This window comes from Macaca thibetana, chromosome 13, assembly GCF_024542745.1.
Source record: "Macaca thibetana thibetana isolate TM-01 chromosome 13, ASM2454274v1, whole genome shotgun sequence".
Lineage (NCBI taxonomy): Eukaryota > Metazoa > Chordata > Mammalia > Primates > Cercopithecidae > Macaca > Macaca thibetana.
Genome location: NC_065590.1, coordinates 31,163,385 through 31,235,473, shown reverse-complemented (window position 1 = coordinate 31,235,473; position 72,089 = coordinate 31,163,385). Strand labels below are relative to the sequence as shown.

The 72,089-nt window shown below is 39.1% G+C and overlaps 1 long non-coding RNA gene across 2 annotated transcripts; it reads left to right on the top strand.

Annotated features, from left to right (window-relative positions):
* Positions 1 to 11,494: 11,494 nt before the first annotated feature.
* LOC126933530 (uncharacterized) lies at positions 11,495 to 70,741 on the top strand. 2 transcript variants are annotated; one of them, XR_007718654.1, is made up of 5 exons: positions 11,495 to 11,903; positions 49,325 to 49,370; positions 51,353 to 51,551; positions 60,029 to 60,167; positions 70,590 to 70,741. It is a non-coding gene; the product is annotated as an uncharacterized LOC126933530 (long non-coding RNA). The 2 variants fall into 2 exon arrangements; XR_007718655.1 differs by lacking the exon at positions 70,590 to 70,741 and adding an exon at positions 52,877 to 52,974 and having other exon boundaries at positions 60,029 to 61,425.
* Positions 70,742 to 72,089: the final 1,348 nt, after the last annotated feature.

Here is a 72,089-nt window from a genome sequence, read left to right as displayed (position 1 = left end):
GTCTGATCTGATTTGGCAAGATCTGATTTGGGCAGGGGAGATGAGGCTTCATATCTGGCCTTCATCTTTCTCCCATGCTGGATGCTTCCTACCCTCGAATATCAGACTCCAAGTTCTTCAGCTTTTGGACTCTTGAACTTATGCCAGTGGTTTGCCAGGTGCTCTCAGGCCTTTGGTCACAGACTGAAGGCTGCACTGTTGGCTTCCCAAGTTTTGAGGTTTTGGGACTTGGACTGAACCACTACCGGCTTCCTTGCTCCTCAACGTGCAGATGGCCTGTTATGTGACTTTACCTTGTGATCATGTGAGTCAATTCTTGATAAACTCCCTTTCATATATACATATATTCTATTAGTTCTGTCCCTCTAGAGAACATTGACCCCTGGCAAAGTGACATCATCATCGTCATCATCAAAAACTCTCTCATTCTAGCCCACTGAGAAACTCTCACATTACCAGTGTGAATTATAGCTGAAGAAACTTCATGGAGACTGCACTACATCCACCTAGAACTAAGGCCAACACATCCCACTGAACTGACACCCCAAGACCCATTTATACTAATTATTTATACTAATTTATTATATTAAATTGGTCTTGGGGTGTCAGTTCAGTGGAGAGTGTTGAAACCTACACCATGAAATTGGAAGAGGTGACTGTATTAGCCTGTTTTCACATTGCTAATAAAGATATACCTGAGACTTGGCAATTTACAAAAGAAAGAGGTTTAATGGACTTACAATTCCATGTGGCTGGGGAGGCCTCACAATCATGGCAGAAGGTGAAAGTCATGTCTCAACATGGTGGCAGATAAGAGAGCTTGTGCAGGGAAACTCCTTTTTATAAAACCATCAGCTCTTGTGAGACCTACTATCAAGAGAACAGCATGGGAAAGACCTGACTCCATGATTCAATTACCTCTCACCAGGTCCCTCCCACAACCATGGGAATTCAAGATGATATTTGGGTGGGGACACAGCCAAACCATATCATTCCACTCTGACTCCTTCTAAATCTCATGGCCTCACATTTCAAAACCAATCATGCCTTCCCATCAGTCCTGCAAAGTATTAACTCATTTCAGCATTAACTCAAAAGTCCATAGTCCAAAGTCTCATCTGAGACAAGGCAAGTCCCTTCTGCCTATGAGCCTGTAAAATCAAAAACAAGTTAGTTACTTCCTAGATATAATAGGAGTACAGGCATTGGGTAAATAAAACCATTGCAAATGGAAAAAATTGGCCAAAGCAAAGGTGTCACAGGCCACATGCAAGTCTGAAATCCAGCAGGGCAGTCAAATCTCACGGTCATGACAGAAGGTGAAAAGCATGTTTCAACATGGTGGCAGATAAGAGAAGAGAGCTTTTGCAGGGAAACTTCTTTTTATAAAACCATCAGTTCTTGTGAGACTTATTCACTATTAAGCTCCAAAATGATCTCCTTCGATTCCATGTCTCACACTCAGGTTACACTGATGCAAGAGGTGAGTTCATGGTCTTGGGCAGGAGTAGCTATATGTATATCAGACAAAGTAAACTTCCAGTTAAAAGATGTAAAAAGAGACAAAAGGGACACTATATAGTAATAAAGGGGGTCGGGCGTAGTGGCTCATGCCTGTAGTCCCAGCACTTTGGGAGGCCGGGGTGGGTGGATCACAAGGTCAAGAGATTGAGACCATTCTGGCCAGCATGGTGAAACCTCATCTCTACTAAAAATACAAAAATTAGCTGGGCGTGGTGGCCTGTGGTCCCAGCTGCTCAGGAGGCTGAGGCAGGAGAATTGCTTGAACCTGAGAGGTTGGGGTTACAGTAAGCCTAGATTGTGCCACTGTACTAAAGCCTGGAGACAGTGAGACTCCATCCCAATAAATAAATAAATAAATGGATAAATTCAGCATGAGAATATAAAAATTATGTATACACACACACACACACACACACACACACCCGCAGACATCATAGCACCTAGATATATACAGCAGATATTATTAGATCTAAAGGGTACTATAGACCCCAATATGATAACAGTTGGGGACATCAACATCCTACTCTCAGCATTGGACAAATCAGCAAAGAAACATCAAATTTAAACTATACCATAGATCAAATGGACCTAACAGACACTTACAGAACATTTCACCCAACAACTGCAAAATACACAGGTTTTTTTTCTTCATCAGCACATGGAACATTTTCCAGGATGATCATATGTTATGAGACAAAACAAGTTTCAACACATTTTAAAAAATCAAATTATATCAAGTATTTTACCTAATCAAAATGGAATAAAACTAGAAAGCAATAAAAAGAGGAACATTTGAAACTATACACATATATGAAAATTAAACAACATGCTTCTGACTGATTAATGGGTGAAAAAAAATTAAGAATAAAATGTAAAATTTCTTGAAATTAATGCAAATAGAAACACAACATTTCAAAGCCTATGAGACACAGCAAAAATAGTATTGAGGCAAGTTTATAATGATAAATGCTTATATCAAAAAACAGGGAAGATTTCAAATAAGCAACCTAATCATACACCTCCAAAAATGAGGAAAGTAAGAACAAACCAAACCCAAATTAGTAAAAAGAAATAAATAATAAAGATGGGAGCAGAAATAAATGAAATTGACACTAAAAAATACAAAAGGTGAATAAAACAAAAAGTTGGTTTTTTGAAAAGGTAAACAAAATTGTCAAACCTTCATGTAGACTAAGAAAAAAAGAGAGAATACCAAAATAAATAAAATCAGAAATGAAAAAGTAGACATCACAATGGATACCACAACATACAAATGATCATTAGAGACTACTATAAATAACAATAAGTCAACAAATTTGAAAACCTAGAGGAAATAGATAAATTACTGAATACATACAACCTACTAAGATTGAACCAAGGAGAAACAGAAAGCCTGAACAGATCAATAATAAGTAATGAGATTGAATCAGTTAAAAATGTCTCCCGACACAGAAAAGGATGGCTTCACAGCTGAGTTCTACCAAACCTTTAAAGAAGAATTAATATCAATTCTTCTCAAACTGTTCCAAAAAATTAAAACAGAGAAAACTCTTTCTAACTAATTCTACAAGGCCAGCATAACTCTCACCTCAAAACCAGACAAGGAGACAAGAAAAAAGAAAACTACAGGCGAATATCCCTTAAGAACGCAGATGTAAAAATTCTCAACAAAATCCTAGCAAACTGAATCCAACAAAACATTAAACAGATAATACACCATGATGAAGTAGGATTTATCTCGGGAATGCAAGAATGTTTCAACATACACAAATCAATAAATGTCATACATCACATCAATAGAAGAGCAAATATATGTGATCATCTCCATAGATGCAGACAAAGCATTTGATAAAATGTAACATTGTGCTATGATAAAAATCCTCAACAAATTACGTGCAGAAGAGAAGTATCTCAATATGATAAAGGTCATGTATGACAAACCCACAGCTAACATGTTGCTAAATGGGGAAAAGCTGAATGCTTTTTCTCTACAAACAAGAACAAAACTATTCTCACCACTCTTTTCAACATAGTACCAGAAGTCATAGCTAGAGCAATTAGGCAAAAGAAAGAAATAAAGGACATCCAGAATGGAAAGGAGGAAGTCAAATTGATCCTGTTTGCAAATGACATGACACTATGTAAAGAAAAACCTAAGGATTCTACCCAAAACTCTTAGAACTGAAAAACTAATTGAGTCAAATAGCCAGATACAAAGGTAATAAACATAAATCAGTAGCATTTCTATACACCAAACACAAGCTAGCTGAAAAAGAAATCAAGAAGGCAATCCCATTTATAATAGCAACAAAAAATACCTAGTAATAAACTTAACCATGTGAAAGATCTCTACAAACGCTGATGAAAGAAATTGAAGACAATACAAACAAATGAAAAGACATCCCATGTTCATGGATCAGAAAAATAAATATTGCTAAATTTACAATACTACTTAAAGCAATCTACAGATCCAATGCAATTCCTATCAAATCATCAATTACATTCTTCATAGAAATGGAAAAAATCCTGAAATTTCTATTGAACCCCAAAATACCCCAAATAGCCAAAGCAATTCTGAGCAAAAATAGCAAAGCTGGAAGCATCACACTACAAGATCTCAAAATATACTACAAAACTATAGTAATCAAAACAACATGGTACTATCACAAAAAGAGACACATGGACCAATGGACCAGAATAGCAACCCAGAAATTAATCCACATATCTACAACTACCTGACTTTTGACAAAGGTGCAAAGGATGCTAATTGGGGAAAAAACAATCTCTTCAATAGTTGGTGCTGGGAAAAGTGAATATCCATATGCAGAAGAATGAAAGTAGACCCCCACATCACACCCTGCACAAAAATCAATTCAGAATGGATCAAAACTCTAAATGGAAGACATGAAACTATAAAACTGTTAGAAGCAAACGTAGTGAAAATGGTTCAGGACATGGGTCTGAGAGAAGATTTCATGAGTAACACCTCAAAAGCACAGGCAACAAAGCAAAAATAAATGAGATTATATCAAACTATAAACTTCTGCACAATAAAGGAAATAATCAACAGAGTGAAAAGACAACCTGCAGAATGAAAGAAACTATTTGCAAACTACTTATCCTACAGGGGATTAATATACAGCACATAGAAGGAACTCAAACATCTTCACTGAAAAAAAAAAAAAAAAAATCTGATTGAAAAATGGGCAAGTCTGAACAAACATACAAACATTTGTCAAAAGAAGTCACACAAATGGAAGACAAACATATGAAAAAATGCACAACAACACTCATTACTGGGGAAATGCAACTCAGATGCACCATCAGCTATCATCCTACCTCAGTTAGGAAGGCTACTATCAAAAAGACAAAAAATAGTAAATGCTGGTGAAAATGTGAAGAAAAGGAAACTCTTACACACTGTTGGTGGGAATGTAAACCTCTACAGCCACTATGAATAAAAGTATGGAGGTTCCTAAAAAAACTGCAACTAGAATTATCACACGACCCAGCAATCCCACAATGTGGCATTTATCCAAAGGAAAGGAAATGAGTATATGAAAGATACATCTGTACCCCCACATTTATTGCAACACTATTTACAATAGCCAAGATATGGAATCAACCTATGTGTCCAACAACAGATGACTGAATAAAGAAAATGCAATATATACATAATGGAATACCATTTAGCCACAAAAAGATAAAAATCTTGTCATCTGTAGTAACATGGATGGAAGTGGAGGACGTTATGTTAAGTGAAATAAGTCAGCAACAAAAAATTAAATACCACATATTCTCACTTATATGTAGAAGCTGAGAAAAGTTTGTTCATGCGAGTAAAAAGTAGAACAGAGGATACTAGAGGCTGGCAAGCATAGAGAGAAGGGAGGGATAAGTAGAGATTTGTTAAAGGATACAATATTATAGCTACATAGGATAAGTAAGTTTTAGTGTTCTCCACCACTGTAGGATAAGTACAATTAACAACAATATATTATATAGATTCAAATAGCTAGAAGGAGAATATTGAATGTTCCCCACACAAAGAAATGATAAATGTTTGAGAAGATGTATATACTAATTACCCTGATCTGATCACTATGTATTATACCTATGTAAACATTACTATGTACCCCATGATTTTGTACAATTATTATTTATCAATTAAAAACATTAAAATAAAAAATCCTTGTCTGTGGAACTTACAGTCTAATTGACAGTCAATAGATGAATAAATGAATGATTGAATAAAAAAATATAGTATTTCTGACAGTCATAACGTTTATGGCAAGAATATAAAGTGGAGGAAGAGATAACAAAATGTGGGGTGTTGAGCAGATTTGCAAATAAAAACTCACTTGGGGGGATGATGTTTGAGCAAAGCTCTGAGGGATCAAGCTCTACAAACATCTGGTAGAAAAGTCTGAGAAGATACTGAGAGGTGGCAACGTGCTACCAGCCCTCACTCTCAGCGCCTCCTCGGCCTCTGGGCGCCGTGCTTGAGGAGCCCTGCAGCCCGCCAGGGCACCATGGGAGTCCCTCTCTGGTCTGGCTGAGGCCTGAGCTGCCTTCCTCTACTTGCGGGGAGCTGTGGAGGGAGAGGCGCGGGCGGGAACCACGGCTGCGCCTGGCTCTTGTTCGCCAGTGCGAGTTCCAGCGGGCGCTGGCGCGGGTTCCGGCATGGGCTCGGTGGGCCCCGCACACGGAGCCGCAGAAAGGCGCCTCCGGCCCAGGGCGGTGAGGGGCTTAGGACCGGGGCCAGCAGCTACAGCTGTTGCGCCTGGTCCCCCAGCACTGCCGACCCACATGCACTGTGCTTGAATACTCGCGGGTCCTTACCTGCCTCCCTGCGGGGCGGGGCTAGGGACCTGAGGCCTGCCACTGAGCTCGGCAGGGCCAGAGCGTCCCTGACCAGGGCAGCTCCCTGCTTTGCAGCGCTGGGTCCCATCAACCGCCCCGGGGCTGAGGAGTAAGGGTGCATGGTGCAGGAAAGGCAGGCAGCTTCACCTGCGGCCCTGGTGCAGGATCCACTAGATGAAGCCAGCTGGGTTCCTGAGTCTAGTGGGGACTTGAAGAACCTTTATGTCTAGCTAAGGGTTTGTAAATACACCAATCAGTACTCTGTGTCTAGCTCAAAGTTTGTAAATACACCAATTGGTACTCTGTATCTAGCTAGCCTAGTAGTGACTTGGAGAACTTTTCTGTCTAGCACTCTGTGTCTAGCTAAAGTATTGTAAATACACCAATCAGCACTCTGTGTCTAGTTCAGGGTTTGTAAATACACCAATCAGCACTCTGTCAAAATGGACCAATCAGCTCTCTGTAAAATGGACCAATCAGCTCTCTGTAAAATAGACCAATCAGCTCTCTGTAAAATGGACCAATCGGCAGGATGTGGGTGGGGCTACATAAGGGAATAAAAGCAGGCTGCCTGAGTCAGCTGGAGGCAACCTGCTTGGGTTTTCTGCTGTGTTGGTGTTGGTGTTGCTTGTTTATTCTTTGGGTTTACGCTGATTTTTACAGAGCTGGAAGATTCAACATCAAGGTCTGCACGAGGCTAGCAGTTCACGTTTGTAAGCCTGTGAGACCGTGACTCCTCCAGGAAGAACGAGTGAACAGCTCCAGTATGCGCTGTCTTTAAGAGCTGTCACACTCATCTTGAATGCCTGCAGCTTCACTCTTGAAGTCAGCCAGACCGCAAACCCACTGGGAAGAGAGAACAGATTCCAGACACACCGTCTTTAAGAGCTGTAACACCGCGCGCCTCGCGGCTGCATACTTGAAGTCAGTAAGACCAAGAATCTGCCACATCCGGACATAAGTACAAAGCTTTGAGGTGAGATGAGTCTCACATCTCTGGTATTTTCAAGAAATATGAAGGAGGCTATCGTGCCATGAATGAGGTGAAGGTTGGAAAGGTATGGGAAAGAATTGTCTGAGATAGAGAAGAGCAGAAGTCAGTTTATATAAGCTCATGTTGTTTGGTGTTAATAGAACTTATTTCTGAATGGTAAAGAAGTCCACTGGAGAGTTTAGAGCAGCGAAGTGACATGATTCAATACAGTTCTAAAACATCAATAACTCTAGCAACTGTGTTGAAAATAGAATTTAGGCTGAGTGCCTTGGCTCATGCGTTTAATCCAACCACTGTAAGAGGCTGAGGGGGGCGGATCACCAGAGGTGGGGGGTTTGAGAGCAGCCTGGCTAACGTGGGGAAACTCTGTCTGTACTAAAACAAGAAATTATCCGGATGTGGCACCCGGGTGCCTGTAATTCAAGTTGCTTGGGAGGCTGAGGCAGGAGAATTGCTTGGACGAGGGAGGCAGTTTGTGGTGAGCTGAGATCCTGCCGTTGGACTCCAGCCTGGGTGATGGAGCCAGACTCTCAAAAAAAAGAAAATAGATTCTAGGCTTTAAAGATTTGCCTAACCTATAGAATGTGGCAAAAGTATGTTCTAAGACTTTCAACACTACGTAGTAAGAGCTTTGCAACTTTTGCGTGGCACACTCGAATATTTACTCTGGGAATCTGCCACTATGAAAGAATATCTGAGACTATATATGATATTATAGTCATATATGATGTGATGGAGTGGAAATCTTCATGGAGGTAGGGATGCCTAACTGGCTTCTAATACACTATCCAAATCCAGTTCCCAACCTTGTAAATGAATAAGCCTCCTTATGCCTACAGCCTCAGCTACTGCTGACTGTAACTATATGTGGGGCAGCAAACCACATCTGCCCAGCTAAGCCTGTGAACCCTTAGAACAGTGAGAGGTAACAATAAATTCTTGTTTTAAGTCACCATATTTTAGGGAGGTTTGTTGTGTAGCAAAAGGTAACAGAATTCATCAACATACAGATGTCATGTAAAACTATGAGACTGGATGAGCTCATGAGGGAGTGAGAAGAGAAGAAATATAAGAATTAAAACCTAGGATGTTCCAAAATTTTGATATTGGAGAGATTGTGAAGAACAAGACAACAATAACAAAAGGCGAAACAAAATTATTACCCCTGAGTGCTTTCAAGATTTTACACCATTACCTTCTGAAATTTCTTTTACAAAAAAATCTGTTAATCTCAATTTTTTTTTCTTTGTTTTTTTTTGAGACAGTGTCTTGCTCTGTCGCCTAGGTTGGAGTACAGTGGCGCGATCTTGGCCCACTGCAACCTCTATCTCTCGAGTTCTAGAGATTCGGGTGTCTCAGCCACCTGAATAGCTAGGACTGCAGGCACCAGCCACCACGTGTGGCTGTATTTTATTTTATTTTATTTTATTTTTATTTATTTATTTTTTGGTAGAGACAGGGTTTCACCATGTTGGTCAGGCTGGTCTCGCACTCCTGACCTCAAGTGATCTACCCACCTTGGTCTTCCAAAGTGCTAGTATTACAGGCGTGTGAGCCACTGCATCTGGCGTCAGTGGTTCTTCTAAATAATGTTTTTTCTTTTTTTTCTTTCTGATAGCATTTAAGATTTTCTCTTCTTTCCTTGACACTGTACAATTTCACTTTGATATAGCTTAATATGTACTTATTTTTATTATCCAGCTCAGTAGTTGGAGTTCATGTGTATTCAAAGGACATACACTTCCTTCAATTCTGAAAAATTTCAGTCACTAACTTGTGGCTCTATTCTTCCCTGTAGTCAGGGAGAGTTCTATTATACATGTGCTGTCATTTATTAATTTTTATCCTTGTCTCTTACTGCACTATCATATACATATGTGTACATATGTGTATACATATATTACATATAAATACAATTCATTTTTGTTTTCACTACTGTGCTTTGACGAATCCTGACTACGTTCTGATTCATGAATTCTCTCCTCTGTCCTATCTAGGGTTTTTCTTATTCATTGACTTGTTTTGAATTTTGATCATATTTATATTTTTCAAGACTTCTTTATTTTCATTTCCATCTGTCCTTTACAAATTTTCTGCTTTTATTTTATAATTGTCCTTTTTAAGTATATATTTCCTTCATTTTTGTCATTTCAGGTCCTACTAACATGTTTATTTTAAAGCCTTGGTCTGACTGCCATAACAATTAAATTCAATTGAAGTAAATTCAAGTTCATATTATTGTTTCTTGATCATCTTTCTTAACATTATATAATTTTCATGTCATTTGAAATATTCTGTTATCTCTGTTTTGGCCTTTCATGGCTCCTATAATCTGTAGTCTTTTTTTTTTTTTTTTTTTTTTTTTGAGACGGAGTCTGTCCCTGTCGCCCAGGCTGGAGTGCAGTGGCCAGATCTTAGCTCACTGCAAGCTCTGTCTCCCGGGTCCACACCATTCTCCTGCCTCAGCCTCCCAAGTAGCTGGGACTACAGGCGCCCGCCACCTCGCCCGGCTAGTTTTTTGTATTTTTTAGTAGAGATGGGGTTTCACTGTGTGCTGGGATTACAGCCGTGAGCCACCGCGCCTGGCCCAATCTGCAGTCTTAAGTAGAGTTGGTAGTCATATTCTTAACCCTGTTTTCATGAATTGAATATCTTTACCAAACCCTGACTTAGTAGGTCTTACTCTTGATTTCCTTTCCAGCCTAGTGGATGATTATTCTCCATAATTCCACAGGAATCAAACTCTTAATTACTCCTCTTTGCCTCGACCCAGAGCTCAGCTCACATTTTTCATTTCTTTTCCATATCAGGTCTATGAAACTATTTTTTTTAGCACAGTTTAAAAAATTATTTTGTTGTTTGTTTTTTTTTTTTCCACCTTTTTTTTCTTACTGTTACTGCAATGTATTTAGAGTAGGAGTATTTGAAAGTGTGAATTTACTGGTCTCTTCTGAGCTCTTGTATTATATCATTTGTTGGAGATTAAGTGAAAAGTTTGCTACCCGAATCTACTCATTGCAATTATTTCCTACCTGGCTTCTTGCAGACGAAACAGAGCCCAAACTAAGTGAAGGAGTGCAAAGTCTTCTATAAAGTACATGATTATCAAATAAAGCTGACTGGAGAACTTGATGGGTCCTTTTCCCCTTCTCCCAATGTTGGACATTGGGGCCTGATAATTCTGACGACCTAATGCCCATCCCTACCTCAACCCACTTAAACAGGTTGAGAAACTTTAAATAGCAGTCACTCTTCACTGGGGTGTTGCTATTGGTGGGTACCACCCTGCCCTAGTGGTCTTACATCAAGAGCTAAGTAAGCCAAGAGGTCAAAGCATGGAATGTTCTTCACAGAAATCACAGGAGACCAGAGGTTTCAACTCTCTCCAATTCTGTAACCATATTAATCACCCTGGCTTCTTGTGGGAGGATCAGTTTCAGGAGTTATACAGGGCCTAGAAGTGTTAGCACCAGGCTGCTCTCTACCCTGTAAAAACACGAGAAGCTGAGAATACAAGTATTCCCTTAATTCTTCTAATCCAGTAATTCTATTTTCAGGAATCAGTCCTGACCAGAGATATGGCCAAGACTTATGAATAAATATGTTTGCCTTACTTTTACCTATAATAGTGAAAAATTGGGAAAAACAAACCCGGATGTCTAAAAATTATAATCAGTTTATATGGTGAAATATCACAACTTTTCAGATTTTTAAATTTTAAAGTGACATACATGATCACAATATAATAAGCCAGATTACATATTATATATGCTATAATTTTAGTTTTAAAAAACAGAACAGAACTGGAACAAAATATATCAATGTATTAATAGGTTACCTTTCAATATTTTAAAAGTCTTCTTATATAACTATATATTACTTTTATAACCAGACAAGATATGTTGTTAAATAAAATGCTATCTGTTTTCTTACGTGTATGATCACTGCAAATTTTTATACATAAAATGACATATATAAAACAGTGTTAATATCGAAACACCTTTTATTACAAAGAAGTTTCATTGTACTTAACTGTACATAACTTTCTGTTCTAGTTAATGTAGAGATAAGAAATAGAATATGAGTTGCTATATGTAATTTAAAAACTTTGCTTGCAGACATTAAAAAAATCTCTAAAAGAAAATAAGATCACACACAATCTTTATAGCAGGGTGAAAAATGTCTCATTAGGTAAAGTGCATGTTGACATAAAAATGAATGTAATTTATATTTGAATTTTTGGCTAATCAAATGACATATGTTTTATTGTCTTGCAGTTATATTAATGAGCAATATTTAATTAAAAGCTAATTGAATATTCCAAGCGGCAATTATCTTGCAATAGAGATGCCAAATCTGACATGAGGAGGCAGGTGAGCAGAAAGCAGAACTTGTATAATTATTCCTCTGAGAGATGGAGAAGAGACCACACCAAGCATTGCCACAGTGAGAGATTAGTGAAGATTCTGCCCTAAACAAAACCATTTCCTTCGTTGAGCTTATATTGTACTTTCTTCATCAGGTAAGTTGTGTTTAATTAAAGCAATGTAGCATTCTTTAGTTCACAAATGCAATTCTTTGGACATCCTTTGAACCCCACCCAGGAAGAGAAGAGTGAGCCACACTTACTTTCATTGATTGAGGTACTGATTGTGTGTGATGTAGCCTGTAACTTGGGCAGGCACACTTTAGACATGAGATGAAAGATAAAATACAAAACAAAACAAACAAAACAAGAACATTCCTTTAAAGTCAGAAGAGAATCTATCAGTTTATTTTTCCACAGACAGTTTTGGTTGTCACATCAGCTTAATTTAAATGAAATCTTTGTTTTTGGAAACATTTCAACATTTTATATATATAAAGTAATATATACTAATATATAACATACATATAAAGTACATGTATGTTTCCCTTATTTACTGAGGCATAATTTACATATGATAAAATTCACTCATTTTAAGTATACAACTTAATGTATTTTGGCAATAGCATACATCTAGGTGATTACCAGCAAAACCAATACTTAGAACATTTCTATCATTCCAGAAAGTTTCCTTGCGCCCTTTTGTAGTCAGTTTTCTTTGGCCCCCAGCGTCAGGCAACCATTAATCTGTTTTCTGGCGCTATATTTTTGTTATTTCTAGCACTTCATGTAAATGGAATCATATAATCTTTTGTGTTTGACTTTCCTCTTTTCTATTTTGGAGATTGACCCATGGTGTTGTATATTTTATACAAGTTAAAGTGCAATTGTTATTAACAAGACTACAGAATTTTCCCCTTATTTATCTGCCTGTGAAGAGAAATTCAGTCTTTGCCATCTCAGGAGAGTTAATTATTCATATGGACAGAATATTCCTGCTCCCACAAATGAACTTGTTGAGGTTCTAACCCTCAATATGATGGTATTTGGAAGGCAATTAGGATTAGATGAGATTATAAGGGTAGGACCCTGATGATGGGATCAGTGCTCTTGTAAGAAGAGAAAGAGAGGTGCAAGCTCTTTCTCTTCCATGTGAGGACACAGTGAGAAGGTGGCCATCTTCAAGCCTAGAAGAAAGCCCCTCACTGGGGAACTGATTAGGCCAGCACCTTGATTTTGGGCTTCCCAGCCTCCAGATCTGTGAGAAATAAATTTCTGGGGTTTAAGCTATCCAGTTCATGGTATTTTGTTATGGCAGCCCAAGTTGAAAAATATCTTGTAAGATTTGTATTTTTGGTATTTTTGTGGTGGAGAATTGGGAGAATGGAAAGTGGAAGATAAATTTATAGATACAGGAGGGAAAAAGGAACTCAACCAGAGAGACTAAGATGACCTACATCAGTGGTACTCAGAGTGATCCCTGGACCATCAGCATCACCTGGGCACATGCTAGAAATGCAAATCTTTGTGTGCCATCAGAGAACTGCAGAATCAGAAACTGGCATGAAGCCCCCAATCTATGTTTTAACAGGCTCGCCAGGTGATGCTGAGGCACATTAAACACTTTACATAAAAAAAGGACTGTATTGAGGGAAGAGGAAGAAGGCTGATACATTAGGTGGGCCAAAGGTAGAAGAAGCTTCAGAGAGAGCCCAAGGAGCAGCTGTGACTTATGAAGGAAGTAAAAATTTAAGTTAGCATTTCTATAGATTAGGTATTGAGATCTCTTTCTGGTTTTTAAGACACAAGTCAAGACTGAGTTATTTGGAAATTGTTGTTGTGTTTGTGCATGTGTTTGGTAGTACTTTTTTGAGCCTGTGCACATGTGACCTGGATTTATAAGAGAGAGAGAGATATATATATATGTACACACCCACACATAAACACACACATCGGTTCATTCTCCACTCCACAAGTATAATTGTCCAAATGGGGGTATTGATAAATGAAGTCTGCATTTAGACTAGAACTTGTCTTATACTTTTTTTAACAGTATTTATACAATTTTTAAAAAAAATTTTTAGCACCAGGGGACACCACGAGTGAAAGAAGAAAAACTTTGCAAGGCTCTGACATTAAGGAGGAGGGTGATGAAAATTTTGAGTGGCTTGCACATGTTGTATAGGAGCCATGGCTTCACAGTCCTGGGCAGATGCTTGAAGCAAAGGTGCAGAACAAAGGATGAACAAGACACATAGGGTGAACATTCAGCTGCTCACTAGGACTGTAGCTATAGTGTTTAGTAGATGAGGGGGATAGTTTGAGCAATGGCAAGCTGATGTTGTATTGATTTTATTTTAATCCTCAATGGAAGAAACTCAACAAGAATACAAAAAAAGAAAAAGAATGAAAGCCGCTAAGTGCTGTAAACTGCTTAAAGAGCACTAAGAAAGCCTGTCTCAAACAAACTGGTTCATGTTATTGCTCAACAAGTGAGAGAGCTGCTAAGAGTAAAGCCTTAATGGTATCTTGAAAAACTCTGGGTTTTCATCACCAGGCTTATAATCATAAGCCTTCTGATTATAATTAGGTTTAGAGCTTGAGTGGTTTGGGGATGGGACTTAAGAATTTGGGATCAGGTAAAGCGGGCCAGTTGAAGTCACTTTAATTGACATGGGAGCATAGAGCAGGGTTTTTAGCAATTGTTACACTTATTGTCTTAGGGTGTTTGCTTTTATCTTTCAAAGCAGTTTGTGGCAAAGGGAACTGGGTCTTGCTTATTCACACTCTTGGTAAACATCTAATTTTAGTTTTCTAAGTTCCGTTCTCATTTCTCAGTCTTTATTTCTCATAAGAAACCATAACAAGAGACTATTTTAAACTTTTGGTACCTTCCACTTTTTACACATTTACATCTATAAAATGGTAAGTCGATATTAAGTCCATTTTGTACTGTGCTTTGACAAGTATTAATCTGATGTTATCAATTACCCCCGTGGCAAGCTTAGCACCGGGGGACACTACGAGTGAAAGAAGACAAACTGTAAGGCTCTGACATTAAGGAGGAGGATGATGAAAATTTTGAGTGGCTTGCACATGTTGTATAGGAACCACGTATTCTGGTTCCTATACAAAAATACCAAAAATACAAATCTTCAGGTATCTCAGATCAGAATGTGATGATATTCTAAAATTTCTTGAACAACTCCTGGCCACTTATTCACAGGGTTTCTGATTTTAGAGGTTTTAATTATGTTATCTTGTCTGCCTCTGCGTTTTAAAATTACAAACAAATATAAAAGTACTCCCAATCTTTTTTAGTCTCATAAGCAGCTATCAATCCCTTTATTATTTATTCATTTTACCTGTCCCTGAACCTCTAAAAGGTATGCAAACAGCAGGAGATTAATTGATATATTTTCCTAGCTGATTTAGTGCAAACTATACCCGTTATTTCTGTAACTTGAGAAGTGACTGCTAAGAAAAATGTTGCCTCTACTTTACAGTACTCGTGGCCTGTCCAAAGAAGTTAGCAGCTAAAACAGCATTCGGTATTTAATCTGGGGATAAAGCCAAGAATTAGGTAGAAAATCTTGCAAAGCAGATTAGGTTTGCAATCTGAAAGCGCACACAGCCAGCTGGGCAAAGAAATATTGTGTGCTGAAATATGATTTCTGACATTTCTTTTAGTCTCAGGGATGAGCAATGAAAACATGATCCTCTTTGAGCTCCAGAGGAGCTTAGAGTAAATTCCAAAATATGAAAAGAGATGTGGTATTTTTATTACCACTATATCATTATCTTTCATTAACAGCTGTAATTAGTCTGAGCCAGACTGTCATCTGCTATTGAAATATCTGAAACTAATTAGACATAAGATATGTTATGGGAACAAAGTTGGGAGACTGAAAATTTACACAAACGAGGCCTTCTGAAATGATGAACACAAGTCATAATAATGTTTCTGAAATAAATCAAAAACAAGACAAAAGAGAGAATAAAATCAGGAGGATAGAAACCAGAATACCAGCACTTCAAAAAGTTTAATCACCATACTGTAAAATCCAACTGTGGAAGGGGCACTACAATTTTTATTACAATGACTAGGAGCTCTTGTAATAGCACTACTTAAGATTTAATCTAAAGAATAGAGAAAGGATCAGTTGAAGATAAGCTATAACAGCCCACATTTGACTTTTCAATGTTCTCACAACAGTTGCCAGGAAAGTTGTATAGAAATTCTCCTGAGGATACTATGTTGCATTTGGTCCATAAAATATAGTATAGAAAACACTTAAGAAATGCTTAAATTTGTTGTGCTGTTTTAGCTTTCAAATGTAGTCCTCTGTCCCATAATCGCCTCCTCCTTTATGCTTCTCCTCAATGACCCTCAACTCTTGGATCACAACTGCCTTTCCTTCCATCCTTCCATCTCTCACTTCCTCCTCCCCTCACCCTCTTCTTCCTTTAAACAAGCTAATGGCTAAACAAATTAAGAAACCTACAAACAAAATCAGATGCTCATTCAAGTAAGAACATTTCTAATTTATAAATAAACATATAATTTAGTAGTTACAAATAAATACTGGTGAGTACTCAAACATTTTAGTAATAGAAGCAACTTCCTAACAAAGCTTAGAGTATAGTGCTTTAAGGTTACTGCTTTTTTAAAAAAAAATTATTTAAGCAATTATTAGAAAAGTACTAGAAATGGGTGGTCCAGTTCTTGGTCCAGTTGGTCAGTTCTGCTGTCTCGTAGCTTTATAGTTTGGCCAAATTGCATTAACTTATCTGAGCCCTGTTTTCTGCCAGTATGCTAGTTGATTAGGTATTAAATACAGTAATGTATATAGAGCTCTGAGCATATTACCTGAAGCAAAATAAGACTTCACTGCTATTTCCATCTCCCCACTTTTCTTTGTCTTAATAATACAAAGTAGTACTGTAGTGGTATTAATTTTCTATTGCTGCATAACAAATTACTACACCTTAGTTGCTAAAAACAATACCCATTTATTACCTCACAGTTTCCATGGGTCAGAAGTCTGAGCATGGTTTAGCTAATTTCTCTCTTTAGGGTCTCACAAGGCTTCAAATCAATGTGTCAGTTGGGATCCATTCCTTTATGGAGCTTGAGGTTCTTTTCCAAACTCTTATGGCTATTGACAGAATTCAGTACTTGCAGTTGTAGGATTAAAGTTGTTCTTGCTAGTTCTCAACAGTGGGTAACTTCTATAATACTACATTCTCAGTTATGCAAATTAATTACTAAGAATCATACTCTCATGTATGTTACTTTTAGTTTTGGTTCCTTTATGGCACAGAAACATCATTAGGAGTAGGGGTGCTAGAAAGAGGAGGGTAAGACTAATGTATAAGTTGCTTTTCAGACATTAGCAGAGGCTAGAGGAAACTGAAATTGTTTGTCATGATGCCTTCTCCCTTAGGCAAGGGGAGAAATCAGAAGAACTCAAGTATGATAATTATTTATGTAATGTTGGAAAGAAAATCTTTCTGGGAATAGAACAAGATAAACCATAAAAAGGAGGGATGAATTAGACTATATAAATATTTCTGCATGGTAAAAGTGTAAGTAAAACAAAAGGAAAAGGATAAAATGAGAACGCTACCTGCAACACAAACAATAGAGTTGATATACTTAAAAAAGGTCTAATGCATTCATAAAGAAGAAACATTCTGATTTGAAGTTGTTGGTAGGCATTGAAGAAACATACCTTCAAGTAATAAAAGCCATCTATGACAAATTTATAGCTAACATCATGCTGAATGAGCAAAAACTAGAAGCATTATCTTTGAGAAATGGAATAAGACTAGTATGCCCACTTGCACCACTCTTACTCAACGTAGTGCTAGAAGTCCTAGCCAGAGCAATCAAGAGAAAGAAAAGACATTCAACAGGAAAAGAATAAACTCTTTCTCTTTGCTAATGATATGATTCTATACCCAGAATACCTTAAATGTTCCAACAAAAGCCTCCCGGAACTCATAAATGACTTCAGTAAAGCTTCAGGATACAAAATCAGTGTACAAAAATCAGTAGCATTTCTATACACCAATAACATTCCAGCTCAGAGTCAAATCAATGCAATTCCATTTACAATAGTCACACCCAGAAAAAAACCCTAGGAATCCACGGGAGTGAAAGATACACAGGAGGTGAAAGATCTCTATGACAAGAACTATAAAACACCACTGAAATAATATATAATACAAAAATAATATATAATACAAGCAAATGGAAAAATATTTCACCCTCATGGATTGGAAGAATCATTAAAATGTCCATACTGGTTAAAGCAATTTATAGATTCAACGTTATTCCTATTAAGCTACCAATGTAATTTTTCACAAAATTACAAAAAAAGATTGTAAAATTCATATGCAACCAAAAAAGAGTTTTGAATAGACACAGCAATTCTAAGCAAAAGGAACAAAGCCAGAGGCATCACATTACCTGACTTCAAACTATACTACAAGGCTACAGTAACCAAAACAGCATGGCATTGGAACAAAAACAGATACACAAACCAATGGAACAAAATAAAAAGAACCCAGAAATAAAGTTTCCCACCTACAATCATTTGATCTTTGACAAAGTCAACAAAAACAAGTAATGGGGAGAGTACTCCCTATTCAATAAACAATTCTGGAATAATTGGCTAGCCATATGTGGGAGAATGAAACTGGATCCCTGTTATTTTTACCATATACAAAAATTAACTCAAGATGGATTAAAGATTTAAGTGTAAGACCTCAAACTACAAGAATCCTAGAAGAAAACCTGGGAAACATCACTCTGGACATCAGGCTTGGAAAAGAATTTTTGACCAAGCCTTTAAAAGTAACTGTCACATAAACAGAAATTGACAAGTGGAAGGCTTCTGCACTCAAAAGAATCTATCAAGAGAATAAACAGACCACCCACAGAGTGAGAGAAAATATCTGCCAAGTATGTATCCAGCAAAGGGCTAATATCCAGGATCTATTAGGAACTTAAACAATTCAACAAGGCAAAAAACAACTCTACTAAAAATGAGCAAAAGACATGAACAGACAGTTCTCAAAATGAGACATAGAAGTGGCCAAGAAACATGAAAAAATGTTCCACATCATTAGTCAACAGAGAATTGCAAATCAAAAGCACAATGAGATATCATCTCACGCCCGTCATAACGGTTATCAAAAAGTTAAACAGATACTGGCAAGGCTGCAGAGAAAAGGGAATGCTTATACACTGTTGATGGGAATGCACATTATTTCAGCCACTGTATAAAGCAATTTGGAGATTTCTCAAATAACTTTATTATATTTTTCAAGTTTTTCTTTTGCTTTGAATGTGTAAAATGGTAGTACCATGATTAGAAAACATATATAGTAAATGCTGTTTAGAAAATAATTAAATGCAAAAACCAAAACCATAAAAGAACCAGAAGGAAACATAGGAGAATTATCTCATCTCTCATCAGTAAAAAACTTTCAATGCATAAAAGCAAAGAAGGAATAGACAATTTTCAAAGCTTGAGATATTTGCCATTATAAAAAATTACATGCAGCAATAAAACATATTAGCTATATTTAAATTAAAGAAGAAAACCTGAAAAATATTTGCAAATGTATCTGTCAATCAGTAGGGATTAACTTGTGTTAAAGTAACAACCACAAAATAGCAAGGACCTAACACACTAGTTTACTTCTTCATGTAATATAGCCAATGTGGAGCAATGAGAGAGCTCTACTAATTGCAGCCACTCTGAGATCTAGGTTGGCATACGTTCCTATCTGGTTAATAAAATGAAAACAATGCTTTAAAATCTAGCATTAAGATGTGTAGAGAAAAAGCTTAGTTCTGCTATTTGAATTGCTCATTGGGAATGTAGTGTAAGTTGCAAATTTTCTGGGGGGAAAAGCCACCAGCATATAATCTAAATATACAATAATGGCCATTTATTAAATAAGAATGGTATGTTCAAACGTGGTAATAGTATCCAATCACTAAAACTGTTTTAGAAAATTATTTAGAAATATGAGACTATAGTCTCAATGTATTGTACAGAGTTATAAGCAGTTATATAATGCAACATATATGAGAGTATGATTCTTAGTAATTAATTTGCATAGACATAATCTGCATAGAAAAATGATTAGAGTGAAACAAAGTACTTTTATTTTTGATTAAAAGATTTTATATTATTATTTACAGGTGAGCAAGAGAAAAGCATTAACAAATTTACTTAGTTATTTAAGGCAAGACCTCACTCTGTCTCCCAGACTGGAGCATTTTTAAATAGAGATAAAGACTTACTGTGTTGCCCAGACTAGTCTTGAACTCCAGGGTTCAAGTGATCCTCCCACCTCAGCCTCCCAAAATGTGGGGAATTATAGGCATGGGCCAACATGCCTGGCCACAAAGTATTTTTCATAGTAAATATTTCTAGATTGGTGATACTTAGTAATTACAGGTTATTTCTATTTTCATCTTTTTTAAAAACAAATTTTGTTTTACTTTTAAGTTCATGTGGGGAATTATAGGCATGGGCCAACATGCCTGGCCACAAAGTATTTTTCATAGTAAATATTTCTAGATTGGTGATACTTAGTAATTACAGGTTATTTCTATTTTCATCTTTTAAAAAAATTTTTTTGTTTTACTTTAAGTTCGGGATACATGTGCAGGATGTGCAGGTTTGTGGTACAGCTATACATGTGCCATGGTGGTTTGCTGCACCTATCAACCCGTTATCTAGGTTTTAAGCCCTGCATGCATTAAGTATTTGTTCTAATGCTCTCCATCCCCCTGCCTCCGATCCCCCAACAGGCCCTGGTGTGTGATGTTTCCCTCCCTATATCCATGTGTTCTCATTGTTCAGTTCTCACTTATGAGTGAGAACAAGGGGTGTTTGGTTTTCTGTTCCTGTGTTAGTTTGCTGAGAATTATGGCTTCTGGCTTCATCCATGTCCCTGCAGAGGACACAATTTCGTTCTTTTTTATGGCTGCAGAGTACTCCATGGTGTATATGTGCCACATTTTCTTTATCTAGTTTATCATTGATGGGCATTTGGGTTGGTTCCAAGTTTTTGCTATTGTAAATAGTGCTGCAGTAAACATACATGTGCATGTCTTTTTATAGTAGAATGATTTATAATCCTTTGGGTGTATACCCAGTGATGGGATTGCTGGATCAAATGGTATTTCTGGTTCTAGATCCTTGAGGAATTGCCATACTGTCTTCCACAATAGTTGGACTAATTTACACTCCCACCAAGTGTAAAAGTTCCTGTTTCTCCACAGCCTCGCCAGCATCTATTGTTTCCCGACTTTTATTTTTTATTTTTTTATTTTTTTTAATTAATTTATTATTATTATACTTTAAGTTGTAGGGTACATGTGCATAACATGCAGGTTTGTTACATATGTATACTTGTGCCATGTTGGTGTGCTGCACCCATCAACTCGTCATTTACATCAGGTATAACTCCCAATGCAATCCCTCCCCCCTCCCCCCTCTCCATGATAGGCCCCGGTGTGTGATGTTCCCCTTCCTGAGTCCAAGTGATCTCATTGTTCAGTTCCCACCTATGAGTGAGAACATGCGGTGTTTGGTTTTCTGTTCTTGTGATAGTTTGCTAAGAATAATGGTTTCCAGCTGCATCCATGTCCCTACAAAGGACACAAACTCATCCTTTTTTATGGCTGCATAGTATTCCATGGTGTATATGTGCCACATTTTCTTAATCCAATCTTCACTGATGGACATTTGGGTTGATTCCAAGTCTTTGCTATTGTGAATAGTGCTGCAATAAACATACGTGTGCATGTGTCTTTATAGCAGCATAATTTATAATCCTTTGGGTATATACCCAGTAATGGGATGGCTGGGTCATATGGTACATCTAGTTCTAGATCCTTGAGGAATCGCCATACTGTTTTCCATAATGGTTGAACTAGTTTACAATCCCACCAACAGTGTAAAAGCGTTCCTATTTCTCCACATCTCACCACTCCTATTCAACAGAGTGTTGGAAGTTCTGGCTAGGGCAATTAGGCAAGAGAAAGAAATCAAGGGTATTCAGTTAGGAAAAGAAGAAGTCAAATTGTCCCTGTTTGCAGATGACATGATTGTGTATTTAGAAAACCCCATTGTCTCAGCCCAAAATCTCCTTAAGCTGATAAGCAACTTCAGCAAAGTCTCAGGATACAAAATTAATGTGCAAAAATCACAAGCATTCTTATACACCAGTAACAGACAAACAGAGAGCCAAATCAGGAATGAACTTCCATTCACAATTGCTTCAAAGAGAATAAAATACCTAGGAATCCAACTTACAAGGGATGTAAAGGACCTCTTCAAGGAGAACTACAAACCACTGCTCAGTGAAATAAAAGAGGACACAAACAAATGGAAGAACATACCATGCTCATGGATAGGAAGAATCGATATCGTGAAAATGGCCATACTGCCCAAGGTAATTTATAGATTCAATGCCATCCCCATCAAGCTACCAATGAGTTTCTTCACAGAATGGGAAAAAACTGCTTTAAAGTTCATATGGAACCAAAAAAGAGCCCGCATCTCCAAGACAATCCTAAGTCAAAAGAACAAAGCTGGAGGCATCACGCTACCTGACTTCAAACTATACTACAAGGCTACAGTAACCAAAACAGCATGGTACTGGTACCAAAACAGAGATATAGACCAATGGAACAGAACAGAGTCCTCAGAAATAATACCACACATCTACAGCCATCTGATCTTTGACAAACCTGAGAGAAACAAGAAATGGGGAAAGGATTCCCTATTTAATAAATGGTGCTGGGAAAATTGGCTAGCCATAAGTAGAAAGCTGAAACTGGATCCTTTCCTTACTCCTTATACGAAAATTAATTCAAGATGGATTAGAGACTTAAATGTTAGACCTAATACCATAAAAATCCTAGAAGAAAACCTAGGTAGTACCATTCAGGACATAGGCATGGGCAAAGACTTCATGTCTAAAACACCAAAAGCAACAGCAGCAAAAGCCAAAATTGACAAATGGGATCTAATTAAACTAAAGAGCTTCTGCACAGCAAAAGAAACTACCATTAGAGTGAACAGGCAACCTACAGAATGGGAGAAAATTTTTGCAATCGACTCATCTGACAAAGGGCTAATATCCAGAACCTACAAAGAACTCAAACAAATTTACAAGAAAAAAACAACCCCATCAAAAAGTGGGCAAAGGATATGAACAGACATTTCTCAAAAGGAGACATTCATACAGCCAACAGACACATGAAAAAAATGCTCATCATCACTGTTTCATGACTTTTAATCGTCATTCTGACTGGCGTGAGATGGTATCTCACTGTGGTTTTGATTTGCATTTCTCTAATGACCAGTGATGAGCTTTTTTTCATGTTTCTTGGCCACATGAATGTCTTCTTTTGAGAAGTGTCTTTTATATCCTTCATCCACTTTTTTTCTGTATTTTCAAATATGTCCCTAATGAGTATGCTATTTAGAAAGGAAAGGGTCAGCAGCAGCTGTGCATTTGTTCTTTTACTTTTTGGAGGAAAGCCTGGGGAAAGAAAGAGGGATGATTTGGTCAAGTACCTTTGTAAATATGCTAATGATAGACTGTCTGGCATACAGATCAGTGGTATTTAATGGTGACAGATTATCTACTACATACTTTTTAGCAAGAGGTACCTGGTTTGTTTAGACTTGCTTATATATAGTAAGTAAACCTGGAATGTATGGGTTTCTGGGGTATGCCTCACTAGAAAATGTCAGATAAGCTATGTAGTTATAAAAAATAGAGAGGTTTCCTGACTAAATTAGCTCCCTTTTGTATAATTGCTACCTGCATCCACCACATAAAGACCTTGTATATTTAGTCTCAACCAGAGCATGTCCTAATGTGGCAAGTAATACCTGGGGTGCAGTATGGGCAACTTTTCCACACTGTCTGTGCCTTGTGATTCCCTGAATTCTTGAAGTTGTTGGTAAGACTTAAAACTGGTTAAGATCTCTGATTCCTTGTGAGTCTGATTTGACAATCTGATACTTTGTGTTAGCTCATACTGCTTTTGTTACCAGAAAAAAAAATGTTTAAAAAATACAAAACAGGTAATAAACTCATAAGAACATAAGGTGCATGCTAGATTTGGGAAAATATAATCTACTCATTTGGCTTCCAAATTTATAAATAGTTTCTGGGGGAAAGATTGAATGCAATACTCACAAAAAGGCTCTGAAAATTCTATGACCGAATCAATCTAATGATCATCAGTGATGCCATTGTAATCTATAAGAATATCAGTTCATCCTCAGACTTGCTGTTACACCTTAAATACATGACCTCAGTCAGTCACTTGGCTGCATGGAACATTGGCTTTAGTGAGAACAATGATTTTCTGCCTTCAGCTGGAAGAGCTCACCCCACATCCCTGATAAATAAGTCAACTGAGTCAGAGGTTGGGAGATAAAATGGTTCATTGGGCATTTGGGTTAAAGTTCCTGGAATTGAAACCTTGGTACAAAGCTTACCAGCTAAATGACTTTGAAAATTCAATGAACATTTCCAAGCCGCAGGTTATTTATTTGTAAATTAGAGACAATCGTATCCTTTCCTCACACACAAATTGTGAGAAATGAAAGTTTATAGAGGCTAGTACTGTGCCAGACCCAGTGGAGGCGGTGTTATTAATCATATTAATGAATTCAAGGTTCCTGACAAGTCAATTACTTTCTTGCTTTCACTGAGATAAGTTCTTCACAAAACCCTCTATGTTCCTCCATACCTTTTGACATATAGTCTCTTCTTCTGACCAGTTGAAATCCTGTAGGTTACAGTACAAATGAAAAAACAAAGCAAAACAAATTCCCTTGTGGAGTTTTGAAGAGTAAATAGAAGGAAAGAAAAATCAACATGTTTGTTGATTGGCTTTTTGAGTTCAAGAATGTGACCCCAGAGAAATTTGGACTGAAGTTAAGATGGCAGTTGTGGATTTTAAATATGTATTGATTTTCAACCTATCTAATAATCATTTTACCATCTTTTCCTGTTTTCAGAAAGCTCTGTAATACCTTGAACCTTAGCAAGCTCCCAATGAGTTATTCAAATAGCATAGCTGAGCAAGTACCCACTGCTGCCAAAGAAAACTGCTCTATTTTCTTCTAAGCTCAATATCTTTATTTAATACTTACTGTCAAAGCTGATGGAATTCCAAGGCCCTGATGCCTGTCTGCTGGCCTAAGAGTGACATTTTCCATTTCTACAAATCCTTTGGTAGCAATAGAAATAGGAACTCTTTATGATTTTCACCTAAATAGATTTTTCTCCTTTTGGAGATGTTCATCTTTAACTAGTTAACAGAATAAGGTAAATCTAGTTCTCCTGTGTGTCCAGGACATAAGACTGTGAAGGTGGATTGCTGATTTTGTCCAGTTCTATTGACACATGCAGAATAACCCTATTTTCCCACCAGAGCACTATGCTTGACTGCAGCAAGAGCCCTTACTGCATTCTGTGTGGATGTCACGGAACTTCAAGCATTCAACAGTAATGACTCTGAAGTTACATTTCTTTTCAATGGTTTCATCTCCTGAAATTCATCTTTCTAATTTCTGCTGTTCTGAATCCCAGCAGAGTTATGATGAGCTTAAGTGTTCATCAATTAATGTCAAAATCCAATGTAACACCTCCAGAACGGCCTTTGACAACCACTAGAATACAAAATGAATTCACTAATGATCAGCTCCTGAGCAAAAAGAGTCTTAGGAATTTGTGATGATGGGACATTTAGGCTCAATTCATAAAATATGCATGGGTTTTTAAAATAGGAATTCAAAAAAATGGAGCACAGAGTAAAATGAGGGCACAAAGAACAGTCACATGTTACCAAGACCCTGAAACTATTTTTTTTTTTTTTTTTTTTTTCAGAATTAGAACTTTTCTTTCGGTTGAATACAGTTTACCCTGGCACTTGCTAGGAAGAAAATTCAGAGGCCTCTTTGAAATATCAACTCTTTCTGAAGTCATATTTTGTTAGTATTTATTTTGTTGTAATAACAAAAAACGGGCATTTTTATTACTTGTAAGTGCTTCAAAGCAATTGTATATTGATGATTCTCAATAGAATAGATTTATTTTCTTCTGGGGCTAAAACCATAATGCACATGTATTCCTGTGCAAATTTTCATGTGCTCCATTCCTACTTTATTACATCCATGTCATACGGCGTAACAACTACCAATTTTGGCCCAGCCCAATTAAGGAAGGTTTCCAGCACTCCTCTCTCTAGTAGTTGGGGCTCAGTTCCAAGCAGAACCATGTGACTTTCTATCTTCTGCATGGGGGGAAGTACACTATCCTCATTGTGCCATAGGGAGCCCATTGGGATCTGACCTCTGCCTGTCTTTACAATATCCTCCCACCATGAACTTTGATTTTGGATGTTATACTCAGCATCTGCTTTCTGCCAACTCTGTGCTGTTTCCTTCACACTTCCAATTTATTGTACACAGTGTTTTCCTTAGAATTCCGTTTACCTTTTAACTTCCTGAAAGACTCCCTCTTAGTGTTAGGCAGAGTCAGGCTTTCTCTCCTTTGTGTCCCTATGGCACTTGATTCTGTCTTACAGCCTTTATCACATTTTGTGGAAGTTATGTCTGCATCCGACTCTTGTGTCACTTCATCCTTAGCACCTAGGAATGGAACTAGTGCATAGTGAGAGCTCAATATTTATTAAATGAGTAAATGAGTCAGTGAATGACTGGATGACTGGGAACTGGTATCATACAATCTGTATACTCCCTGCCCCTCATTTTATTCCTAGCCTCAGTAAGGCAATTTGGGTTCTCATGGAGCTGTTTCAAATTCACAGAGTCCTATGGCAGGAAGAGAATTTCAGATTATCTTATGTTCCAAATACTAGTCAATTTTATTTATTATGATAAATACTCCTAGTCATATGTGTTAAGTTGGGTAGTGGGTATGTAATTTGACTTTAGATTAACCTGAAGATCCTTCTGCTCTCATCTTCACTTCCTTGTAACAAATGCTTAAAAAATGCCTCTCCGTACAGGTAAACTTAACAACACATATATTCACTCATTTCCTAAAGTGCATTTCTTGGAATGTGTCTCATGAGATGCTTTTGAGTAAAGGACTCCATGGGCAACTAACTCTGTGGGCTCTGCCTGACTGTACTTAGCCATGTCAGTTTGGGTCTTCTAGGAAGCAAATGCTAAAATGAGATTAGACACCTAAGAGATTTATTGGGGAAACATCTGAAGCATACAGGGGAAGAATCAGGTGGAGACAGAGAAAAGGAAGGGGATTGGGTAGGAAGAAATTTAGATTACATTGCATGCTAAGAACATTTCATCCAGGATAAGGGGTCCCAGAGCTGAAGACACCTATTAGAGGAGTCCCTTAGGGATAGGCTTGTATTAGTGCCCACACTGTGCACTGCCCATGAAAATGTGGCCTCAACACAAGCACACTGGTGGACCCAGAGATGTGCAGCAACTGGGGCTGTCAGTTGACTTTGCTCTGTGCAGCAGGAGATCTGAGAGGCGCGTTTTCATGGCTGTCACACAGACTCTATTCTAAAGGTACTTTGTATGTATCACTTCATTTAATCTTTATGACATACTTATGAAAGTGGTAAAGTCTTTTACTATCTCCATTTTTTCAAGACAGAGAGAGGTTAAGGAACTTGTCCAAAACCTTAGATCTGATGTGATAAGTGATAGATCTGGGGTTTGAGCCTAAGAAGTGTGGTCCCCGAAACTGAGAGCTTAAACACTGCATTGTATTGTCTTCCAGTATTCCCTTTTGGAGCGCTGTGATGTACCTTCCCATTATCTCACTTCATCGCACAAATCACTACTGCGATTTTAGCTTCTTATTTCACAATGTATGTATCCATAATCAAGAGTCTAAGAAGTAAGTGAAGAAATCTGTTTACATTTGTTTAACCTGGTGCTTTCCATATTTAATTGCCTATGGAATCCATAGTTCATGCTGTCTGTGTTCTCTGGAACATACGTACGTGGGAAAATATACTAAGTTAAAATGACTGATGACAAATCCTTCCTAAAGAGCAAGGTTCCATATGAGGGGTCAGGGAGTCATTGTCAAGGATGAACACACCTACATGGGCAGAGATATATTGCCATGAAGGCAAAGGGAGCAAAAGATTAGGATTCAGCATGGCAGAGTTCAGGCTTCAGTTCCACTGTTTTCTGATGAGGTGACTAGTTTGCTAACTAAGACTTAGTTAGCCTGAGTGCTTTAGCTGTCAATCATGGATCACAGGGCTGACTTCCCAGGGTGATTTTTCAAATTAATTATGCATTCTTATAAAGGTATTTATCCCAGTGCTTGGCACATAATGGTTGCCATCAATTAGTGATTTTCTTCCTTGGCTTTCCCTCATAGAAAGACTTAACTGTACCAAATTTATCCTTTAGCTAAGGGCAGGATTTCTCAGTGATAGTGCCTGCCTGACCCATGTGCACTGGCTCATTGTTTCAAGATATCTACCGGGAAAATTAATTGGAATGAGAATGTTTTCTGGTAAGAAAGGGAAAAATGTTGTGGATTTGAGGAAAAATCCGTATTTGAACTTTGTAGTCAAAGGGCATCTCTTTTTTAAGATGTAACTTAGGGGACAGGAGAGCTTGGAAGATTTGTTTTATCCCCCTTTGCTTTCCTCATATCATAAAGATAAAAGTTGAACATCCAGAAATGAAAGGTCGGAAAGGTGGAGGAACTTTTGACTCTGGAGAAGAGAAGGGCAGAGAAAGGCCAATACATTCACCTTGTTCTCTGGGAAGAAAGCAGTTGGCAGGTCCCTGTGCTGACTGCTCCTGCTGTTCTTTTCCTCCTCTTATACTCTGTGACTTACCCATTGACTCCCCATTTCTGTGCTATGGATGAGGATGGGGGTAAATAAGGCATAAACATTAGGACTTTTTTACATATGAGGGGAGATAGCACTGGAGACATGATTGCATGCCATTCTTCTTTTTCTGTAATCCCAGGACTATAAAATAATCGATTTCCCTTTTCTTACCCCTTAAAGACCTTGCTGCCTTCTCCATCCTGGGCACATGATAAGCTCTCCAGGGAGACGACTCCTCCTTGGGTTCTCCCTTCTTCATTCAGTCTTTCTTGTTTTACATCTCCTTTTCCATGCCTGCCCCTCTGATCCCTTATCTTTGTTCCTTCTCCACATTCTACACAGGTTATTCATAGGACAGTGTCATCTTCTTTCCATTTCCAGGACTTGGTGCTTCCCCAGCTTTCCTCTTGCATGCGTGCATGCTGCTATTTGAGCGTCTTTAGTCTTTAAGGGCTGCCACTGGTAGAGATGCCCCTTGCCAGAAGGCAAGAGCCGTTTGCTTCTAAACATGCATCAATATGTACCTGGTTCTGATCTTTTGTCCTTTCTGGTACAAAGAGACAGATACAGTGAGGAGGAGAAAGTGGGCTGCTGCATGAATTGTATGACCGTTCCCTTCCCTCTAATCTAGAGAGACCAATTTTTATTTTTGAGTCCTGTAAACTCTTTTCTTGATTACAAACCTCCCCACCCCCCCGCCAGAAGTAGTAGGTTTATCTTATTTCTCTTTTTTTGTTTTCAAATTCCACTAATCCTTCAAGGTTCAACACACATGCTGCACCATCTGGAAACCTTCCCTGAGCTCCCTGTCAGAGGGAATTACTCACTCCTCTCTGTTCTCAGGAAATCTTGTTTTGGCTTCCCGTATGGCTCTCTGCATCAGTGTGATTTTCATGGCAGTTAGTTTTAGTGTCCTTCTTCTCTGCTAAACTGTCAGCTCCCTGAGGGTACCTTCTTCAAATCTGCAGCACCTGGCTCAGTCAGCTATTCTGAAAAGAGCAATGATTCACAAGCTTTAGCAGCTGAGAGATGAAATGTGCAACCAGACAATGGTCAGAGTATAGATGTCAATGAAACCTAACCCAACCCAACCCGACCCAGCGCAACCCAGCCTCTAACTAATGTTTGCAGCAACCAGCCCAGGAAGCCAAACCATAATCTCTGTAGCAATTGGTCCCGAACAGTTGGGACTTGGCCAAGAAATGCCAGCTTCATGAGTTTTTGACCCCACTTCTAACTCTGAATCAACTAGAGAAAGTGAAATATGCTCCCAAATCAATCCTATAGGCTGCTCCACTTATAATAGCCTTCACCTAGCTTCCCACATCAGTAAATCATTCCCACCCTTTGAGTCTCTGCCAAATGTGATGGTACTGACTCCCTTACTATAGCAACCTCTGAATGAAGAGCCTCTGCTTATTCTTATTTGTGCGATCATTTATTTTTACATGGGATGAGAATCATTGGAGATCTTGTTAAAATGTAGATTTCTGGGTCCAGTGCACAGCTTCCAATTCAGCAGGGTGGAGCCTGAGATTCTGCATTTTTAATAGTCCCCAAGTGACCTTCAGTTAGCACCGAGATAGAGTGGTCAACTGAAGGGATACTATAAGGAATTAAACATCTATGTTCTTCCTCCACCAAATTTCCTTTTCTTTTGCCTTGCCCTCATTTGTCTGGGGAGGCCATCCTAAGTTCAGTACCTCAGAGAAAAAATGAGGCAAGCAAGAAGGAAATACGCAGGAAGTTTCCTCCTGGTTTTTATTTCACAAAATCTAAGCTTTTAGGGCAATGGTCCTCAACCAGGGCCCAGTTTTTTTTTTCTACAGAGAATACTTGGCATTTTTAGTTGTCATAATTTGGGGGTATCTAGTGGGTATTTTTAGGGTGCTGGTAAATCTACAATCCACAGAACAAGCTCCCACCACAAAAATTAGCCAAGAATATTGATAGTGTTGAAGTTGAGAAACCCTACTATGGAGGAGTAGAGGTACACAGACTGAGTGAGAATTAGGAGTTTGAGGCAGGAATGGCTTCCTTCAACTGCTAAGAGTCCCTGAGTTGGGGGAGCTAAAGCAAAGAGGGAAAGAGATGAGAGCAGAGGTGTCTGAGATGTTTTCCTATATAGAAGAGCCTTGAACTATGTTCCCTGAGTAGACCTCTGGGGAAACAGAAGGAGTTGGAGGCTGGGGTTACAAGTTGAGTCTGACTCAAGAGGGACTGTTGGACAGCCCCAGAGAGAAGATCACACTGAATCCAAACGTGCATTTATTCTTAAGCTCAAAGCATGGAACTAAGAGTTGCTGCAGGGGCATTAGGACCAAGTGAGAGGGAGGGGAAACATCTCAGGGCTAAATAATGAGATGATGACAGAAGGCCAGATGGGAAGGCTCCTGGGAGGACAGAAGAGACAGAGAACCAGAAATGGCTCCCTCCTCTTGCCTTGTACTTTGAAAACACCTGAAACCTAGGTGCAGCCCTGGAAAAAGTAGTATGATGAACCCTAAGGGGCTGAGATGATTTTCCTGCATAACCAGGGCCTGTGGGAAAATAAATCTGTCTTTATTTCTCAGAGTTCATGGATAATCTTCTCTACTTCAGAAACCTTGTGTGTGCATTCAAGATAATATTAATAAATATGGATATTAAAAACCTTACAGGGCCCAAAATAGCAAATAAGCTGACTTAGAGAAAAAGAAAAAGAACGTTTCCTGCTCATCTGAGTTTTGGCCTGAACTTCTAAAAGTCAAAATCCTCTACCCCCACACAGTCTGGATGCTGGGAATCAAAGCCATGCCTTGCCGTGCACATTAAAAAAGTTGGTGCTATTCCTCTGTATTCATTAGCATGACTTTACTATTCAGGAAAATGCTTTGACTGTTGATTACAGGAATTTCCCAAAAGACCAAACAACTCTTTAGTGGAAAACATCAACAGACAGTTTATAACCTAACAATTTTTAAATCCCTCTCCTCAAAATCACCACTTTATTATTTCTGCTACTTCTGGACTATTGTAATTTTTACCCAATACTATCCCAGATCCAAAATTTCCCCTCAATCCCTCTTAAAATACTTGCCTTAGATCAATCCAAGATCTAATTCTTATAGATTCTGACTTTATCTTCCCCCTTTCTCAGATACTGCCAAAGCATTGCTAGGTGGTTTTCTCCCTTAACTGCAGTAGGCAATAAAGTCAGCTTTGTCTATCAGCATATGGTCTTGGTGGTATTTGGGGAGTCAACCTTCAATGCTCAGTGACAGCAATCAAGGAATAGCATGTTTTCTGTAGGCATTTTAACTTTCCATAGGCTGCCTTGTTTGCTGAGGCCTCTTAATTGCGTACATCAATCTACACAAGGTGCCTAGTATCTACTGTATGCTAGGAATACAGTAGGAATGCTTGCCTTTTGCTCACTGCTCTTTTGGTTTTTGCAAAAGGGGTCATCCTGTGTCTGGAGGAAAGGAGACAATGACCAGGGAACAAGCACTTTGGTTCACAGGGTTCTTGATTCTGGCAGGATGCTTCTGGGATTTCTGGTACATTTGGATGGGTTGACTATTTTGGGGCAAATGAAAGTAAAAGCAAAATTCTCTCTATAAAAGTAGTGGAGAAAGAAGCCAGTTTTATTGTTGAATAAGATTTAAACCAGAATGCAATACACATCATAGGCAATTCAGTAAGAGATTGCAAACGGAAAGGAATCTCATCTTCTCACACAGGTAAAGAGCTAGATACAACCTATTACGTACATGTTTTCAAGAGAAACAATCGTCCTCAAGTAAGAGAACTTGACAACACCATTTGTCATACATAGTTCATTCATCCTAAATCTCTCTGGTAAATGGGGTGACCATCCATGTTAGCTTACTGGTTTTATCTAGAGGAAAAACAAATATCTCATATTTTTATGGCAATAGGTAGTTTTGAGGAACTTAAAAAAAAACACCTAAAAATTGGCCGGGCGCGGTGGCTTATGCCTGTAATCTCAGCACTTTGGGAGGCCAAAGCAGGTGGATCACCTGAGGTCAGGAGTTCCAGACCAGCCTGGCCAACATGGTGAAACCCTGTCTCTACTAAAAAACCAAAAAACAAAAATCAGCTAGGTGTGGTGGCAGGCACCTATAGTCCCAGCTACGTGGGAGGCTGAGGTACGAGAATCACTTGAACCCGGCAGGTGGAGGTTGCAGTGAGCTGAGATTATGCCACTGCATTCCAACCTGTGCAACAGAGCGAGACTCCATGTTAAAACAAAAACAAAAAACACCTAAAAATAGAACTACCATACTACTCCTGGGAATAGATCCAAAGAAATTGAAATCAGTATGTTGAAAGGATGTCTGCATTCTCATGTTCATTGCAGCATTATTAACAATAGCCAAGATATGGAATTAACCCAAGTGTCCATCAATGGATAAATGGATAAAGAAAATGTGGTACATACACATAAGGGAATACTATTCAACCTTAAAAGAGAACGAAATTCTGTCGTTTGGGACAACATAAATGAACCTAGAGGATATTATGCTAAGTGAAATAAGTCAGACACACAAAAACAAATACTACACGATCTCTCTTATATGTGGCATCTAAAAATATTGAACTCATAGAAGTAGAGAATAGAATGATGTTCCTGGTGGCTGGGGGTGGGAGTAGGGAGCAAGGAAATGAAGAATTGCTGATCAAAGGGTACACAAGTTTCAGCTAGACAGGAGGAATATGTCTTGTGATCTATTGCACAGCAGGGTGAATATAATCAATAATAATATACTATATATTTCAAAATAAGAGAAAAATTCAAACCTATCACCACAAAAAATGTTATGTGAGTAAGGTGATGGATATATTACTTAGCTTGATTTCATCATTGCACATTCTGCGTGTAGATAAAAACATACCATTATACTCCATACATGTCATACAATTATGATTTATCAATCAAAAATAATACTAATAAAAAAAGAAAAAAGGTAGTTTTGCAACTCAGAGCAAGGCTTTCAGCGCCAGTGAAGTAAGGCTCCAACCCTCCCACAGAAAAAGAAGTGCTATCTCCTTTGATGTTTGTATTTCAAAAAGATGGCTCCCAGCTTCTTGAGAAAAAATATTCCAGGGTCATAAAGTTGACAAAAGGCCTATCTAGTTTTCAAAAGAATTTATATACATTTCAAAGAGAAAAGAGAGTACTTATTAAGTTTTCTAAAATAAATGCTGTAAGAACAAGGAGGAGAAGGGAATTTCTTTCTTTATTTTAATCAGGAACAAATTAAGCCTCTTATTTTAAATTTCTACTTGTCCTTACATTATGCAATGATCTGCCTGAAGTCACCAGTTCTGGCATAATGGATATATTTCATCTCTGTGTGTGGGGAAAAAAAAATGTGTGCTTCAGTGGAAAGCCATGTACTTAAGAGCTATCTAATTATATCTTTCATTGTCTGCACATTTTTACAACTCTATAAGTTGCAGATAATTGATAGTAATGCGTGATAATTCTTGTATATAGGTATACAACTTCTCTCCTATCCAGTGGAACTTCAATTGACACCCTTCGTATACTGTGAAAGAGGCCAGTTTTGCTTCCATTTGCAATTCATTTCAATATTCCTAATCTATAGCTATGCCTTTTCTTTGGCTTCTCCTTTGAACCAGGTTTCATTTTACTGGTTCTCTTTCTGAGTAATAAATTAATTCAAAGTATTACATGTGTTTGTTTGATATTTGTGTAAGAGTCAGGATTTTATCTATTTAAAAAATTACCCTTTGACACCTGGCACAGTTCTAGTCTCATCAGCATTTCCAAATTCCATTCTTTCTTCTAAGTTGAGCTGTATAACTTTGGAGAGACCCTACTGTTAATAGCAGATTAACATTTAGGTGCTAGTTAGAAAAACACAGTAGAAGTGGACACTAATCAGGAATGGAGCCTTATCTGATGCTTCTGGCAGCTCCACAGGTAACTACTGTAGAGGAGGAACAATGTCTTGTTCTTCCACCCTTCTTAGGTTCACTGGCTGGGGCCCCCGTAACAAAAGACAGATTAACAGGAGAAAAGAATACAAATGGATTTACTATGTTTTTCATGGCACAAGAGTCTTCATAAGGAAATGCAGACCTGAGGAAATAATTAAACCTGAGTGTTTTAATGGTAGGTTTGATGAAGAGTCATGACAAATATGATGGGGTAAAAAAAAAAAAAAAAAAAAAAAAAAAAAAAAAAAAGATTATGAGCTAAGGGTAATCAATTGGAGGAAACAGCAAAGCCTGTTTGCTTTGATTCTTCTTGACATCGTTTGTCTTGGAGATAAGGATCTTCCTTTCCACAGATATAAGGAAGGCACCGTGAACATGAGAGCCTATGACCTGCTTCAGGGAAGAAGGGCAGAGGAAAGTCAGAGAATCCCTCTGGAAACATGTTTCTCAGATTCTTTCAGCTTAAAAAAGCCAATATACCAAGGTCCCATATTTTGGGGTAGTGTGATCTGAGCCCCATCATTACTGTGTAACCTGGTTTGCTCAGACAGAAAAGTGGAATACATTTCTTTTATCTGTTTTTATTAGTTCCCGGTGTCCTTTATGTGATGTGGTCAGCCTTTTATCTAATGCACTTTATTCTCATATTCAGGGGGAAGGTGATATTTGTTCATCTTCTTGCTCTATAATGTTATGGGTTGTTTGCTTTTTACTGTTCTCAAAATGGCATCAGGATTTATGGTACGATTCTTCTGGCTCAGTGAACCTCGTATCTCCTGTTATTGGCAGCGCTCCAATGCCTGCAGCTTCTAAGGGAGCCAAATAATAATAATAATGGCAATAATGATTTGCCCAGGCATTGCAAGATGCTGTTCATGACATAGGGAGTATTTTTTTTTCCTCTGACACCTTCAGAGGACAGTCATTTGATCTGAAGCACAAGATGTCATGAACCCATAAGTATAAAATTGAGGATGCATTTCTGTTTTCCCATAGGGCTCCTTCATTATTGGAGCTCTGATAGTACACCCACATTTGACTCCTCGCTGGTCAGGCACTAACTGCATTGCCTTAGCCTAAGTTAGTTAATGTCTCTAAATATCAGTTTGTCCTTTTGTTGAATGAAGGTAGGAATAGTACCCATCCCCAAAAGCCTTGCCCATCTTCTTCTGTCGGCAGCTCCCACCGGCTCCCTGGAGGAAACCTCTTAGGTCTCAACTCACTTTTTCAGGAAGGGTTTCCCTTCTCTTTTCCAGGTATGATATCTTGCAGATTTTTCGTCACACTGTTCACAGTTTGTAATAATATTGAATAAGTTTGTTTATTCAATTTCTGCCTCCCCTTCTAGTGTATATAGTCCATGAGGGTATAGGTGGTGTGGGTTTTTACAACTCTATGCCTAATACTGGATGCAGTGCCAGGCAAGTAGTCAGTGCTCAATAACAAATTTGTTGAACAAATGAAATATTTAAAACATTACCCAAAACAGGGATGTGCTTAATAAATGTTAACATTTCTGCATTCAAAGGAAGAAATTTAGAATACTTAAAAAGCAGTAGATTGAAAATGGCCTCTTTTGGAGATTGAAATAAACCAGGAACATCTTTTAGCATGACTTTATGTACATGATATGTATTCCCTAATTCTCACTATCTACTTAAAAATTATATTTCACTCCAGAAGTCTCTGAAATGCTTAGTAATGTTCTGTCCTGGCTTTTCATATTATATTCTGTGTACTGAGCATCTCGTATGTTGACGGTATCTGGCCGATCATCAAATTAATTTTTATCAAAAACTGCAAAGGCAATTGAAATTTCTTGACAGATTTTTAAAGCTCTGTGCCAGGGTGCTACTAATTCTGTAAGTTCTACTTAGTAAAAACAAACAAAAATAATTATTTTAAACAGTTCTGCATTTTCTGCTGCTGCATCACATCCAGGTGATTATTGTGTGATGAATGATACAAGCCGTCAGTAAATACAGAAACAACGGATGCCATGGGAAAGTCCTTGTTCATTGAGAGGACCGAGAGTTAGTCTACTAAAATCAAGGTTTCTAATTTTATTTTCCTCTATAGGGTATAGTGTAAGTATTCTCAGGGAGGCAATTAAACTGGGCATTTTTTTCCTTCTAAAATCGTATTTGGTTTGCTCAAAATGTGAGCTTAAAATTACAGCCATAGTTTTCCTTTTGGCTTCATACTGGGGGTTTCTGAAGTGCAGTCACTGCTTCCAGCATTGATATGTACACACAGGTTACCATTAATGTTAGTCAGAGCTCTGAGTGTGTGACTGGCTTAGATCTTCAGGTGAAAACTCAGCATTGCAACTCAGATGCTTGGCACATGGGTCTTCCATTGGTGAAACACACAGAAAGCCTCTAAATCTGACAGTGTCTTCAGTGGGCTCCCTAAAAGGTGCTTTCTGTTATCTTTGCCCACACAACGTGAAACTTTCCCATTCATTATTGTGTCTGAAAGGCTCCGTGTTAAGAACAGAAATAAGTTAATTTATAGGTCATTTATTCCAACTCTCTCATTTTGTCAAATGGACAGTGTGGCTTGGAGGGGTTAAACACCCTGCTTGCTGAGTAGTGGCAGTATTGAAAAGACAGTCTAGATTGTCTGATTCCTGGGTAAGAGCTCTGGTACACAGAGCTGCCTTTGAAAATGAAGGCAAAGGGGTTGTTTTTCCATTTATTTTAAATATATCTTCTTTATGGTTAGAGTTTGGAAACTGCAGAGAGGAATGTCTGTGTTTTACAACTTTCACAGTTGTTAATTGTACTTGGCAAGTCAGTTTGTTCCCAAAAAAGCTTAACAAAGGTTCTTGCAAAATGACTGAGGTCCTTGTCGTCAAGAAGCTGAGTAAAAGACCAATTAAACATTGTTTTTAATCAGAGTCTGGTCATGTCCATACACTGATGACTTTGATCCTCTTCAAAAGCTCTAGTAAAAATGGTCAAAGAATTTCATTAAGTACTCCTATCATTAATACTTTTTAAGTGAAAAAATCTAGTAGAATCATCCAGAATTTCCACAAAGGGCTTATAAAGCTTTACTTTTCAGTGAGCTGGGGATTTTTTTTTTCCAAAACTATAATTATTTTGCTTTCATTAGTACTGTAATTTCGTGTTGGGCTTCTTTTGCTGTTATTATATCTAATGCTGTGAATGAAATAGCATCTATGCCAGATGAAGAGCTGTCTGCTTTAGGTAAAACCCTGCTATCTCTTTCACATTCATACCATTTCCACTAACCCCTTCTCAAGCAAGCAGGCCTTCTAGTAAACCGCCTGTATCTATATCTTAGCCCTTTAAGGCAGGAACGAATCTTTTGTGTTCTTGCAAAACACCATGCACACAGCATGTAGAATCCTGGCTTATTTAACACACACCAGAAATATATTGGAGCACTAAAGAACTCCTTATCTATGGGTTTCTGAAGTAGGCTGGAGGGTTGGTTTCTTCTCTCAAAAAATTCATAAGAGGCAGTTAAGCTTGTAGATAATCCTCCAGGTAACTTGGGAGGCCTACACACGGAATTCTGTGAAGTGAGCATCTTCCATTGATCCCTTGAATTTTGGAATTACGTTCACCTTCTTTTTTCAGATCCTTTGATACTCAGATTTGTCTCATGTGGTATTTCAGTGTGAGAAAGGAGCCCTAACGTTTTCACTTTTCAAAACCAAAATCTTAGATCAAATAAAGGCTGCATATCCATCTTCACCAAAGACATTTTAAATTCTCATCTGTAGCAGTATTTTAAAAGTTTAGATGAAGCATTCTTCTGCCTCAGCCTGATAAATAAAAAATTAACATGCTTACTCTGAAACTCACGTTATTATTTTTTGCCTGTGTTTATACTAATGGTCATAAAAAGAGTTGAACATCTATGTTTTCATTGCCGCTTGTCAATATTAACATTCTAAACTCACTACCATGTAGAATTTCTCCCTAAATGTGAGCACAAGGGCAATATCTCTTTCAATCTTAATATATCTCCTCTTACATCACTTTGGGGCCTCCCTTTCTAGCCCCCTGAAGCCCAGACTTCTAGACCTGTCTTACTGTTGCCAAAATTCAAAGTCTGGCAGCTATTCATGTGCTGTGTTCCTCCCATCAGATGAGCAAGGTGTGCACATTAGGCCAAGCGAATGACCTACTGTGTCTTAGGGTTGCCAGGTTCAGTTTTTGCCATTTCCACAGTGATTACACTTATTCAATTCACAGTGGCCTTTGTCTTAGGAAATAAAAGAGTTTCATTTCTGATCTCTCCACTTCATCTCTTACTCCTTACCAATCTTCTCATGACTTCCAGATAAATATTTTTGAAAAATAAATTGGACCACACTATATGCTATTAAAAACATCTTGATACTTTAATAAAAATATCCAAACTCCTCAGTGTGGCCTACAATGGTCCACAAATCAGTTGTCTTCCCACAGCTCCAATACCACTAAATGCCTCCTTTCCCTTGTCTGCTACACTCCAGTCTCTTCTTTCTGACTTTTGAACATGGCAGAACCCTTCCTATTTTGAGGCTGACTTTTCCATGTCCAGTTCCTTCTGGCTGGGCTCACCCTCTCACAGCTCTACACATGGTCTGACTTTTTGTTATCCTTCAGATCCCCTCTTCAGTGTCTTTTCCTCAGAGGAGGGCAGTGACAGAGATGGCCACATCTCCACCAACATTTGTATTCTTATTCTATAAGGTATAGTTGTTTTGGAGAAGTGGCTATCCAGTCAGAGTCTATGTTTCCCAGTTCCTCTGGCATATAGTGAAGTTATGTGACCAGTTTTCACCAACAGATGTGTGCACAAGTGATGTGATCATTTGTGTGCTAAAGGGCTTAAAAAGTGGCCTTGACACTGGAGGCATCATGCTACCCAAATTCAAACTATACTACAAGGCTACAGTAAACAAAACAGCATAGTACTAGTACCAAAACAGACATGTAGACCAATGGAGCAGAACAGAGGCCTCAGAATTAACACTATACATCTGTAACTATCTGATCTTCAACAAACCTGACAAAAACAAGCAATCAAGAAAGGAGTCCCTATTTAATAAATAGTGCTGGGAGAAGTGGCTAGCTATATGCAGACAATTGAATCTAGACCGCTTCCTTTCACCTTATACAAAAATTAACTCAGGATGGATTAAAGAATTAAATATAAAACCCAAAACTATAAAAACCCTAGAAAAAAGTCTAGGCAATACCCTTCAGGACAGAGGCACGGGCAAAGATTTCATGACACAAATGCCAAAAGCAATTGCAACAAAAGCAAAAATTGACAAATGGAATATAATTACAAAGGAACTATTATTAAACTGACAACCTACAGAATGGGAGAATATATTTGCAATCTATCCATCTGATACTGGTGTACTCTCCAGAGTCTACAAGGAACTTAAACAAATTTACAAGAAAAAAAACATAACCTCATTGAAAAGCAGGCAGAGGACACGGATAGATACTTCTCAAAAGAAGACATTCATGTGCCCAACACACATATGAAAAAAAGCTCAACATCACTGATCATTAGAGAAATGCAAATCAAAAACCACAGTTAGATGCCATCTCATGCCAATCAGACTGGCGATTATTAAAAAGTGAAAAAACACATGTTGGTGAGGTTGGGAGAAAAAGGAATGCTTTTACACTGTTGGTGGGAGTGTAAATTAGTTCAACCACTGTGGAAGGCAGTGTGGTGATTCCTCAAAGATCCAGAGGCAGAAGTACCATTTGATCCTGCAATCCCATTACTGGTTATATACCAAAAGGAACATAAATCATTCTGTTATAAAGATACATGGGAATGTAAGTTCATTGCAGTACTATTTACAATAGCAAAGACATGGAATCAATCCCAATGCCTATCAGTGATAGACTGGATAAAGAAAATGTGGCACATATAAACCATGGAATACTATGCAGCATGGAAAGGAATAAGATTATGTCCTTTGCAGGAACATGGATGGAGTTGTAAGCTGTTATCCTCAGCAAACTAATGCAAGAACAGAAAACCAAACACCAATATTCTAACTTAGTAAGTGGGAGCTGAATGATGAGAACACATGGACACATAGCGGGGAATAACACACACTGGGGCCTGTTGAGGGGAGGTGGGGAGAGAGAGTATCAGAAAGTATAGCTAACAGATACTGGGCTTAATACCTAGGTGACGGGTTGACCTGTGCAGCAAACCACCCTGGCACATGTTTACCTGTGTAACAATCCACATCCTGCACATGTACCCCAGAAATTAAAATAAAAATTGAAGACAAAAAAAGTGGCCTTGGCTTTTCTACTCTCTCTGCTTCTGTCCATCGACTGAAAACAATACTCTGATGTTCTAGGGTATGGCAGAGGAACAGGTGGAAGATACTTGGGTCTCTGAATCACTATGTGGAAGGCTGCCTACTGAACAACTTACTGGACTATATGTGAGGGAGAACCCAAAATCTGTTGTGGTAAGCCACTGACATTTAGGTGTTTATCTTTTGCAGGAAATACTAGGAATTACCTTATACTAGACCAGAGGCCTTCCCTAAACACTCAACTTGCTTAAACCCTAAGTAGGTAGGTATGGCCCATCAGTTTCTAAAGTAGGCTCCCTTATTTTCTATCATTACACCTTACACATTTTCTTTACAGTACATACCACGTTATATGTTTGTTTATATGATTTTTTTGTTCTGTCTCCCTCACTAGGCTATATATTCTATGTGAGCAGGAAAAGTATATCTTGTGTCTAATACCATACCTGGCACATTAATAGGTATTCAGTAAACAGTACAGTGAATTAAAAAATAAGAGAATAGAAAAAAAGGTTTTAAACTGGCAGTAAAACTAAAAATGGCACAAAGAGGATGTCACTCATCTGGCTCAGGAGTGGAAGCTTGTAGGTTTAAGTCGAAGTGGTAGAGGTGAAGATGTGCTACTCCTTAGTTTGTATACCACTACAAATTATATTAACAGCCAGATGCCTGAATCTCCTAAGAATGTAATTGGTCATACAGGATGCAGAAAGAACTAAAAATAATCATTATACCTTTTGCTTATATAGTTCTTTACTATATACAAAAAAACATGAGCACTAGTTTCTTGAAAATGAACTAGTATTTGTTAACTGAGATGTGGCAACAGTAGATAAATATACTCTCATAGTTTTAAGTATATCTTTTTAAAGATATATAAACACTGATATAATTTCTACATGGTAAACCCAGAAGTCTTACTTTGCTAGGGCTACCAGAATACCACAGACTGGGTGGATTAAACAACAGAAATTAATTTTCTCACAGTTCTGGAGGCTGCAAGTCCAAGATCAAAGTGCCAGCAGGTTTTGTTTCTTCTGAGGCCTCTCTCCTTGGCTTGCAGATGACTGCCTCAACTCTGTGTCCTCATAGGATCTTTTTCCTGTGAGAAAAAAGATAGGATTCCTTATAAGGATACCTTATAGTATATAAGGATCTTATACAGATACCAGTCCTATCATATTAGGTTCCATCTTTATGATCTTATTTAACCTTAATTACCTCTTTAAAGGCCCTATCTCCAAAATACAGTCACACTGGGGCTTAAAACTTCAACATTCAGGGAGGTAATTTAGGTTATAATACCAGAGGCACTTCCCAAATGAGACAAGTTAACTCCAAAGGTTTTAGTGTGAGAGCTATCTCCAGAAAATTTAGGCTGAGATTTATTTTGAACTTTTGAGCATCATCATAAAAAAAAAGTCAGCACATCTTGGTAAGGCTTCCAAACTTTTTTTTTAATTAGGGTCATGGGGACTATATAAAAAAGGACCCATATGTGCTACCCAGTTCCTGGGAGATTTCTCTAGGCTCCACTTCCAAGAACCCTCTGGGTAATTTATTTTCCTTCTTTGGTGTCCTTGTTACTTTGTTGCTGGATCCCAACTCTCTGCTCAGCCCTGTTTTCAGTGATCCCTCAGAGACACTCTCTACTTACCTGAACATAGTCCTAAGTTTCATAACCTGCGACCTCAAGTGATTGAGATGTTCTCATGTCAGCTCAGTCTTACGACCTCAGCTTTGGAAGAGAGATTGGATCTCACTTTGTTTTCCAGGGAGAGTAAAATGCAGCTATTTTGTACTTACTATAGGAGAAGCCAATTTGAATTAGATTAGTGAAAGACTATAATTAGAGATCATTCATAGAAAACACCATCTTATTAATTTGAGGCTTGCATAGTGAATGGCAAATTTAGTGCACAGTCTATGCCATTTCTAGGCAGAGTACTGTCAACTCAAAATTTCGGGTTTGTACTGTTTAGTAACAGCACTGAAAGGCTACTTGTACCAAAAGAGTAGTCACATAAATGTTTTCTGCTACTTAAAGGTGAAATTGAGTTTTAGTAAATTATGAAATACAATAATAACCTTGAGGGAATGAAGAAAATAATTTTACATTTTATCCCATAAACAGTATAGTTTGTCAATTTCATGCCCGTCTCACCTATCTGTTACTTATATGTTGCTGAATAAATGGAAGTCTTATCTGTGTCTTATGGAAAGGACATGCAGACATTGCTTCTAGCTACAGGAGACAAAATACTTGCTAATGTTTGAAATATTTATTGAAGTTTTGTAGGAGCAGATGGTTATAAATGTGTGATATTTGAACTTTAAAATTGCTTTGAAGAAACATACTTGTCTCAAGTGTCCAGAGAACAGAGATTTGTCTTAAGAAAATGGATAGAAATACGACAATTTGAAGTTCAAAAAGTTCTCGACAGATGAGGAATTAATCATAATGTAGTTGCTATTTAATGTATAAGTTAAACCACTGTGGCCATCTCTTTAGACAAGCTTCGTAAATTTCCAGAGATATTAAACTCCAAGATCTTAAATGCCCAAGGCAAAGAAAGTAAAATAACTAATATAGTTACATGGTCTCACAGGAAGCTAAGTAGATTATTACCATTCATAAGAAAATTTCCAAATTAATGACCTAGAGAGAATAATATTTGGGTTTAATGATTCTAACAAAAGACATGTCTCTCGTAATGAGTAAATAATGTCCATTTGATTATTACCTTGTGGTGGGGCTGGGCTATAGTGAAGATTTGCAAAGTAGTTAACACCTTTTATAAACTTGGAAAAGCACTTTGTGAAGTAGACTCATTTTACGTGGCTTCAATTTCTGAAACTTTATGAAACCAAATTTCAAAAGGTAGCTAGCTCTATTAGTCTGTTCTCATGCTGTTAATAAAGACATACCTGAGACTGGGTAATATGTAAAGGAAAGAGGTTTAATTGACTCAAAGTTCTGTGTGGCTGGGGAGGCCTCAGGAAACTTATAATCATGGTGGAAGGGGAAGCAAACACATCCTTCTTCACAAGGCAGCAGGAGAGAGAAGTGCTGAGCAAAAGGGGGGAAACACCTTATAAAACCATCAGATCTTGTGAGAATTCACTATCATGAGAATAGCAGCATGGGGGTAACTGCTCCCATGATTCAATTACCTCCCACTGGATCCCTCTCACAACATGTGGAGATTATGGGAACTACAAGTCAAGATGAGATTTGGGTGGCGACACAGTCAAATGATATCAGTAGCCATGTTAGAATAAATGTATCATTGTGATCTGTGAATCACAGAATTTTTGAGACAACTAAAAAGTGAAAAATTCGTTCAACTAACTGTATATTTTTTGAACACAAGAACCACTGGTTTTAATATTCTCTCCACACCCCATCAATGAAATAAAACAAACGCATTTTTTTTTTTTTTTTTTTTTTTTTTTTTTGGTGCTGTTGATAATACTATTTGGACTGGGTTGTGTTTACTCCTTAGATATTATATGTGACATAAGTGAGTTGAAACAAAACTACAAACTGTATTTAATTTAATTTGATGCAGTTTCTTTCCAAATAAAAGTTCATTTTTCTTCTTTACAATTGACACTGGTGATTTCTTGTCTTTGAATTCAATTACACTGTAAGAGCAGAACTTTTAGCAAATGAAGCCACAGAGATGACCCAGAAATTTCAATTAGTTCATCAGTGTAGATACTGGTGTAACTGGCCTATTGAACAGTCTGAACTTGGCAATGTACAATAATGAAAAAAATTTTTTCCATCCATTGCTTTTAATCATGCTCTGTTGCATCTCCTTTTCTTTCTTTTTAACTAGCTCTTGGGCAAGAGTAGATATTAAAACTCAATCTCTAATCAACTCTAATCTCATCTTCTCCCTAATTCCTGTCACATGCCTTATCTATGGCTGGGTGGATTTGTAATGGGGAAGCTCCTTCACTTCTCCCAGCTGCTGTAGGCTGGGGCATTGCAGAGGTAACAGAGAAAGGGACAGAGACCTTTATACTTACTAACTCACCATTGTAATCCTTTCTTATACACTGCAACTTCCTCAGCCAGTAATGGGCAGTTAGTCCCTTCTCTGTGTGAATATGTAGGTGTTTTCTCTCTAGGGACTTAAGCATGGTTCTTTCAAGGTCCTTGCAGGAAGGCCTCCAAACTGCATAGTTGCCGCTGTAGATCTCTGGCTTCTCCTCTTCTACCTCATTTTCCTGTCCCTGCCTCTCAGCTGTCACCCTGCAGTCTCTTGTTTCTTGATTCTACTTGTCTAATACTAAGGCAGTTCAGGTCCAGCTACCTTACACATATACCCACCTGATACAATGGAACTGACACAGCTTTCCTGTGACAAAAGGCAGGACTGTAAGCCTTCCTCTCGTCATTCCCATTTTGTCCTGCCACATCTCACCAACTCCCATCTCCTCTAGCTCAAATAGGCACAGGAGGGCTTATGAGCAAATCTGAATCAAAAGCTACTTTATTTTATTTTACTTTTTTGTGGGAGACCGGAGTTTTATTATTATTCAAATCAGTCTCTTGAGCATTCAGGAAGCAGAGTTTTTAAGGATAATTTGGTCGATGAAGGGAAGCCAGTGAGCCATGAGTGCTGATTGGTCAGAGATGAAATCATAGGGAATGGAGGCTGTTTTCTTGCGCTGAGTCAGTTCCTGGGTGGGGGCCACAAGATCAGATGAGCCAGTTTATTGATCTGGGTGGTGCCAGCTGATCCATCAAGTGCTGGGGCTGCACAATATCTCAAGCACTGATCTTAGGAGCAGTTTAGGTAGGGGGTCAGAAGCTTGCAGCCTCCAGCTGCAGGACTCCTCAACCACAATTTGTAATTTGGTGGCTAATGTTAGTCCTACAAAGGCAGTCTAGTCTCCAGGCAAGAAGGAGGTCTGCTTTGGGAAAGGGCTGTTACCGTCCAAACGCTATTTTATAATGACATGTCTGTCTGCCCTTCCTATTGGCTTCTGCATCTCTGTGAGTATCTCGGTGCCTTCCTTGGTAGATTGGGGCAGGTGGGAATCCTCCTCATTCCATTCTGTGGGATAAGAAAAAGCTGACACTCCCCTCTCTAGATTGACTGCTCTCAGTGCTGATGATTTTTTTGGGTCCTGTCCTAGTTGTTTGGTAATAGCCACAGGAAATGAGGGTGACAGGTAGAGGATAAACGGTCATGTGGCTGCCTCTTGGTCTGCCTGGGATGTGTCCAGTACCAGTGAGTAGTGGTATGTCTGGATATTTGCTTCTAGTTGTCTATCTACCCATGATTTGATAATGATAAATGGTTCTATTAGCTTGTGCCATATGAATACCACTTTTTTTCTAAACCAAAAATGGTCAAATATGGGCAGTTTCATATACGAGGTGGATTTAGTCATCCTTCACCAATCCTGTTGTTTTGTTTGAGTTCAGAGTTGAAAATCCCCTCTGACAGTTTTGGGGTGAAGAAGAATTGGGAGTTTCAGCCAAGGCTCCTTATTACTGTTCTGGTTTAATAATTGGGCAAAGTTATTGAGCCTCCCCTAGTTATTGAAGGGAACTTCAACAGGAATGAAAAAGCAAACTTCAGCAATGAGAGTTTTTCTTTTTTTTTAAATTTAAAGTGGAACTTGTCAATTTGGGAATGTTTTTGGTACACATTTTAAAATATTTTTTTTCTTATTAAAAACAATAAAAACTCTAATTGTTATCCAGAAAATAACAATGTAAGAACTTGAGAAACCTGATGGGAGTTTAAAAAATTTGTCAATAATAGTAGTCCCAGCTACTCAGGAGGCTGAGGCAGGAGAGTCACTTGAACCCGGGAGGCAGAGGTTGCAGTGAGTTGAGATTGCGCCACTGCACTCTCCAGCCTGGACGACAGAGCAAGACTCCATCAAAAAAGAAAAGAAAAGTATATCTCCCTCTATTGAGTGAATTCAGATAGAATGTTCTAGAATTACATTGTTTTCCCATTATTGTTACCAGGCAGCCACATCCATGGAAATGCCAATATGTGGGACATAGTTATTTCCACCAGGTTGTTAGAGAGTAAAACAGTCTGAGGAACAAAAGGCCCTTTTGTACCAATATGAAGGAAAGAACATAATTTTAATATTGGGTATTTATCAAAATTACATGCATGTAGGGTAGCATGAAAGTGATTACAAAGTCTGGACAGAATTTTATATGAACTCACGTAGGAAGGTGGAAGACAGAACAACTAACACCTCTCTTGAGAGACCAGAGGATGCACTTGTGATTGCCTTATGTATCCCTTGTGGGAGACCCCTGAGCCAGTTTTAAATGTTAGAAAGCCCACGTATTTGCGCTGTAAAATTATGAATAAAAGACTGAGCCTTTAAATAAGGCCTATTGTATGTTCAAGGAGACACCCTAAAGAGGGTGGGTAGGCAGCAGCCTCCCTCTTTAGAGAAAGTGTCATGGTTGTACCTTTATGAGGTACTTTTAAGAGTGTTAATTAATGGCTACAATTATAGTCACCAGTTTGTTGTTGTGTATCACAAAACTTCAACACATTCACGTCCTTTGACCCAGTAGTTAAAGTTCTAGAAATCAATTTGTAATAAATATTTACATTCGCCTTATTTGTGTACAAGGAAGTTCATGTCAGAATTAGATATGAGTAAGAATTTAGAAACAATCTGATGTCTGTCAATAAGTGTTGGTTAAATTAAACGTGGTGCATCTTCCCATGTCATCAAATATATTCATTGTAAATTTAATGACCTGGAAAGATGCTCAAAATATATTACCAGATGAAAAAAAATCACGACAAAACCTTTCATGTATATGATCCCAATCTTTATACCTAGACATGTATCAGAAAAATATCCAAAGGATTTTAATAGGGCTTATGTCTACAGGATGTATGAGGATAGCTTACATTCTACTTTATGCTTTTGTCTATATTTTTCATTTATATTTATATAAATTTATAATAAGAAAAATGAATGCTATGAAAACAAAATGAATTGTAAGCTAGCATTTAATAGTAGCTGCTGTTCGAGTATCTTTAATCATTTTTAATGAAAATTTCTTTTGGACTTGCCATTTGTGCTGTAGAAGAACATCTGTTTTAATATCTTCCTGGCTGTATTTCATTTGTACATATTTTCTCTAAGTACTTGGAGTCTACTTTTCTAAGTGTGTTTCTGTCATAATCCCTTTGATCTTGAAGAAGCAGCATCAGGCCAGGAGCTAGAAACTCAAATAATAACTCTAAACCTGTTAGGATTTGGTGAGAAGTCTGTAGAAACATTTCCTAATCTTTTCTCATCCTGGTTTTTCTGTCATTGCACAGATAATGGACAGAGGAACCAAAATTATATGACTATTCAGCCAGATTCAATACCTAAAAAGGAGTGGATACTGAAGGGCTTAAGTGGGTGGAGAAAGAGAAGGGAGGATCAGTCTTTCCAATATCCCTGCTCTCCAAGGAAAAGGATGCAAGGAAAGACTCTGTCTCTCTGTAGAAGGAAATCCTGAGTTGTTGTATTTCTCTGTAAGGGAAGAAGTGAGTAGAGTTATCAAAACAAATAGAAAACACTTATGGAAGATACGCAAAGGAGTTAAGCTGCTTTAAGTTTTAAAAACCTGTCTTTCAAATTAAAAAATTATGCAGAATGTTTTAATTTATTTCTTTTTTTTTTTTTTTTTTTTTTTTTTGAGACGGAGTCTCACGCTGTTGCCCAGGCTGGAGTGCAGTGGCGAGATCTCGGCTCACTACAAGCTCCGCCTCCTGGGTTCACACCATTCTCCTGCCTCAGCCTCCTGAGTAGCTGGGACTACAGGTGCCCGCCACCGCGCCCCTAATTTTTTGTATTTTTAGTAGAGACGGGGTTTCACTGTGGTCTTGATCTCCTGACCTTGTGATCCGCCCGCCTCGGCCTCCCAAAGTGCTGGGATTACAGGCTTGAGCCACCGCGCCCGGCGCTTTAATTTATTTCTAACGTGTAATTGAAAATCTCTAATTATAAAGATCTTGCAAATGCTTTTTGACTGAGAAGTTACAAGAGTTTTTCAAAAGAATGCTTAAATTAATATGCAGGATTATTTGAAAAAAGTATTTAAATAGTCTGAATATTGGTAATTCACATATAGCAGATACAGTGATTCTCAGGTAGAGAAATTATTCCATCATCTGGAGACCATCTATTTCCCCAAGTATCCTTAAGTTAAATTTCATTGTATTATTAACATCTGAAGATCTACCACTAGATGGCACTTAAAATACACGAGACTCGGAGGAATGCTTCAAATGAGGGGCAAGGAAAGACACAGGACAGGAATATAACTTGAGTTCTCAGAACAGTGTTCTCTGCTTGCAGGAAAGGAAGAAAAGCAGGCCCAAGATTATTCTGAGACAACTGGAGGGTAAGATTCTGAAAATGAACCTATAAGTGTTAGAATGTTTCTCTTTAAACATAATTTCCCTTCACCTAAATTACTATTGATTGGCAGGTTTTTAGCATTAAGACAACAGGCTGTTGGACTAATGAGAGTTTGGTAAATAGTGAAGGGCTGTGTTCTTTCTGAAGAGGTTTGGAGTATGCACCAGGAATCAAAATGTGGGGCTTTAATCCCAGCTCGGTGTCTGCTCTGTTGTTTGGCACCAGGCTAACTGCTCTTTTTCACCTGTGGTTAATTTGATTTGTGCACCTCTTATACATCAGGGGAGCAAAATCCGGTATAAGGACACTGTGATGCACAAAATTGAGCAGCAGAGTGTAAGAACTGATTTCAGGAACATGGCAGCAGCTGGCCAGTCTCACTGGATGTGGCAATCGGATATGCATGAAGTGGCAGGTACACTTGGAGGAGTGGTAGGGGATCACTTTTAGCCAAGGCATTATGCAACACCATCAGGGAAAAAGCACAGGCAAGTAAACAACAGCCAGACCTGCAGTACTAGGCACCAGGCAGTGTGTGCAGCCAGAACACACAGGGAGGAATGATGGCTGTATCAGTGTGAGGGATTTGGTTCAGGCTCTACAGCTAACCACCAGAGTGACCTTGGACTTGCTAAGATGTCTCTGGGCCTCTGTTTCCTCACTTAAAAATGGGAGAGTTTAGCTTATATGATTTCTGAAATCCCTTTTAGATCCTATCAGGACACAATTATCAATTTTTTGATGTGGGCGTAGCAGAGATTTTATCATCCTCCCTGTTTTCTAGAACAGGACATGGAGGCTGAGAAAGCTGCTAAATGTCCTGGTTTCAAGTCTAGACATCGTCTATTCTTGCTGCCCCGCAGTGTGACCTGGACTGTATCGGCTTCATTTGGACATCTGTAGGAAATGCAGCCTCTCAGGCCTCACCCTGCACCTTGTGATTCAGAATCTACATTTTTAATAAGACTGCCAGGTGATTCGTATGTACGTTAAAGTTGAGAAGCACCAGGCTGTACCATACTGTCTGAGCAAGCCCCAGGCTGCTGGTCAGAGGAGAGCTAATCTTATAGCTAAGATGTGTTTCCTTTTCTTTCTCATATGAGGACATCATGTAACTGAGGGGTGGGATTTATCCATTCCTTCAACAAATATTAGTCAAGTATCCACTATGACTCAGTCACTGTTACCCTCTGGCATAACAGAAAGGAACAAGAATGTGATCTCTGTCCTTGGAAAGGGGTAAAGAAATTATGTGTAGGGGTCCTTCTTCTTCCTCTTCCTCTCTTTCTGTCTTTTATGTCGGCTTAGAATTGTAGGGGGCAAGATGAGGTCTGCAGTCTTCAGTAGGCTTTGGTTGAGGATCTTTTTTTAACTTCAAAAAATCTAAGACAAGGTTTCTGACAGTAAACATGATTGAAATTTTGGATCAGATAATTCTTTGTTGTGGGGAATTGTTTTGTGTTTCTCGTAGGACATCTAGCAGTATCTCTGGCTTGTATCCACGAGATGCCAGCAGCAACCCCTGAATTGTGACAACCAATAATGTCTACAGACATTGGAAATGTCCCTGGAGACTTTATCACCCCCAGTTGAGAACTAGTGAGAGGACCCAGGGTATAGTCCAGAGGAGAGACCATCAAGAGCCATTTAAGGCTGATTGCACATAAAGGTTTCAGAAAAAGGGGTAAACGGGAACTTGAGCCTTCTTTATCATTGTCAATCCCTTTCTCAGCAGTAAGGAAGTAGATGTAGGTTTCAGGGCAGAACATCTATTTAGAATTAAGTAGTAACATTGTATTTAAAGTTTGTTTAGAGTTGTTTCTTACAGAAATGAGGTAGAAGAGGGGAAATCTCTCTTACAGTTTCTGTACTCAAAGCACTCTCTGAAATAAATTAGAATTGTTTCTCTGGACAGCCAAGATTTACTCACCCCTCCTGGTGTTTTTTGTTTGCTTTCCTTTTTAGGTGACAAGACTTAAGTAGAGAAGTACTGTGTTTCACATTTTGAGCCAACCAGATAATCTGTGGATACATTTTGTAGTCCATTGTAGATTCCCAAACAACCAGATGCCTTTTTTCTTCTTTGGAATCAGTAGGATTTAAATAATATGCCTGGAAGACGTCTGAACCACTAGCATCTTCAAGTTCCTGGCTAAATTTACAGGTGAGAGAGGACATACTTCTAAAGTGATTCTACTGCAAATAAACACCTCTGGAGTGAAAAGAGAGCATTTCTCTTGGACAAAAGCCAAAGCTGAACAGTCGTACAAACCCTCTGTGTTCCTGAGTCACGAGTGGAGGGAGATGTGACCTTTCCACAGTTTTGTGTAAATTTCAGAAGGCTAGTCTGTCTTGGCTCGATTGTAGCTTGACCTCTGTCCTGTAGGAGCAAGAACTGACTTCCTGAAATCCCTCTTCAAACTAAAAATCTGCTCTCTTGACTCATTTGTTTAACCCCTGTGACATATGTTAAAGCTGTGGACTTAAAATGCTGGAGAGGGGCTGGAGCAGCGGGGAAATCTCTGAGTCCCACACAGCCTTTCTCGCAACTGGCAATGTGAAGTGTATTATTGAAAAAGGCTGGCAGCTCAAGGCATTGTTTGGCTTCCTACCTTGGCAACAGCAAGCAGCAAACTGTAGGGAAGTTTTCCCCTAATCTGCTGGCAGCTTCTACACTGGTGAAATGCAATATGTAGTTTGCAGCACACTGATCCCTAAGAAGTGAATAATTTACTTAAAGTAATTTTGCTGCTACCATGTTTTCAGACATCTTTGCCAACTGTGGGGAACATAGTCTGTTTTGACAATCACCAATAACCAATTTTCTCTGGGGGCAATTAGGGTAAGGCCTTGGGATGCCCAGCTGAGGGTGCTAAATGCAAGTTCACCCTGTAGGCAAATTGCAGTATTTACTTCCTTGCTACTCAAAGTGGACTGAGAACAATGACAGCAGCTACATGGGGGCTTGTTAAAGGTGCAGAATCTTGGGCCCGCCCCAAACCTACTGAATCAGAATTTGCATCTTAACAAGGTCCCCAGGTAATTCATATACATGCTTAAATTTGAAAAGCAATGCTGTTTTAGATCAGCAGTTCTTAACCTTGCCTGAACTTTAGAATTACTTGGTGAATTTTGAGATATCCTGATGCCCAGGCTAAAATCTAGACTAGCGGTTTTCAACTGGGGATGATTTTGCTCCCTAGGGGACATTAGGCAACATCTGTGGACAATTTTGACTGTCACAACTGTAAGGGTGCTACTGACTTATAGTGGGTACAGACCAGGATATGGCCAAGCATCTTAAAATACAGTGGACAGCCCTTCACAACAAAAAATTATCTGGACCAAAATAGCAGTAGTGGCAGCATAGAAATGTCTTTTCCAGACCAATTAGATGAGAATCTCTGGGGGTGGGAACCAGTAACCATGTTTTTTTTTTTTTTTTTTTTTTTTTTTTAATATGAGATGTGGTCTTACTCTTTTGCCCAGGCTGGAGTGTTGTAGCATGATCTCAGCTCACTGCAACTTCCACCTGCTGGGTTCAAGCGATTCTTCTGCCTTAGGCTCACAAGTAGGTGGGACTACAGGTACGTGCCACCACGCCCAGCTAATTTTTGTATTTTTAGTGGAGACCGGGTTTTACCGTATTGGCCAGGCTGGTCTCAAACTCCTGAACTCGTAATCCATCCGCCTCGGCCTCCCAAAGTGTTGGGATTACAGGCGTGAGCCACTGCACTGGGCCGTAAACAAGTATTTTTTTTAAAAAAAAATACTTCCCAAGTGATTCCAATGTGCAGTCAAGGTTGAGAACCATTGATAGATTTGTTGCTAGAGAGCCATCAAGACAAGGAGTTTGGATTTTATAGGTCCCGAAAGAGAACTTGGTTCCAGAATATGGGGTAAGTTGAACTATGGTGGGTGCCCAGTGCTTCAGATGTGGAAGGAGGAGGACTATGGGACAGGGATGCAGATGAGACTAGTCAGGAATCACCAAATTGGCCCTTAAATAAGCAGGTTCAGAGACCTACTGTAAATCCAGCAGGGAACTAAAGGGTGTAAATCAATACCTGGGGTAAAACTCTAGTCATAGGCACTTTCTCAGTGACTCATTTCTGTGCAAGAAACTACTCCAAAACTTAGTGGTTTAAACAATTTCTTACCATTTATTACAGTTCTTCCTGTTGCTTTACTAGGTTCAGCTGGATAGTTCTCACTTAGGGTCTCTCATGTGGATGCCATCAGGTGTTGTCTGAGGCTGCAGTGCCCTGAAGGCTTGTCTGTGCTGGACATCTGTGATGGCTCACTCACATGGCTGGTGGTTGATGTTGGCTGTTGGCTGAGGACTTAGCTCAGTGCTTAGTGAGGCTATTGACTGAAACACTGCCCATGGCTACTCCGTGTGCTTTGGGCTTCTCTCAGTATGACAGCTGGGTTCCCAGAGGGAGCATCCCAAGAGACCAGAACAGATGCTCCTAGGCCTCTTATGATCGAGCCTCAGAAGTCCCTCTGTGTAACCACTATTACACAGAGGTGTAACCACATTCTATTGCTTTAAGCAGTTCCAAGGTCCAACCAGATTCAAGGGGTTGTGAAATAGACTTCATCTCTTTTTTTTTTTTTTTTTGAGACGGAGTCTTGCTCTGTTGCCCAGACTGGATTGCAGGGGCCGATCTCAGCTGGCTGCAAGCTCCGCCTCCCGGGTCCCGCCATTGTTCTGCCTCAGCCTCCCGAGTAGCTGGGACTATAGGCGCCCGCCACCACACCCGGCTAATTTTTTGTATTTTTAGTGGAGACGGGGTTTCACTGTGTTAGCCAGGATGGTCTCGATCTCCTGAGCTCGTGATCTGCCTGCCTTGGCCTCCCAAAGTGCTGGGATTACAGGCATGAGCCGTATCAGGCCCTGAAATAGACTTCATCTCTTAATGGAGGAGGGGCAGAAGAACATGTGGGATGGGAGATGTTGCTGAAGCCCTCTTTGGAAAATACCATCTGCCATAAGGGCCAGGCAATGAAAGGATAGGTTAGGGGAAGGCTGCTACTCCAAGAAATCTATAATGATTGGGAGTTTCCTGCTAGAATGCAGATTTAAGGCATCTCCACCCATGCTGGAAAGGGCTCTGGTACTGGAGAAACCTACTTTGCAGATGAAACATTTTCCTCACACGCAGTTGGAGGGAGTGGGGAAAACAGTGGCACGAAAATACAAATAAGCAAACCAGACGCTAAGCTCATGAAGATTCAGAATAGATGGTCATTTATACTTTTCCTTGAGTTTAAATCATGCACAATGAGACTTATGTAAGAATAAGTCTCTACCTAGATCATCAGCACTCATGACATCTCTATGTGGTTCTAGTGAGTTGTGCGTATTGCATAAATACTATTATCTTTAAAATGTGGCTGTCTACTAGAATTATCTGAGAGCTCAAGAAAAATATTCCTGTGTCACACCCAGCATTCACTGAATCAGCATCTCCAGATTTGGGGTCCAGTTGTGTATTTTCCAAAATGTGCCAGGGTCACTCCATGTGATCAAAAAACAGGAGGCAAAATTTTAGTGCTGATAATGGAGATGAAGAGGAAATAAAAGGTCTCAGAAAGTAATGAAGCTATAACATAATCCAAAAGTTTTGCATAAAGAGTAAAGGAAGTTAGATGCCACATGAAAATTTAGAATTAGCGAAGTTCTTGGATTGGATTCTTGTGAATGAAAGTCATTGGTCTATGCTTAGGTCTAAATGTGCTAAAGACTCTTTGTATTGTCTTAGGAATTTCACTTCCTGAAAACTGAAACTTTCATGTAGTTAAGTTCATGTACTGTTGGATCTTATTGATTTAAGCTCCAACAGTATGATTCTGAGGTAATTCTAAAAGGGTTGGAATAAAATTTATACTGATATATTTGTGAAACAAAGGACCTCTAAGAAAATATAGGGTGTCATCATGTTCTCTCTTTTCATGGTGACAGTAGGGGTAATGGTCAGGAGGTCTGTTTGCTTAAAAAAAAACTTAAAAAAATTTTAAACAAAATTTAAAGGTGAGAAGTGGTGTTTATTACAAATGACTCGTTTACTGATTAAGCTAGCTATTCAGAAAGACATGGTTGGTAGTTAGTTCTAATTTGTCCATAATGTATTTGAAATAATGTAATAGTTAAAACTATGTTGTATTTAGGTTTACTGATAATTCAGATTCATTCTCCTAAATGAAATTCTTAAAAAATTAGAATTGTTTACCACAGTCATCTCTGAGATAGTTTACATTTCTAGTAGATAGTGAAAAAGCTTATAAACTTAATGTGAATGCAAATGTTTTGTTTAAATTTTCAGAAAAGAGTAAAAAATGCTCATTTGACAAAATTAAAGTCCTTTACACATCTTGGTGTATTTTTTTCTTTTTATTTTTTATTGGTTTTCATGAGATTTTGTGAATGTATCAGACATTTATTTATATCAAAACAACTGAATTCTTTCATTCTTGCTCTCTCCTATCCAGCCTGGGCGACAAAGCGAGACTCCGTCTCAAAAAAAAAAAAAAAAAAAAAAAAGCTTCAGAATGTTTATTCAATAAATATGTTCATAATAAATAATACTGCTTTTTGGCTAGAACTAATGGATAACTCTTTCACAATAATTCATGGATGCTGTGCTTAGTTTATAAAAAACATTTCACTAGTCCCTTAAAAGCGTTTTGCTTTTCCTGTGGAACAATAATAGTTGTGAGAATGAATAATTCCTATGTGCTTCAGGGCTTTTCTTGGGAATAATTTTTCTACACGGTCTTCACTATTATACTATCTTCAAAGAGGTGTCACTCAAGGAAACCTGACCTATAAAATAATAGTACACCTTTGGTAGAAAAGATACCACAAAAGGCTCAGCATGTGCACCAAGGGGTGTGGGTGAAAGAGGAAAGCAAATTGCAAACAGAGCAATTGACAAGATTTAAGGGTTGAGATCTAGTTCTAACTCTCACACCAATTATTGGTAGGGCCTGGGACAAGAATTTGACTTCATAGACCATCCCCAATAACTCTCAAACTTAGAGGTGGGTAGGGGTGATACAGCTCTGATTTGTCTTTATCTAGGTGAGACACTATTCACAGAGCCTAGAAGGTGAATGAGGGCTGTGGAATGCAAGCATCACATCTCTTATTGCCTCTGCTGTGACTTTTGGCAATCCTTTCCTTGAGTTAGTGGAAACTAACTTTGAAATAAAAAGGAGTCCTCAGTTCATGTAGTTCTGCCAATAAAGAGCTGTCAAATTACAGCCCTGAGCCAGACGGTCCCCCAGTAGAAACAGACACAGAACATCCCATGAGCCTAGAGAGACCTAATTAATAATAAAATAAGCCTTTACTCCATGCAAGATTTCTTAGACTTGAGGCCGCATATGTGGAAGTCAGCGGTCCCATGAGAGAAGTAGACAACAACTAGACATAAACTAAAAGAACAAATGACTCTGCGTCCAAACTAATCATTTCATTTCTGCTCTATGATGTAGTGCATCATCCACTCTTAGCTATCCATACGTATTCTAATATAATAATTATGTATTCTATGTATTAGTATTTTTTCTAATAACACACAAGTTTTTTTCTTAAGGTATTCTTGGTTGTTTAAGTCAGAACAGACAGTATCCCCATTTCATTTTCCTTCTTCATCCCATTGCATCTGAAGTTCTAACAATGTCTTTCATTCTACATTTGCATTCTTGGAGAGGTAAGAGCAGTAAAAGTATCCTTTACCAATGAAGCATTAATCATAAAGGAAAGCTAATAATACACAATTGCTAAGTGATAATATCTGGCATTTAGTGAGTATACAGTAAATTAATTTTGTTAATAATTTATTAAATAATGAAGTCGAACTATGGGGGCTGTTGGAGAAAAGGAGATTAGTCATACTTAGAGATTTTGTAAATTTAAAAAAAAATTTTTCCCTTTTAAACAAAGAATCTTGCTTGATTGCTCTATGTTCTCAACCTGTCACTAAATCATGCCACTTTTGCATAAAGATTCAGGGAAAAAGGTTGGAAAGCTATTATGTGCTAAACACTTTTGTCTGTATTGTTCAACTCGTTCTTCCCAATAGCCCTTCAAAGTTAATGTTGCCATATTGATACCCATTCCCATTTTACCGATGAGAAAAGTGAAACCCAATGAGACTAATTTGCTCATGGTCATGTAAAAATTAGTAACAGAACTAGGATTTGAACGTAGACCTAACTATAAGACTTTGACCTTTTCTGCAACACGCAGCGCCTCTTTTTACTTTTATCTCCCACAGATTGCATGCCTAGTGATTCCCAGATCTGTGGACGAGTATGTCAACACCTCTGCCAAAATCTTTTACTTGTGCAGTCATATTTATTAGTCTCCATCTAAAAATATAGCTAATCTAACCTTATCACTGCTAAAAAGATCTAGTGATTTAATTTGTCAATGAACCTTGTTAAGTTATAGCCTCAGGCATATACATGTAGACTTAAAAGATGTCTCAAATTTTATATTCCATTTGGGGGTCATCATTGGAAAAATTGTAAAGTATATAGTTCATAGTCATTCACCCATTGATTTTAACAAATGTGTATTGCACTTCTAAGGTGGCAGGCATGGGTCTAGGTGCTAGGAATACAACAATGACAAATAGACAAAAGTTCTTCTCACATGGAGCTTACATTTCAGTGGCAGGTGATTGTGAGGGCAATGAATAAACAAATGAGTAAACGTATAATATGTCAGATAATAAGCACTGTGAACAAAAATGAAGCTGGGAAAGGACTTGGAATAATGGACTGGAGGGATGGTGTGGTGCTATTTTATATTGGATTATAAGACAAGGCTTCTCTGATGAGGTGACAATTGAAAAAGTTAAAAGAAGAGAGTCTGTGGCTCTCTGAGCATTCCGAGAAGAGGGAACAGTTAAGTGCAAAAACTTTGAAGTGGGAGTATCCATGGTGTGTTTAAGTTACTGCAGGGAGGCCAGAGTGGTCAGAATAGAGGGAGAAAGGGGTGGGGGGCGGACAGGTAGGAGATGAGGACGGAGGTAATAGGAATGGAGGGCAGATCATATGCAACAGCAAGCTTAGTGCTCTGCTACTGCACATCCCCTCTCCATCAGCGTTCCTTTGAATTTATTTTCAGAATATTTTCCATTCTTTCTGTTATCCAAAGACAGACACCTTTTATGTGTGTTACCCTCCAGGGACCCTGTAGTGCAATGCTTAATTTGTAAACAGGTTATATGGGTTCAAATTTTGACTCTTGCATATGACTTTGGCAAGTTACTCAAATTTTCCATGCTTCCATTTCCTCATCTGAAAAATGGAGATGTTGATGATGGCGATGATGATGATGAAGATGATAATGATGATAACACCTATGTTATAGGGCTATTTTAAGAATCACATGAGTTAGTATGTAGAAGGCACTTACAACAGTGCTTGGCACATAGGAAGCACCATGTAAGAGTGGGCTTGTTTTATTTATAGAGAGGATAGTGATCTGTTAAAGTAAATCACAGGGTCCGCTATGTCATTCTCCCCAAGGAGCTTTTCCTTCTAAGAGACAGTATTTCCTTATTTGTAATAGTAGAATCCTAGGCTTGAGAGGAACTTGCTATAGTAATAGTCAGAGTTCTTCAGAGAAACAGAACCAATAGAATGTGTGTGTGTGTGTACTATATATGTATGTATATATGTGTGTATATATACACACTATATGTATATGTATATATGCATATAGAGAGATTTATTATAGGAATTGGCTCACATAATTATGGTGGCACAGAAGTCCCACGGTCTGCCATCTGTGAGCTGGAGAACCAGGAGAATTGGTGTTATAATTCAGCCCGAGTCTGAAGGCCTGAGAACTAAGAGCCATGTTGTCTGAGGGCAGGAAAAGACAGATGTTTCAGCTTAAATAGGGAGACTGAATTTGCCCTTCTTCTGCCTTTTTGTTCTATTTGGGCCCTCAGTGGATGGGAGGATGCCTACCCACGTTGGTAAGGACAATCTGTTTTCTCAGTCCATTGATTCAAATGCTAATCTCTTCTGGAAACACCCTCACAGACATATCCAGAAATAATGTTTTACCAGATCTCTGGGCATCCCTTACCCTAGTTAAACTGACACATTAATTAACCATCACACTTATCCGGAAGAGAGACTTTTAATTAGTAAAGGCTTTCCAGCATGCCCTCTGCAATGTGCCATTGTAACTTACCTCTTCTATCTATAGATAGACCAGCATGTCCCTCCACCAGAATTCTAAAGGGAATCCTTGCTTCTTGCTTCTTAATTTTTTTTGTTGACCCAATATGCTTACAGCTTTCAGAATCAAAACCTTCAGTTTTATTTTATGGTAGGTTGTAAATGGTATGCATCTAAGGAGCCACACTTGCATTAAAAATAGGGCTATCACTCTGCCGTGAACTCAGAAAGGAGAAATTGCTCCAAGCTGCAGGAGAGAGGTTCATCTTGTACATCTGAGAGTCAGAAGCAGTGGAGAATTGAGCAGTGGAGAATTGAGGGGAGGGCCATTGTAGCATATGCTCATGAATAATGAATCTGACATTATACGTATGCAAATGGAACACAGTGAGCTCTAAGCTAAAACTTGGTTTCATCATTTATTCACAGCCTCTTGTGTTCAGCACCTGGATTGTGCTCAGGATGGCAAGAGAACAAAGCAATCTGCTTGCTGTACTTGGGATAGAGAAGACCTGCACGAGAAAGCCAGGTATTCAAGATGGTGTGATTTCTATCACAAGCTCTGAAGGTAAATGAAGGTGAACAAAATCCTAAAGGAAACGCATGCTCAGCTGCCTAAAGAGTGGTCAAATGTGAGAGCTTATTAAGGCACAGAGTGACAGTAATCGCTGAGGCTCAGGATAATGAACAAAGGCAAGTTAGAGGCTGAATGGAATCCAATACATTTTGTATTCTTTACATTTTAATACTTAAATTTCCATGGAACAGACATCATGATCAATTTTATTCCCCTGGGAGAAGTCCGACCTTCTCTAGCCCTCTTGAGTTTTTCTTTTAGAGTAAACAATATACTTTTTTAATTCAAACATCAATAAAATATTGCAATTCTGGAGAGATGTGGAATTTGGATCATACAGGTGCCTAGATTAGATTTACTTATTGTTTACAGGGCCAGTCCTTAATTTCTGTCTCTTCACTAAGAAAGAATTGCCCATGAAGAGTTCTTAATAATGGAGGGACTGTTGCTTCTATGATTGACTAGGATTCCAGTGTAGATCTATAGCATTAAACAGAACCTTGGCCTAGTAACTGTCCACCTAAACAGCTGCAGAAAATAAGATGATTTTGGCTTGTTTTTACAAGCTCTGCGGAGGAAGATTTCAATTTTCCCTTATGTGATACAGTTATTTCCTAACAGTGACAGTTAGGAGAGTCTTCCTTGTATTGCAGACAAATCTAAATTGATCTCAATGTAATAATATGAAAAAAATCTGTGTCAGCAGTGAAAAATGGGAAACATTGTCATCCATATGCCAAAGGCTATGAGGAATTTCTGTAAGATGACACCGAATTGAGCAAAAAATAGAATAACCTGTGAGTTGCCCTGGCTGACATTAGAATTGCCTGGAGAGGAACGCAAAGCCCAGATGTCTGCGCCACACTCCCCAGTCGTTTGCGGCAACTGGTCTGGGGTGAGGGCCAGGCATTGGCGTTTACAGTGTTCCTCAGCTGATTCTGATGTGCAGCCAGGATTGAGACCCAGTACTCTAATTGAAGTTTGCTAGGAGGCTGTAGCTCAGAGCAGATAGGGCTGGGATTGTGACTGGAGAAAGGGGTGTACTGAGGGGCAGGGTATGGCAGACGTTTGTCAGTCAGGGAAGTACACAAAAGGGGCTGAAAGAAGTGACCTTGAGTGGGGATTCCCCACTGGTGTGCATTCTCAGCAGCTAACATTCAGTGTGGACAGCAGCACCCTCCCCTCCAGCTTTTTGGAACAGAATTAGAGGAAGCATTGCAGGCACAACTTCTCACATCAGCAGATTCTTTGGGTTCAAGCTAACGGGAAATTGGGTCTGGTGGGTGGGGAGGAATGTTGGGCCTGCTAAGGTGGTGGCAGGGAGCTGGGAGGGTCTCCTAAGGCAGTAGGAAGATTTCTCTCCAGGCCTGGCACCTGGAGCTGCAGCTGCACCTGCATCAAATAGAGTGAAGCTGTCTAAGACCTCTGCTTCTCCTGCTCTCTTTGCAATGCTGAATAATGAAAAAGGCAACTGGTGCTCAATCTAAACAATCAGCAAGAGGTCTGTATCCTGCAAACAAGCAGAACTTGAAAAGAACCCGAACCCTGTGCATTTAAACAAGTAGAACGTAATCAAGCCCAATTATAACACAACTCTGTGCAAGTTCACGATGTTGTTCTTTCCCTTTGGCGTGTGGTGGACCATCTGCCTTGTCCATTTACTCTAGGATAATAGAAACTTCTCTGATCACTGAGAGTCACGAAGCAGTTTCATTTCAATACTGGGTAATAGTCAAAACCTCAACCTAATGCTTTTCTTCTTTCTTATCTATGCTCTGCTGGCTCCTTCCACCTCACTCCCAGACCAAGAGGCTGGGGCAGGAAAGGGCATTCTTGACTGGCATTGTCATGACCTCGTGCTCTCCTGACGTGGCCGACATTAAAAGCCAATACTTTCTTTCCCATGACATTTTCGTGCCTTTACGGAGACTTCCCTTTGGGAAAGCTATACTGCATCTTTCTAGATGAGGGCGAGGCTGCTCCCTCCTGCCTGCTTGCAATTTCTTCCTGTGTAAAACTCTTCAAGGGATCTCCCTGGAGCCACATGGAGACTGAGGAGTGAGGTTGTCACAGCACATTGATACTTAGCTCTAGAGAAACCCTCCAAATTCCAACTCACTCTTTAGTTGCTTCAGGTTCAACTCTTCTATTTCTTTTAGGTGGATGAGGGGCTAAGATTCAAAAATCTGATTTACAGACACCTTATAAGTCCTATTTGGTGGTCGGAACCCTGCTGTGGATTGCAAGGGTAATTTCCCCCAAGACTGGCTTCGAGGACATATGACATTTGCAGTTACACAGGGCTCCTCCCTCAGAAAGGCCCGTGCTTGGATTAATGCTCTCCTGTTTCCATCTTGGACTTCTTAATACTTTTTGAATAAGCAGTCCTGCATTTTCACTTTGGACTGAGTCCAGCAAATTATGTAGCTGGCCCTGGGTTGCCCCTATTAAATTGGGGCTTTTGCTGAAACTGAGATCAGTCTTCTTTTAGCATCTTATTACACCTGTTTCTGGTGGAGATTTCAGGCCTGTGTAGAATTCTCATTTTTGAGTATGAGTAAATTGCGGGAAAACCCACACACATCAATTTGGGCCCTATGAAAAGATTCTCAAGCAGGAAAGAACAGAGCTCACAGGAGGCAAAGGAAGGACATACTTGAAAAAAGATTTACCGTAGGAAACAAAAGTAATTTAAGGCAACATCTGCTTGTCCTTTCAATAAAATTCAATTAAGCCTGGATTCCATGAAACATGAGATTAAAGATGAGATAAGACAATAAATATCAAAAGTAAACCTGCTCACAGGAAGATAAAAATTAAAAAGAAGCTGGATAGAAACTAGAATGATGACTTTGAAATAAAACATCAGTTGGCAGAATCTTATAATGTATTAGAAGAAGTAAAACGTACAGTAGACCCTGCAGATAATTGCATCAGTAATATGGAGAACTAACTTGAGAGAATCTCAAAATGTTGAAAAAAGGCAATGAGATGGAAATGACTACAGAGAAGAGGGAGATATTAGAGAGAGGCCATGGAAAGGAAGTACCCAGGCCAGTGGAGTTCCTCCAGGGAATAAAAGAAACAGTGGAATAGAAGCAGTGTTCTTACACAACCCGATTGCCTGACTGCTTCCTGAGGGAACAGCCACATGGCAGGAGTAGGGGACCCTCAGGTTTTGTATTAAATAAGCCTTTCTTAAAAAGAAAAATGCTCACCACAAAATGAGGGATATTAAGGGGAAAGTTGGCTGGGTATGTGGACTAACCCAAATCAAAACCTTTTTGATTTTGAAGTTGTTTTACTAAAGCTCCATTAATTGCCTTTCTGGTTCTTTCATCTTGTACCAGTCCCACATGTGGTTATAGAATGCCCCCATCTTTCCCTATTTAGTGGCTCTATGCTTGTGAGGAGAGTAACAATGGCAATAATATCATTTATAGATAATGACCAAGACTTTTACACAATGCTTTTGTTTATATTTCATTGGAACCTCTCAACAATGCTATGGGCACATAGCATAATTGGAAGTCACAGGCAAACAAATAGAAATGTTAAGAGCAGGGTCCTGCTCTATCTGAGGGCATAAGTGGATATATATACACATATGTGTGTGTGTGTGTATATGTGTGTATATGTGTGTATATATATGTATATATATGTGTGTATATATATGTGTACACACACATATATATATGGAAGCCACTTAGAAAAGAAACATTTTTGGAAGTTTGGGAGTGGTTGAGAGAAGAGATCTTCCATTATTGTGTTTTAGAGAATTAGCTGTCATGTACTTCTGTGATTATGTCCACAGGGCAAAGGACTTTTCACTTGAGGGGTTAGAAATACTATAAACACAGCATCTGAATCCAGCAAAAGAGGACCAATAGACCTTCTTTGTCTTGCAAAGAAATTCGATCACAGTCTAAAATGTTGTAGATGCTATTTGGAGCCCTATATAGTCAGTAAAAAAATGCAGTTCCAAATATCTGAAGGCAGTTTTTATAGCCAATGGTCTATGTTTCTTAATGGCCTTGCTATTATAGAGAATATTAGAAAGATAAACAGAAAAGAATAGGGCTAGTTTATAAATAGAGGTAGAGATTTGATGATGTCAGAGTTAGCCATGTCAGATCCCATTTCTATAGTAAAAAAAAAAAAAAAAAGGGATTTGGGCTAAATAAGAAATAAAAATGGTGACAGAGCATTTTCCTAGGCCGAAGTCATGATATATGACAGGATGATAATGCATTTAATGAATCATGAAATGTTCTAGTTCGGGAGTTCAGAAATACCAAGCAGAACGACTATTTTCCTGCCTGTGGCAGACATTGCTAATCTATTACAGTAGTCTTTTTTGCTAAATGTAGACACAACCTCCGAAACCTTTTTAACACAGCATGCCAAGCAGCCCCTATCAAAGCATTAGGGCTGGTATCTAAGATGTCATTCCTAATCTAGTTCAGCCTTTTAAAGTTACTGAATCTCAGAAGGATAAAGTAACTTAAAGGTCAATCATTTGGAAGACCCTAGGACTATAACTGGGATCTTTAATCCTTTAATCAATAATCTTTCTATTATATTATATTAGAATTTAAAACTGAGATAAATGCCAGGGTTTTATGATTATAGACCATGAGTAACTTTGGGGTGTATGTGTGTGCATCACTGTCTGATATGACTTTTTGAAGTGTGTGTGTGTGTGTGTGTGTGTGTTACTGTGGATCAAAAATTCTCTCCCAGATGCCAGAAATAATTTACAAATTATTTCAAACTCAAAATTTTTCCACTTTGAAATAGAAAAATTTCTCCCATTTTAAAATAACCAAAAATAAAGGACAAAAGCCCCAAATCCTCTAAGCCCTTTCATGAACGAAATCTTTCTCCAGCCACTCTTCTACCCTTATCCCTCCCTCTCACCATGCTTTTTTGAAGTGACTAAATTCACTTTGTCTACTTTCTTCATTTTTCATTTCTTCTTCAATCTCCTTCAACTTGACTTCTGATTCCAGTACTCCATGGAAATAGCTTATGAACAAGTCACTGATGACCTAATAACCAGATCCAACGGACTTTTGCCATTTTTATTTTATCGACCCCACAGTTGACCCACTGCTGGCTCTTGAAACTCTTCTTCATTCCTTCCAGTGGTTTCTCTAGATTGTACTTATACCTCACTTCATCCCAGGTGCCTTCCCTTCTCCCCTGCATTTATCTTTGGCTCATAGCCTTCCTATTTTTATATACTATCCATAGTCAATATTATCTACTCTCATGATTTTAACATCCACCCATGTTACAGCGACAGTCAAATCTAAGTCTCCAGCCATGAATTTTCTCTTGAGTTCCTGATTCATATATCCAAGAGTTTGCTGTATACTTTGTTATTCTCTGGGCACTTGAAACTTATCACACCACAAAGCGAACCACATGTGTTACTCTCCAAACCCAAGAATACTAACTGTGGTGGTGGTGGTGGTGTGTGTGTGTGTGTGTGTGTGTGTGTGTGTATTCAGTCTCTTTTCATAGCACCATCTTTTCACCTGAGCCAAAAATCAGAGAAAAAGCCTGTATTCCTCTGTTTTCAAAATTCCCTGCTTTCAATCCCTAAGAGGTTAATTTATTCTCTTTAAAGTTTCTTGAAGTCCTTCTTGTCCAGGCCTTTGCCACCATTGCCTGAATGATATAAGAGCATGCTCACTCATCCTATGGCCAGTACCGCTGCCCATAAATCCTTCCTTCACACTGCAGCCAGGATGTCCCTCTCAAATCAATTCTTCCCTCATTACCTTGTAACCCATAACTTTACAGGAACTCCCCTTTGCCCTCAGAATAAAGTCCATGTTCCTTAACATGACCTCTGTGCCTTGTAATTACCTTTTGTTCACTTTCCCCACATTAATCTCTGTTTTCACTTTGTGTGTTTGCTGCAGCCCCAGCAGCCAGTCCTGGCTCCCACACTCCCACACTCACATTAATCTCCATTCCATATCCTTTCTCTCAAGTGTGTTTCTTTGCCTTGTTGTGATGTACAGAGTTCCAAATATGTTATATGTGATAACGCAAACATGAGTACCTGCCAGAGTGTTCAGAGACCCTGAACACTCCACATGGAGACAAGCCTGCTTAAATCCCCTAAACCGCCTGGGTGTCCCTTCACTCCAAGCTTCAAGACTCCTTTACTGATAAGAGGAAGCAAAAGGCTGGTGGCAAGAACACCACCTGGGTTGAGCCACTGGCTGACTAGACCCTAAATTCTGCATTTGTTCCCCTTCACTCCAGAGTCCAGTGTGTGTCCGAAGGAAAGGAAACAGAAGGCACTGAGTAGAGGCCCTGATGCTGGGACTGAAGTTCTAGTAGCCCAAGTCTCAGGCTCAGCTTGAGTGATTCTCACCCCGCATAGCTGCTTAGCACTGTCTTAGTCAATAATACATCATATGAATTCCCAAATCTAGGCAGGGGCAGCAACCTCAGGCAGTAGGCAATCTTTTTATTTTTTTATTTTATTTTTTATTTTTTTTTCAAGAGACGGAGTCTTGCTCTGTCACCCCGATGAGTTCAGTGGTGCGATATGGGCTTACTGCAACCTCTGCCTCCCAGGTTCAAGTGATTCTCCTGCCTTATCCTCCTAAGTAGCTGGGACTACAGGTGCACGCCACCACACCCGGCTAATTTTTTTGTTTTGTTTTGTCTTTTGAGATGAAGTCTCGCTCTGTCGCCTAGACTGGAGTGCTGTGGCACGATCTTGGCTCACTCCTAGCTCTGCCTCCCGGGTTCACCCCATTCTCCTGCCTCAGCCTCCTGAGTAACTGGGACTACAGGCGCCCGCCACCATACCAGGCTACTTTTTTGTATTTTTAGTAGAGATGGGGTTTCACCGTGTTAGCCAGGATGGTCTCGATCTCCTGACCTCATGATCCACCCGCCTTAGCCTCCCAAAGTGCTGGAATTACAGGCGTGAGCCACCGGCCCAGCCTTTGTATTTTAGTTTGTTTGTTTGTTTATTTATTTGTTTGTTTTTGAGATGGAGTCTTGCTCTGTTGCCCAGGCTAGAGTGCAGTGGTCCGATCTTGGCTCACTGCAAGCTCCACTTCCCGGGTTCACGCTATTCTCCTACCTCAACCTCCTGAGTAGCTGGGAGTACAGGCGCCTGCCACCACGCCTGGCTAATTTTTTTCTATTTTTTAGAAGAGACGGGGTTTCACTGTGTTAGCCAAGATGGTCACGATTTCCTGACCTCGTGATCCACCCATCTCGGCCTCCCAAAGTGCTGAGATTACAGGCGTGAGTCACAGTGCTCAGCCTGTATTTCAATACAGATGGTGTTTCATCATGTTGCCGAGGCTGGTCTGGAACTCCTGAGCTCAGGCAGTCCACCCCACTTGGCCTCCCAAAGTGCTAGGATTACAGGCGTGAGCCACTGTGCCCGTCCAGTGGGCAATCTTTAAAATGAATTAAAAAGTCAGGAAACAACAGATGCTTGAGAGAATGTGGGGAAATAGGGACGCTATTACAATGTTGGGAGTGTAAATTTGTTCAACCATTGTGGAAGACAGTGTGGTGATTCCTCAAGGATCTAGAACCAGAAATACCATTTGGCTCAGCAATCCCATTACTGGGTATGTACCCAAAGGATTATAAATCATTCTACTATAAAGACACATACACACTATGTTTATTGCAACACTATTCACAATACCAACAACTTGGAACCAACCCAAATGCCCATCAATGATAGACCGGATAAAGAAAATGTGGCACATATACACCATGGAATACTATGGAGCCATAAAAAGTATGAGTTCATGTCCTTTGTAGGGACATGGATGAAACTGGAAACAATCATTCTCAGCAAACTAACACAAGAACAGGAAACCAAACATTGCATGTTCTCACTCACAAGTGGGAGGTGAACAATGAGAACACATGGACACAGGGAGGGGAACATCACACACCAGGGCCTGTCGGTGGGTGGGGAGCTAGGGGAGGGATAACATTAGGAGAAATACCTAATGTAGATGACGGGTTGATGGGTGCAGCAAACCACCATGGCACATGTTCTGCACATGTACCCCAGAACTTAAAGTGTATTAAAAAATAATAATAAAATGCAGCGTTAGCAGCTAAGGAGCCAGATCTTCTGCCACTTGGCAGGGAGGTATTGGACCAGCCTTGAGTAAAGCTTCTAATGGTCCGATGCCTTCTTGTCCTCTACTTGTTTAACTCCAAACAGACCTTTGAATCCTTTGTACTTGAAGTGTAGTTTAGGAGGCCTCTACATTGGCATCATCTGGGATGTTGTAGGACCTATATACTCTCCAGCCCCACCCCAGACCAATAAATCAGAATCTGCATGTTAACAATATGTCCAGGTCATTCGCAGGTCCATGAAACTTTGATAAGCATTGCTTTAAAATACACTTAATACTTATCAGTTCCTCCAGCAGGGTTTGAATCTCTAGATTGTATAAACTATCCCTCAATTCACCTCCCTATATCACTGTGTTGATTATTATTTAAAATTTTCTTTCTTAAACCATACTATCTAGAAAGAATCCACTTAATGTCTGCTTCTCCCTCTGGATGAGCTGTGCCTAATAGAAACACAATGCATGTCCAAAATGCAAACTAAATACATACTTCTTAATTTTCTAGTAGCCACATTAAAGCAATTTAAAATAAGCAGGTGGAACTAATTGTAATTATTTTATTTAACCAAGTATATTAAAAATACCATTTCAAATCTAGTCAATATAAAAAATTGAGACTTCTACATTTCTCATACTAAGTCTTAAGAATTCAGCATGTATTGTACACTTACTGAACATCCAATTTGTAGAGTTACCTTTTCAGGTGCTCCACAGCTGCCTGTGGCTAATAGCTACTGTTTCAGACAGTGTAGACCTGAAGTCTAAGGTCCTTGAAGTGAAGGCCCAAATTTTCTTTCTCATTGAATTCTATTGTTGACCCCAGTTACCGGGTATGTTTCATGTACTCAAGGAATTCATTCATTCAACTATTTATTCATTAAACAAATACTGAGTGTCTAATATATACCAGGCACAGTTCTAGGCACTGTGGATACAACTGGGAACAAAACGGACAAAGTCTGTCTTCATGGAACTTACAGGGTGAGGAAGGTTATTAATGCATACGCAAGTAATTACCCCATACGTTGGGTAGTAGTCTACCTTAAGGAGGTGACACTTGAGCAGAAATGAGCCACAGAAATACAGGGGTGAGTGGGAGGAGGGAGCATCCCTGGAAGAGGGAACGACAGAGTCAAATGTCCTGGAATGGGCATGTGCGTGATAAACTTGAAGAAGAGAAGGGAGGGTGGTGGGCTAGAATAAAGTGAGTAAGCGTGAGAGGGGCAGGAAATGAGGCAACAGAGGGTTGCAGAGACCAGGTTATGTTGAGGTTATGTTATGGTCTTTGTTCCCTGTATGATGGAAATCTATTGTAGGGTTTTGAGTAGACACATGACATTAGCTAGTGCAGGTGGTAAGAGGATCGCTCTGGCTCTTGGTAGAGAGTAGACTGTGGAGGGGCAGGAGGGAAGCAGAAACACTGGTTGAACTGAACCTGAGTCAGAACATATGGAGTCCTTCTCTTACACAGGTATGTACAACCACAGCTTGTCTCTGGTTTCCTAGGGGAGTTTGCTTAGCTTAGGGTGAGGCATATAACATTCCTGGGATGCCTTGTACAACCCATAGCACTGTGTGCCCCTTTAGTGTGCCATATCTGAGCTGTGTGCCAGGCAGCCCTTGACAGCTGTTTACCTGTTCCTCAAACTTCTTATGTCTCATTGTTGTGCTTGCTGACTGACATGCCATACTGTATAATTTATGCCTGGGCAAGTCCAATTGCCATGCATTTTTTCATCCTTTTAAAATTAAAGCAAGTATATGTGTGTGTGTTTATATAAATCTATATATCTGTAGATATATCTATGTATCTCATGGGGATATATATATATTCCATGTTATTTTATGAGGCTTTCCTGGTCAACAAAGTGTCAGTTTGATAGCTATCGTTCTTCTCTCAGTACCAGAAGCCTGGGTGGTGTGAGACCCCCTTGAGGGCTGATTAAAATCCCTGCCTGTGTCACCTGCCTGAAACAGAAGCCTAGTGCCTTCTGCCATCAGGCAGAACACTTCCAACAGTCAACATGAGGCACTGGGTTTCATTCTTTGGAATGAAATTTAAACCTGAATCTGCTGTAAGGTGTTTGGAATTCAGCCCAGCTGTCAAATTAGATCTAACTTCAATCGTGGTGAAATTGTGAAGTTGGTAAAGTTTGTATTTGGTGTCCTCAGATTACTTCTACTACTAATGCTACACACATCTACAATAAAAATAACCACTGCCGTCACCACCAGAGTAACAGCGAACTTTTTCTTATACCAGATGCTGTACATCCATGATCTCATTTCAACCTCTCAACAGCTTTATGAGACAGGTATTGTTATTATTTCCATTTACAGAGGGAAAAATGGAAACTTAGAGAAATAAATCACATGCCCAAGTAGCTGGAGTACTTGAGATCCAAATTTAAGCCAGCTTCCCTGAGTTCACACTCTTTATTACTATACTGTATTGCATCTAAGGCTTCCTGTTTTCCTGCCTGGCCCATTTATTCAGTCACTCATTGTACCATATTGTTAGTTCCCTCTTGGTCCTTCTGTTCATGGCCTATAGAAACTTACTGAAAGAAAAGAATGTTCTGACAAGACATGTTCTAGAGCCTGCTCTGTTGCCTTCATACATCTTTTTTCCCGTTACCCCTCTTAACTATTATTTTGCAGATAAGTAAAGAAGGCTCTTTCAGGTTGGATTCTCTAGAAGCAGACTCTGAGATGAGGATTCCTGTGGAGGGGATTTATTAGGATGTGTTCCTAGTAGGAGCGAAGAATTTGGGACTGGGAAGGGAAGAAGGCCACACAAGGGTATTCAGCTTTGGCTCAAAACCACAAAAGCCTCATAATCACAGTGGGTCTAACCTTGGAGGTGTCCTCTTGGCAAGGCAAGGTGATTGGGGTATTTATGTCCTCTGTACACAACAGGGCAGACACTAAGAGTTGCACACATCCTCAGCCCTTTAGGCTCTCTTTGAGCCTGAAGGCAGCCTCTGACAAAAAGATGGAGTGAGGCCTTTGAGAAAGAAGAAAATAAGCCAGTCTGCACAAAAATGGGATGCGAGAAGAAATGAGCAGAGCCCTGGCAACATCTTTCAGAGGCCTAATGAGAGGACATGAGTTTCTTCAAAGTGGCAGAGCTGCAAATAAAACCTAGTTTAATTCACTTCTAAGCCTAGGTCTTTGTATTTCTTCAGTGACAGGTAATACTGAGGTGTTTTGAGCAATATTTACAGGAGACAATGGCAAGTCATAACCCCAGGAATTTGCAGGAGACATTAGTGGCAAGTCCTAACCTCACGAACCTACTTCTATTTACAGGTAAAACAAATCAGGCAAAAGAGATCCGGCAAAAATCCTGCTTTGAGGTTCTCAGAGAAGCTTATACTCTCTCTCTCTGTCTCTTTTTCCTTCTTCCCTCCCTTTTCCCCTTCCTTCTCTCCTCCCCACCCTTCCTCTAAACAGCTTTGTTGAAATGTAATTTACATGTCATATAACTCACCTATTCAAAATATACATTTCAGTAGCTATTATTTTCACAGAGTTGTGCAACCATCAACCCCATTTAATTTTAGAACATTTTCATCACATAAAAGAAGCCATCCTATCCAGTAGTAGTCACTCGCTACTCCTTCTTCCACTGAGACCGTGACAACTACTAGTCTACTTTCCGTCTGTGTGGATGTGCTGATCCTGGATATTTTATATAAGTGGAACCATGTAACATTGACTTTATGGGTCTGGGTTATTTCATTTAGCACAGTGTTGTCTG